The sequence below is a fragment of the Apium graveolens genome, chromosome 11 (assembly GCF_009905375.1).
Source record: "Apium graveolens cultivar Ventura chromosome 11, ASM990537v1, whole genome shotgun sequence".
Taxonomy (NCBI): domain Eukaryota; kingdom Viridiplantae; phylum Streptophyta; class Magnoliopsida; order Apiales; family Apiaceae; genus Apium; species Apium graveolens.
The window spans coordinates 195,716,249-195,788,337 of NC_133657.1; the positions used below are offsets into that span (position 1 = coordinate 195,716,249).

Sequence of the window (72,089 nt, forward strand, 5' to 3'; positions counted from 1 at the left end):
CTGCATGAGGGTGTTGGCAATCATTATCTCAGCATCGTTTGATGCTAGATTCAAGACTCCGACTTATGAGGACAACCATGTTGCCTCTATTGTTACTCAAGCAAATTATGCTAGATTCAAGGCTCCAAATTATGAGGTGTTCTGTTAAATATTTCACTAGCCAAAATCTTACCAATATGTGATCTGGGTATTATATATTCTTTTATGCATTATTAAATAATATGTGCTTAAAAAAGCTGTAAACCCTGGTGTATACGAGAAGTTACGGAGCTTCTGTATGTTATGTTAAGGTTTCCAAAATTATTTGCGTAAACATAGTACCTTATGTATACTAAAATTGATCTAGTAACTTATGAATTCTATGAAATTATTTATTTTGTCGATATATTTAGTTTTGTCACTCGCTCACAGCAGCACAATACTGGTTTATGTGATTAATTCTATTGTCTTTAATGTGTTTTTAAGTTATTTTTTAAAGCTCAGTTAAGTGTTTTCTTACAAGTTGTTCTAAGATCTACGGATATTGGACAATTGCCAGCTCAAATGTGTTCTGAGAAGCATTTAATGAACTTTTTCCGGACATGAAAGACCAAGTAAATGAAGGTTACAATGTCAAGGACATTCTGAACATGGCAGTCAAAGGTAACTATCGGTAACTTTATAATATTTTGTAGGAATCCATGGGTTTGATAATTTACCCGGTGATATAATATGGTGTTTTGGGACTATGTTGAGGAAAAAGAAGTCTGGAATTACAAAAGCTAAATGGTCAGTTACGACAACAACTACTACTTCTAGAATGCAAGTTGACAACATAATTAGAAAATTTTAGCATAATGGATCAGTGTATTTCAAGAAAATATATGACAAATTATATCAGGTCGACTGAACCTGAATCACCTGATAGTTTTGGTGAAATTGCATGCCATGTGGAGTTTATTGATTTCTCAAAAGTTGGAGAAGGCAAAACACAAGCAAAGGACCAAAATGTTCCTGTACATCCACAAAATCTACATCCAGCAATCGTGCTATAGAAAACCTTTAGTTTATCAGCCACCTCATGCTAAAAATGCAGCTGCATTTCAGGAAGAGCAATTTAGAGCCGACCTTTCCGTAGAACTAAGCAAAAATGCATGAAAAACAAGAAAAAAGTGAGAGAAGGGGGGAGAGAGAGAAAAGGATGTTGGAGCTGGTGGCAAATATTTGAATGTTGAATGGTGGTTTCTGTGTGCCATAGTAATTTATGTTTTATTTATAAGTTGTTGCAGTAATTTAAGTTGTTTTACTTCAAGTGGTAATATAGCTTCTACTACAAAAATTGTGCTAGTATATTATCAAAATTTTGTATTTGTTTCAAAAAAAATAACATTCAAAACTTTGAAAAAATAAAATCACTTAAAATATTCATGTGTTAAAAATTTAAGAAACACTTGAGATATTAAGATATTACAGTATGCAAAATATAAAACATCAAAGACAATCTCTTAAGTAAAATAGGTTACTTAATATATATATATATATAAGGAGTATAGATTACGAGTATACCTGTAGAGAAGAATAAAATAATAAAGTACCGAAAATATAGTTCGAGTCACGTAAAAACCACGCTCTCCTTAAAACAGATAAGCCCCTTCCGAGTGGTGCTTGAAGGTTGATTGACTTCTGTCTCCCAGAATACAATGAACAAAGGTGGTTTTCAAGCACTTAACAGACCCTCCTTCTACGAATTGAACAAACATCGCTACTATCTCTCAGAAATAGAACCTAGAGCTCTAAAAAGAATGAAAGAAAATAATGGAAGTAGCTTCTACTTTTCCACACACTAAGAATGAAGCAAAAAAATGTATTTATTGGGGAAGAAAGATTTGTAACTTACAATTCATTAGTTTGTAACCTACATATTAATGAATAAAATTAAAATTAGCTCATCAGTATAGGAGTTACACAAATTAAATATAAGTTACAAAACAAAAAATAATTAAAGATCAATTTGAATTTTATTCAAAATAATCCAACAATCCCCCACATGAATAAAATTCATATTGCAAAATGATATTTTGACACGGAGATAGAGCGCACGGTAGACACAGGCATATGATAGGTAGGAGTTACCCTTGAACCTTCCCTTGTAAGAACATATTTATATTTCTAGAAAAATCAGTAGTCGAGTTGACCTTAAACTATTTTTCTGTATTGTGAAATGATGATATATCCCCCACAAGTGTCATCCCTATATTTGTTCAGTTCTCACTGTTAAGCTCATTTTAGTCGTGAGCTTTAGCCTGGTTCTGTGAGTGTTACCCGAAATTAGCCCTCATAATTCCTTCTTGAAGCGACCCCATTTCACTCACATAGGTGATCTCTTAAATAATACCAACGTATTATTTGTTCGACATATCGACACATAAAGATCATTAAAAGCATAGTTTAGCCTTTTCCGTATTTTATCACTATTTTCATCATAGAAATGGACCCAGGAGTAAAACCCCCACAATGATCTCACTAAGTCTTTATAGTTAGGTTGTCCCTTTGAACCAAGGTCTTGGGATTTCCAGTCAACAAGGTTGGGTTTCCTTTGTATCGACTTTTGTTATGGGCTTTAGTCCCATTCCTTTCGATGATTTCTCAACTAACTCTCTATTTAACCCTTTCGTTAGCGGATCAGCAGTGTTATACATTGACCTGATGTAATCAATAGTGATAACTCTAGTTGAGAGTAATTATTCTTATAGAATTAAGTTAACGACAAATATGCCTCGACGTTCCATACAAGTCTTTTTCAAAAGACCAATTTTTCATTCTTTGTCATTCGTGTCTGATTTTGTACGAATTTAAAAGAACTACATACTCTACCAAACATCAATGCTCCAATTCATAATTGAAATTACAAATTTCTAGCGTCCCAAAATTAGAAATATCAATTCACCATTTTACCAAATTTGAGTACCCTCAAATTAGAGATTCATAGAGGTCTAGTTACTCACTTTGAGTGTCCCCAAATTAGCAATTTAACCATAATTTTTGAAGTCATTGATTTTGGTGCCCATTTAGACTCACACATATTTCACCAAAACTGAGTCTTTTCTCATGTGTCCGATTCGACGAACTGGACCTTCCTTTAATTTTTTCGAGGAAATATATATTCAAAAAATTGAAACATTTCTCGACACCATTATTATATTCTTGTATATGTCGGGGATTTTTGACTCGTGCACAAGAAACTTATATGACATACTCTTAGACACATACTCAATAAAATTATAATCCATTTCCTTTGGATTTAATTTCACCTTGTCCGGTTCTTGTACAAGAACCTTTGCAAAGCACCCCCGCACTCATAAGAATTTCGAGTGTTCCACGTTTGGACTACACTAATAAGCTGAAAATCATACTCATCTTCTTTCAATTTAGGTGCATCCTCGATTAAGAACCTCATAAGGTTCAAGGTGGTCAAATAGAACAATAATTTATTTTTCCACCTCTTGAAATTCAACCCACTGATTGAATTTCTACGATTTTTCCGCATGAGCGGTTACCGTTACAGCCGTATTTGGTACCACAAAGGTCAACGTATTTAGGCACTGCCTCGGTAGTCACACTCCCATCACCAGTCAAACTGGCCCAAAATTCCGTCGTATCTAAAATACACGGAAGAGATATAAGATTCCAATAACCCATATTTAGTGATTCTTGAACATCTGATGCGTTATGGTTGACAATATGTTGAATTTTTATACCTTTTAAACATTCAAAATTATAATCCATCTTGCTAGACTAGGCATCCTTTGAATTATCTTTATAAACTCGTATTTCATTGTCATAGCATACCCACACCAATATAAGAAATAATTAAAAAAAATTGAAGGAACAAATCCAATATGAACAATAAATATTTTAATATGCAACTCCACAATATTTGCAACTCGTCAATATTTATTTTCAGATAAGCATATGCAATCTCGTTATAAAACTATTTGTAATCCAAGAATATAGATTTGGTAACAAAAGAATATATTATTCACATGCTCAAATTACAAAAGCACAACTACATTGTACAATTGCATGTATATAAAAATAGAGCAGCACCAACCACATATATTTTTTCACTATGAGATGTTATTTATTAAAAATAAATGCAACTTAATGGTAATATTAATGAGCTAATAACACATGCACATTATAGAAAACAAAAACTTGAATCATCAACCAATTTTTTTTTCCCTCAAAATAATGTTATATCAATCAATATTAAAATATGCTATCTTTCGCTCAAATTCCTAATTGTAACACTAAATAGATGCCATGTCAATATCTATCCAGATTATTCCTTAAAAATAACATCCACATGCTAGAGGCTAAACATTATATCCCTAATGAACAAGATCCAAATTAACCTTAAAATTAGATCCACATCTGTTATCTACATGTAGCATTTATAACAATCACAAAGAAAAAGAAAGTAGTACAAAACCTCTTAGATACACCAAGATTGATATATAACCCATGACAAACACATGCACTTGTAATCACATAATTGTAGAGACATGCAATTTGAATAATAAAAGATACATGCAAATTATCAAATATGCTTGATAATTGACACTAAAAATATCATTTAAAATACAAATTCAATACATTTGACCAGATGAACCACAAGTTGACTAGCACATAAAGAGGTAGTGTAATATCTAATAAAACCAACAAATTTAAGGTAGTCACAAGGTTCCAAAATTTAAATGCAGTGGGATCATTCTCATGGCATGAATCAAAATGACCCGGTAATATATAAAAAAAATATCACCACCATCATGCAAAGGACTAAAAATTGATCAAATCAATCAAGCCAAATTAATCGTGTTTTTCCAGTAATGCTCATCTAAAACTAAAAGAACTGATTCATGCATACATGATCGAATACTAAAAATATTTTTCTTAAATATACCACGTAGAATCAATATGCTCGTTCGTATACTCCAAGATAAGACACACAAATCAGTTTATCAAAATTCTAGAAGTTATCTGTTTTAAGCTTGTAAGGAATATAAATTACGAGTATACCTGTAGAGAAGAATAAAATAATAAAGTACCGAAAATATAGTTCGAGTCACATGAAAATCACGCTCTCCTTGAGATAAACCCCTTCCGTGTGGTGTTTGAAGGTTGATTGGTTTCTGTCTCCCACGATACAACGAATAAAAGTGGTTTTTAAGCACTTAACAAACCCGCCTTCTACGAACTGAACAAACACCGCTACTATCTCTCAGAAATAGATCCTAGAGCTCTAAGAAGACTGAAAGAAAAGAATGGAAGTAGCTTCTACTTTTCCACACACTAAGAATGAAGCAAAAAAAATTATTTATTGGGGAAGAAAGATTTATAACTTACAAGTAATTAATTTGTAACCTACACATTAATGAACAAAATTAAAATTAGCTCATCAGTATACGAGTTACACAATTAAATATAAGTTATAAAACAAAAAATAATTAAAGATCAATTTGAATTTTATTCAAAATAATCCAACAATATATATATATATATAATTTAACACACGCGTTTTAAGCTAATAAAAAAAGAAATATACTTAAGTTTGTTTGCTACAAACTTCTTTTCTATTTCTTGAAAATGATACCGAAACTTTTATTGATTGTATTTGAGCTTGTGGTTGCATTCAAGGTTGTATAAAGTTGTAAAATCTTATTTTTATAGAATAATTTGAAAAATTATTATTGTGCAAATAAAAGCAAAAAACGGACTTTCACACAAATAACTTTAAAAAAGGTAAAAGAAATAAGTGATTAGGTACATGGCCCGGTTTAAAACCGGACCAATGTTTTTTTGAAAGAGAAATTTTCATTAGAAATCAAACTCATATGGTACATCTCCAACAATAAACTTGGAGGAGACATAAAATAATTGGAACAACCCAACTCACAAGGGACTCTCGCCATCAAATGAGCCGCTTTGTTTGCTTGTTTTTTGACATGACGGATAGATAGATCTCCTCGAACCTTAAGTCTAGCAGTACATTCATCAAAGACATGACCAACCTCAAGCTGATATCTCACTGGACTTTTTAGGGCCTGCATAACCAACTGAGAGTCGCTCTTAATTACTACTTGCCGATGACCAGTTTCTTCTATCCATGCAATTGCCTCAAGCACACCTCTTGCTTCAGCCTCCAAAACACTGGGATCACCTGTAACTTTACTATTTCTTCCCATCACAAACTCCCCTTTATCATTTCGAATAAGCATTCCCAGTATAAAATCACCTGATCCTCTATGCAGGGAAGCATCAACATTCAGTTTAAAGAAGCATGGTTTAAGCGGATGCCACTTAATCTGAGACTCTCCTACTATACTGTTCTAATTATTGATTTCTGAGGCTGGTTGTTTGTTTCCTTCTTGCCAGTCACGAACTTGCTTTGTACTCAGCTCAACAGCAACTGCAGGAGATAATTTATTTCCCTCTCATACTCTTTTGTTCCTAGCAAACCAAATCCCAGATAGAACTATAGCCATTTTGTCGAGAACTGGTGCAGATTCCTTACTGATCATTTCCAGCAACCAGTTCAATGCTAATTCAACGTCTTGCATATCAATGTCCAGGCCCGATCTATGCCAACAATCTTTATCAAATGAACATTCACAGAATAGATGCCTCAAATGTTCGATGTCTGTCTCGCACAAAGGACAAATAATAGTGGTTGCCACTCCCTTACTCCTTAATAAATTCCTGACCGGAATATTATTACGACAAAATCTCCATAAGAACGTTCTGAATTTATGAGGCAGTTGTAACTTCCAGAGTTTACCCCACCCTTGAGATATCACTGAGTCATCAATAACATTTTCTTGATTAGACCAATACTGATATCCTGTTTTGACAGTGTACAGTCCTTTATTCGAACCCGTCCAAGCCAATCTATCCTTCACATTATTTTGGGGAATTCTTGTTTGGAGAATCAAATCAACATCAGCAACATGAAAATCATGACTAACCTTTTGCACGTCCCGGTCTTTGCTTTCAAGACGGAAGTAAGCGCATATCTCTTCATCTCTGATAATGTTCAGATGACTATTCTCCACTTTGAAATCTTTTTTACCTTGTAACCACGGATCTCTAAATATTTTAATACTTTTACCATCCCCCAAGACCCATCTAAATCCTCCCTTCAACTTTTGCTTAGCTTCCCAAATACCGGCACATATAAAACTCGAATCACTACCTTTATGAGCCTCAAGAATAAGTCTATTCGGGAAGTAACGAGCTTTAAAAATTCTGGCCACTAATGACTCCGGTTTATGGCTAAAATTCCAAATATGCTTACCAAGAAGTGCCAAATTGAATCCTCGCAAGTCCCTAAACCCCAAACCTCCCTTACATTTTGCTGTCGCCAATTTTCCCCAGTCCATCCAACGAATGCCTTTCTTGTTATCACTTGACGAACTCCACCAGAACCCATTCATCAGCCTTTCAATTTCAGTGCGTAGGGATTTCGGGAGAAGAAAACACGACATACTATAGGAAGGAATTGTTTGAGCTACGTTTTTCACCATGATAGTTTTGCCAGCCTTCGATAACACTCCAATCCTGAACCTTCCTCCAAACACGCTCCTTTACAAACCCAAAAACTGATTTTTTAGATCTCCCTATTAGTGACAGTAATCCCAAATACTTACTATCTCCAAGGTCACTTTGGACACCCAAAATATCCTTAATTTGCTGTTGTTTATCTCTTCTAACATTTGCACTAAAGAAGATGCCTGACTTCTGGTAGTTAACCACCTGACCCGACTTACACCCATATTCATTTAACAGCGATTTGATCGTCGTAGCTTCAACATCGGTGGCCTTAAAAAACAAGAAGCTGTCATCCGCAAATAGCATATGAGTTACTTGCGGAGCATTCAAACTGATCTTACACCCACTTATTAAACCTTCATTAGCAGCTCTCGATAATGACTGAAATAGACCATCCACACAAAAGAGAAACATGTAACAATGGGTCTCCTTGCCTTAAACCCCGATTTGGACTAATAGGCCCAACTTCACTGCCATTGAGTGCGACCATATAACTAACCGTAGTCACGCAAAGCATCATCCATTTAATCCAAGTTTCATCAAAACCCATACTATCCATTCTTCTTTTTAAAAATGCCCAATCAACACGGTCATATGCCTTTGAAATATCTAATTTAAGCGCTACTTCACCCTCCTGACCACTATTCTTCTTCTTCATAAAATGCAACATCTCAAATGCCACCAAGACGTTATCTGATATGTTTCTACCAGGAACAAAGGCGGATTGATTCTCCGTTATCACATCCGGAAGCACAACCTTGAGTCTATTGGCAAGAACTTTTGCTAGAATTTTATAGAGAACATTGCAAAGGGCAATGGGTCGAAGCTCTGATATACGTTCAACATTATCTTTTTTCGGGATTAGAATCAAAGTTGTATCATTCAAATTTGCTGGAAAAATACCTTCAAGCAGCCAGTCACGACAACATCTAAACACTTCCTCCCCTATGAGATCCCAAAAATGCTGGAAAAATGCAGGACTATACCCATCTGCACCTGCACTTTTGTCCGGATGCATTTGTTTAACCGCTGTAGTAAATTCTGTAAATGTATTGTGGCTGTGAGTTTAGCATTTTGAGCATCAGTTATAACCCGCATATCATCTTCAAGAATCTGACTACTCTCACTGCTACCACCTGTAAAGATGGTACAAAAATATGCCACTGCCTCCTTACACATCTCTTCATGACTGTCAACCACCAAATTATCATCAGTAATGAGATGAGATATATGATTACTCTTCTTCCTTTTTATGGCCGCATCATGAAAGAATTTCGTATTAGCATCACCATCTTTTAGCCAAAAAGCTTTAACTCTTTGTTTCCAATAGAGTTCCTCCTGCAATAATAGATCCTCGAGCTTTTTTTCTCTATGAAAAAGAGTTTAACCCCCTCCTCATCTTCTCTATTCACCAATCCATTCAGAACTTCTTTTTGTTTCTTGACTTTGTCTCTAAATTTATGGAAAAAATTCTTACCCCATTTTGCCAGAAACGAGGATATAGATAACAGTTTAGGCAATAGATGAATTCTCGGAATTCCCCGCCAGTGATTACAAACCTCCTCTTTGAATCCCGGTTCACTAAGCCATGTGTTTTCAAATTTAAATCTGAAATTTTTCCTAGAAAAGCCTACATTCACAGGTTTAAGATAGGTTCATGATCAGAAGTGACTGAGTAACCGATAACTTACAGAGCGGAAATTTACGCCACCAGTTGGAATCAACAAATGCTCTGTCAAGCTTCTCTCTCACCCATTTATTATTTATCAGTGGGGTTAAATATCAAAGTGGTCACTCAACTGAATGTCATATATCAGTTTAATCATCAAACTTAACGGGATATCATTTGGATCACTAAAGTAATAATAAATATCAAACAGATACCTCAAAATATGTGCTCGAGAATTAAAATTTATTTTATGGAGTTCTAAACTTTTTTTTTAAAATTTTATTACAACTAAATGAAAAGTTATGAATACATAGTATTTTAGATGATTTTTTGAGATTTTTAAAAAATTATCTACTAATTATTTTTATTTAAATAAAGCAAATGACTACAAAATTAAAAATAAATAGTAGATAAATTTTAAAAAATCTTATTATATTATAGAAAATACTAGAATTCATACATTTTCATTTGGTTGTAATAGGATTCAAGAAAAATATATAGAACTCCATAAAATAAATTTTAATTCTCGAGCACATATTTTGAGATATATGTATAATATTTATTATGATTTTAGTGATTCAAATGATACCCCATTAATTTTGATGATTAAACCGATATATGACGTTCAGTTGGGTGACCACTTTGATATTTAACTCTTTATTAGTGCACTTACTTTTTTCCCAAATAAAATCCTTACCGTCAAATCCAACTCCAATAAACCACACTCCTCAATTGTTGATTTAAACCCCTCCAAAAGAGAACGAGGATGAGGGTGCTGACCTGCTTTGAACCAGACCAATTTGTTCTTTTATAGTCTGGTTTTGTTTGTTTTTTATTACAAATAATTTAGAAATTGTATTAAAACAACCGAAATTTGTTTTAAAAAAAGAGCTAAACAAATAATTATTGTTTATAGATAGCTTAACAAACTCAATATAAATATTTCTCGCCCAAAAAATGATTACAAAAATTTCCTAAACAATCCAAAAATACCAATTTTCAGGAAATTAGTAATATACAATCAACCTACATTACATCAAAAACCATTTAAATTGATTTGGTTTGATAAAATTTTTGGATTGAACCAATCAGTCAATACCCCTGCTCAATACATGCTACTACAATGTATAAAATAATTAATGTTTTTTGATTTATTAGTTTTCTCCAATATTTTATAATTCTATAAATATAATTCATTTCCTAATAATAATAAATAAAAACTGTGCAGGAAAATGTATCCCTACAAATTTATAGTAGTAATTCATGACATATTTGCAACTACAAATTTCAAATCATGCATAATGTATTATATATGGTCCCGAAGTGATGCCTAGTTAATTTTTAATATATTTACATCAAAATAAATTTGTTCTACTCTTGATTAATTTATAGATTTTTTCACAGAAATTGATTAATTCATATGACTTTAGTGTTTAGAGATTATAGTGATTTCTATCAATTTATTTTCTGATTAATTAAAGTTTTAAAAAAATCATAAATTTGAAAACAGAAAAATTACAGAAACTAGGCACATTTGTATGTATATCCCCCAATCCTCTTATCCATTTCATCCTCCAATTTTCAGACCTCCAAGCCATAAAAATGTCATCTTTTTCATCCCCATCTCTGAAATCACCCACATTCTCCTCAACTCCATCAGCCCTTTCATTTTCCCACAAAATCTTGAAATCTTTTTCACCCAAATCACACACATTTTCCAAGAAAAGCCCATCAGGGTCTTTATCAATTAAGGCCCAGACTCTTGATTTTTCAGGGTCTTTTTTTGAGAGAGGTGGGTTTGGAAATGATGAGGACCCACCATCTACTGGTGGGGTAGGGTTGGCTACTGCTGTTGAGGAGAAAGAAGAGCCTCAGTGTCCACCTGGGTTAAGACAGTATGAAACTATGGCTGTTTTGAGGCCTGATATGTCTGAAGATGAGAGGCTTACTCTTACTCAGAAGTATGAAGAGGTAATCACATTAACATTATTGTTTATGGTTGCTGCATTTTAATGTGAAGTTTCGATTAATTTGAGTGGGGCCCGAGATGAGTTGTTTAGTAGAATTGTGGTTATTTGAGGTTAAATTGTTGGTTTTATCAAGTTTTAGTATGAATGTGTCACAATTATCGAGTTATTTTTATGTTTGTGTATATTTACTGATTGTTGCTGCATTTTGATGTTAAGTTTCGATTAATTTGAGTGTGACCCGATATGAGTTGTTTAATAGAATTGTGGTTATTTGAGGTTAAATGGCATGTTTACTGATTGTTGCTGATGTGAAGTTTCGAGTAATTTGAGTGTGACCCGAGATTAGTTGTTTAGTAGAATTGTGGTTATTTGAGGTTAAATTGTTGGTTTTATCAAGTTTTAATATGAAAGTGTCACAATTATCGAGTTATTCTAGTTTTAGTATGAAGAGGTAATCACATTTTTATGTTTGTGTATATTTACTGATTGTTGCTGCATTTTGATGTTAGGTTTCGATTAATTTAAATGTGTGACCCGAGATGAGTTGGTTAGTGGAATTGGAATTATTTGAGGTTGTATGTTTAGTTTTATCGAGTTTTAGTATGAAAGTGTCACATTTAGGAAGCTTTAGATGCTGACCCTTGAAGATGATGTTGTGGAAATTTGTGTTTATATAGGCTAATGCTCGGGTTTGTGCGGGAAAATTATGTACTGGATTGCGGTTGACTTGATATTGGGAATTTTTGGGAGGGTTAGAGTTTTAGTTCTAGTGTTAATGCATTAGGTAGTTGATTGACCTTCTAGCACTCAGTTCTTCTGATCAGACCTGGTGATGGACTTCTAGAAGGTCTAAAGCAAAAGAATCATGCTTGTGGTTCTAGTTTGCAGTATGGAGCTGCTTTAAAAGGGAGGGGTTACATTTACGACAGAGAAAGTATGATATCTAACTTAGACAACAAGAGACTATATAGAGTAATGCGGAAAACCAATCATGATTTGTTCAGCATCTATGATAGAGATAGTTCTATGAAATTATAGATTTGTAATGTTATGGAGATGGGTGCACATTTGTGGCTTCTCATTGTATGATCAAATGTATTGAAACTTGCATTTATCTGAAATTTGCAATTCCTCAGTAGATTCTACTGTAAATTGAAACAATGAGAAAAATGTTGGATTAGAGCAAAAGAGTAAAGGAAGCAGAAAGATTGAAACTTTGAACTGATTGCTTCGGTGTCCTAATATTTTAGTATTTAGATAGATAATTAGATACATAGGGGTTTGACTAAGTATAGCATGATTCCACAAATTTAAGTGTTTGGTGTGGTTAAATTGACAAATCACTCTGTTGAAAACTGTCAAAAAAATTTAGATGTTTTTTCTTTAAAGTGTTTCTAACCAAGCCCTTAGATAACTATCTATAGATAGTAATATGTTGTTATGCTATCTGTTGGAATGGGTATCTAGATTGGAGCTGGTTTAAACCTTATCCAATAATTACCAGCAAAAAAGTTGCGCTGTACTGCTGACTGCTGAGTGTTGAGTGACCTGAGTCTGTATTATTCATCAATGAGATTTTAGTTTACCGGGAGCAACTCATCTCCAAGAGTGTTTGTTCTGTTATACTCTGGCATTTTTTATTTTTTTGTAGGGGTTCATTCTAAAGGCATACTAGTACTCTGCATCCTCCACAGATATCTTAGTTGCAAAGTATGCTTATCATCTATAGATATTTGTAAATAGAAGAATCAGGCAGTATTTTTTTTCCCTAGTTCTCAGTGCTAAGAAAATTATAGCAAAGTTAAGACGACTTTATCCCAAACATAGTTAGAAGGCCTTTTTCATTGGTGTCCACATGTTTTTACTTCCTAGATCAAGGAGAAACCCTTATCCGCACAAGAAAATTGATATAATTATCTGTGACTGCAACATTAATTGTTGCTTGGTGTTAAATTTTATTGGATTTCTTGCTTAAGATTCTATCCTTGTTAGACAAAGTCCTAAAAACCACTTTTAACCATTTGCTTTTTCAGTTGCTTGTTGCTGGAGGTGGAATGTATATAGAGGTATTCAACCGAGGTGTGATTCCACTGGCTTACAGCATCAAGAAGAAAAACAAGGCAGGAGAGACCAACACTTACCTTGATGGTATTTACCTCTTGTTTACCTATTTTACCAAGCCCGAGTCTATGGAAGTCCTTGAAGAAACATTGATTACAGATGATGATGTTATCCGATCATCTACTTTCAAGATAAGGAAAAGGAAATACTAGCTGATGTATATTACCATTAATGTACTTTTAGGGAAAAGGTTCTGCCATGGATGTTTCCTCCTTTTGTGTAGTCGGAAGTCTATTTATGTAATTTAAATTTGATTGATATCATGTGTTAAGGATATATACAATTGCTAGAAGTTGCAGAAGAGATTGTTTGTTGGATATTCCTCTTACAAGTATGCTAATAAATAACGAGAAATAAGTTGGTAGATCGCAGTTTTTGAAGTATTAATGTGCCTTCACTCAATTATATCAGTTGGAATAAGAACTGAACATCTCAGCAAAGCCCAAGTACCAAGAAAAATACTATACACAGCACTAAAACAAGAGCTACTGATGTCAAGGTAATCTTTAAGGGCATCTTTCCTTTATCAGTCCTCAGGATTATGGCTTCATATAGAGGCCAGCTGTGCATCACCACAAAACCTGCTAAACAGATCTGTAAACATACATCCTCAAACTTTTCTTTCCCTGAGATGGTACGTTCTATTCCACGCGAAAATGCAACTAAGTTGATTATGGCTGCCATGGTAATCGTCAAGAACATTGGCGATGAAACACCAAACACGAAATATCCTTTGTCATAGCGGCTAGTCTGTTCGTCATCAACCACCTTACTTGTCACGTTGAATCCAGATGCTGAAAATCCGAAGCAACCAAATATGTATTCGAACATTGCAAATGGGAAGCTTGTGAGTCCCCTAATCAACCAGCTTTTCTGATAATTCCACCATTTTGGAATAGTTCCTCCGGTTAAGATGTAGTCCAAGAATTCTTGCATGAATGCTCCAACAAATAAAAATACATACAAGTAGAACCATGGATCAGAAACCTGAACCCAGGGACTACTAGTCAATATACATATGAAAAAAATGCCATATAAAATCTGATATTGTTATGACCAAGTGCTATGTTCTTAACATAGCTTATAAGTTAACCAAATGCTATGTTACAATATTATGAACGCACCTTTGGGAAGATTCGCAAGGAGTTGATAAGTGCTAGTTGGGGCAGAAATGCATAAATTGAAACTGGTATGCACCAGAATGGCCATGAAATGTAGTGAATGTAACATAGGGCCTGGAGAAGATCCATTGATTTGAGTCCGAAGGTTATGGGGTTATACTTGCAAAATATAATTTCAAAGTAGCCCAAGAACCATCGCTTAGATTGGCATAGCATGTCGTGGATGGCTATAGGAGAGCTTCCAAGAAATGCAGCTCGTTTAGGGTAGCATAAAATGGATTTCCATCCCTTGCAATGCATCCGATAGCCTGTGTAGAAGTCCTCAACCAGGGATCCATAGTTAAATCCAATCTGCAGATACTTCAGAGTTATGTGTGAATATAGTATATAAACGCGAGTGGTAACTGTAACTAGGATTTCTAGCATTGTAGAATACTGGATACCCTGTTCCTTAGTAAAAAGAGGCTGAGGTTTGAACTCAGCATGTTTGTGTGTACATTAGTGGAAGATCTACTGCCAAAAACCTGTCTGTCTTTAAAAAATATAAATAAGCAACTGATAACAGAGATTACCTCATCTCCCCATCTGGTTTGGTCCTCATACTTGCAACCTGCCACATGACCTGCTACTGCTAAAACCTCTTTGTCATGAATAGGCTTGCAAACCTGATAATCAGGGCTTAGTTCAGGGATCTCCGGGAGCAGTATTGACAAAGGATCTCCAAAAAAAGCCCGTCGTTGGAAAAACGATCCTGTGCCAATGTAATTTGGACCCATCAGACCATCCATTCCATAAGCATTAATTTGGACATAACTTTTCCATTCAGAACCATAGATGTCATTCTTGTTGATTCCATGAAAGATTTGGGGGAACTGGATGTACGCTAGTTCAGGTTGTATCTTAGGATCCAAATAATAGCATAAAGCACGTAAAGGAGTCACTGGATCATTTGAATAACTGTCACAATCTAGGTTTAGGAATATTGGTGCATTTGTCATGGTTGCGGATACTCGAAGCTTCAAAACCACCAAATTTACACATTATTAAGCAACAGTAGATAGTTATACATGTTAAATTTCATTTGGTTGGAAAGAAATATAGATAAGTAGACAAGCATGATTGAAAAATTGTGAAGGTAGATGAGAGGGTGATGATATTGAAGTGTACTATTACAGATTTGATCAATTCTTGTGAAAATTAATGGTTCAAATAAATGGGTGAGCATTTGATACCTTTTTCTAGTGAATATCTGTAGTAAAGAGTAATAGCATCTAGATATACTTACTAACATATTAAGAGCACCGGCCTTGAAATTGTGAGCTGCAGTGGTGCTTTTCTCTCTTGAAACGTATATAAGATTAGGCAATGCATGGCCCAGAACGTCTCTGTTTACGCTACTCTCCAAGAGGATCTGCAATAACAGATTATTATTAACCTAAACCCTATCTATTCATTTTTTATGTATAGACTTTTTGGGGGGGGGGTGCAGTGGCCTTGTGGGTAGGAGTGGTGACTGTGGTGGCCGGAGGGAGAGAAGTACGAGAAAGGACCTGAATAATGGCAGGATGGTTTTGATTCGTGAATCCATTAGTACCACTGCATTTGCTGAAAGTTTTGAGGACTTCTTCATCCACAATTATATGATCAACGCTGTAAACATCTCCTCTCTCCACCACCTTTTCCACCGCAATCTTCATTTTTCTGTATGCCATCTGTCATTCATATGCATATATGCATGGTCAGGTGGTTGTACAATTTAAACGAATGGTAAGTATTTACAGTCGGTTTATGAGTTCAGACCTAGAAGGAACTTTTTCTTAATATGCTTTTCGAAGTTCTTAATGTTGTATAATTGTTTGAAACTAAAAACTGTGTTGCTTGAACAGAATTAAGGTAGTTCATGGACAATGAAAAAACTAATCGTGGTCTAATATCATTTCTAAGCTTTACTAAATCTGCTTTTTAAATTTTAAAAAAGTGACTGAAAACATGCACTGGGATACAGTTAGCATTTTTTGCCTTCAGTATGGCCTTGTACTAGAGGCAACTCTTGCAGGATAAGATTTTGAGAAAAGAAGTGTTGATAAATTGAGAATACCATATATAAACTTTCATACTGTTAAGTATTATCCATGATAAATTGATAGATATGTATACATACCTTATACATAGAGGACCATCTGATATTGTTGATCAAGAAACTTGGATTCTTGCTACCACTTGGGTGATGTGAATAGTTTACCAGATATGCTAGCAAAGTTTTTTGAATTTACTCCGTCTCTTCTCAAAGCTACTTAAATGATTGTATCGATTTAATCATTTCAGCATTTTTATTTTACATTGCTCTAATCGCATTTATGCAATACACGTGTCTACTCGAACCCTTAATCTTGCTACTAAGAGAAAAGTAATTGTGCCATCCATTGCTCAGTACATTTTGATGCAACAATTCTAGGCATGCAAATTCTGCAAGTCCAGTTATGTGGTCTTTGGACTCTTTTCTAGACATGCTTAAACTGTAAATATAGTACAAGTTTATGTGTGCTGTGGCTCATTGAAGGAACAGCTCCCCTAAACTTGCTCTTAACTTCAAATATAAGAAATATGACAAAAAAATGCACTCCAACAGTGTCTTAGTGATTCCTTATATCACTATGACAACTCTCTCATCCCTTATCTTTAAGGGACCATAAGTCATCCCTTATCTCATTTTTATCAATAAAAAAATGATTTTTGTCTCTTTTTCTTAGTTCTTTTCTCTCTCTTACTTTCATATCTCATTCAAATTTATTATTAGTATAATAATAAGTAATGAAGATAAGGATCATTGTTCATGTCTTAAATCACTAAAAATTAATATTTTATAATATTTATAAGAAACTCATTAAGAGACTGTTGTACTTGCTCTTATACCTCACTCACTTGCATATGGACACTATTAATGTTAAATTTAAAGAGAGTTTAATACCTCAATTTCATCCCTGCCTTCTATGTACTCAGCAGTCTGAGATGCAAAATATACCTCGGGGCATCTCTGTACTATGTTATGTTTCCTGCAGAATGGTAGCCAATGTCTAGCAAACTTAGCTGCTTCCATAAAAGCGAACAACGTCAGCTGAGAGCCTCCGTCGTCTGAAACATACACCGATAACTTCTCTGTTGGATACTCGTACGCCATTACTGATAAGGCCGTGTTTATGACCCCCATAGGAGGCTCCTTGTAGGGATCAGCTGTGCATATAAATATGTCTAAAGCGGGATATTCACTCTCATTTTTAAGAATCTGTGGTAAGTTTTGAGGAAAAACCTCGCGGCGGATTGGACACATCCGGAAAGCCTGGTAAGTTATAGAATTAACAGCAAGAATAAGGTCAGCTAGCAACATCAGGATAGAAATTATGGTGGCTGATTTAGCATTTGAGTTTATCGAAAGGTTTCGAAAATGGTGATAGAAGAGAGCAAAAATGGCACTTGTGTATATGAGAGCAAATATACGATTGAACCAAGTGCGACGCATAGGGATAATTTTATGAAGAAGAAGGTTAGAATTTTCCATTGTGTATGTGCTTTGTTTGTTCTCTGCAAGCTAAAACTTCACTGTTTGCCTCTCCACACACCTAGTTGCTTAAATTTATACTTCATTTATGATACCTTTTCACTAATATTTTATATTGAAGTGATTTCTTTTCCACTAGAATTTTACATTTAAGTGATTCTTTTTCACTTGAATTTCATATTCAAATGATTCTTTGATAGGAAAATAGGAGAAATGGTAGTAAGTTAAAATATTATAAAGATATAATTTATTTCTATTATCAGAAAATATTAAATTTGTTGACCAAATCTTATAATTTATATATATTAAATTATTATGAATGAGAATATATAATCATGAGAGCATATTTTATCATGATATCAGATTCTATGTTATTCTCGCAAGAGTTCGTGGGTGCAAGTTAGAGTGGGTAGGTGCGAGAATAACACTACGAGAGTTCGTAATGTAAAAGAGAAAAAATCCATGTAAAAACTTGAAACTGAGCGGGTCCAACTGCTTTAACAATAATCTCGATATAAGTGGGTGATTCCGTTTTAACAAAAACCTTGATCAAAGAAGTTAATTCCGCTTTAACAAAAATCATAAAAGAGATAATAATGATGACATTAATGATATAGATGACTTTAAGGACAAGATGATGAATACGAGGATGGAGATCTGACCCGAACGAGAAACCGGTTCAAGTGGTTTATTAACGCAAACGATTCAGAATGAGAAAACTGAATTACGCGACTGATTGAAGTGGACAATTTAGTACGAGAAAACTAATTTAATTCGTTGATTGAAACAAATAATTTTTTTTAAAATTTTGACAAACTCACTATTTAAGTTGAGTATGGTGAGTTTGAGGGGCTGATTGTAAATCATGAGAAAATGGTTATAAATTAAAATATTATAAATATACGATTTATTTTCGTTATTAAAAAATATTAAATTTATTGACCAAATCTAATAATATATCTAGTAAATTATTATAAATGAGAATATATAATTTTGAGAGTATATTTAAATTATTATAAATGACATTTAAATGATACTTTTTCTTTAGAATTTTAAATTCTAGTGATTGATGGTAATTCACTATATATACTTAAACTTTCGAGTTAAACTCCCGACTTCTTGTTATCAAAAGAATAGTATATGTTATATAATGGTGAATTTCCTTCCCCTTTAGCTATGTGACTGAATAAAGTTCTGTCATTTTATATATGATTGGACTCACTGTCCTCTAGCTAAATATTGAAGTAATAATTTTGACTAGTATGTGCAAGTTGCGGTTTGTGGATATATTTGATTTTTATGTTTATCACTTTGTGTTTTTGAATCATTGTAGTCATATGTAGACAAGGGACTTGGTTATTTTCTTGCTCATCTCCATGTTGACTGACTTCAGTTATGTTCTTCATGAATTAAGCACATAATTTCATAAATGTGTGTGCAGACTATATATTCGGGAGATATATACTTGGTGAAAATGAATAAATGATAGTATGAAATTAGGGGTGACCCTAGTTTACGTCTAGGACACCAACACTCAAGAATCCCAAATTTTTTGAAAATTTTAGAACAAGTGATGTATATATGTACTTAGGCTCCCAAAAACTGATTTTGAATAGGGTTTCCTAGAGCTCAGGTTCGGCGTATGAACTATGTAAACAACAGGTGAAGGTGATGAGTTGGTTTAGAGATATCGACATCACCATGAATCATGACGATACCATGAATCATGACGATAAGGTACATAATTTTCCCACAATGTGATCACATTTTCGTATAAGCAGCTATCAAGAACATCTATAGTGTAACAGGTGGCGGTGCCTGTTTCTGGTATTACTAAACCAAACATCAGAGATAGATAAGATGAACACGTAAATTTTCTTTAGATCGATTTTGGACGTCATTGCGGAATTGGTTATGCTGGAGTTTATAAGAATTTAACACATGATTTTAGGATCACAAGCCTTATGATACAGCAAAAATAGTATTGTTAAAATCTCTTGACATTGTCTGTGCAGAACTGGAGAAGGCATCAACTGTATTGAAAAATCTATATCTATACTTACTATAATATAATAACTAGAATGAAGTATAATTTTGAAGTATAATTTGATTTAACGGTTATTCCCCTATTTTGGTTATTAAAGAAAATATATAAATTGTGTTATATATCTGTTAAACTACGAAATTTTTAAACTACTAAATATAGTTTACTTATCCTACTAAATTACGACCACAACGTATTCTATTATTAAAAAACAAATAAATAATGTTATATACGTTAGCCACAATCTGCGATTAATACAAAAAAAATATACGACTAACAGAAAGAACAACAAAAGAATATAAAAAGAGAAGTTCTCGAATCCAGCGTATACTGTCTCCTTAAAGCTATTACAACCCTCACCGTATGTGCGAGTCGTTAGCCTCACAGGATAAAACGAGAAAATGGCATTATTGCACGAACAGCGCCTTCGGCGAACAAGAACGGAGCAAGAAACTATCACCGGAAGAGAAAAGGGTTTTAGGGAAGGAGGCGGATGTGAGATATATTTTGAATGAATCATTAACCCTAAACCTGATAATGATGATATACAGGCTCGAGGGAAATGTGTGCGCCACTTTACGCGATATTAAATAAAACGCGTTAATTAATAATCAAACCTGTAGTTGAATCAGAATTATTATTTCGCCAAACAATTATAATAATTCATAATCAAAAACGAATTAAGAATTTAAATGCACATGCCCGGTGGAAATTAAATTTAGCAAAATTAGTCTGTAATTATTCGGGCCAATTTTCTGCTACATTCGTGTCCGCACGTCGCACACGCGGGCAAGCTCGAAGGCTTTGCAAGCCTCGGATTGCCCCTCGAAAGCCCAAGATTTGCACCCCCTGCGTGCACGTAGGTGTTGGAGCAATACATAAGTAACACATTTGAACACTACATAAGTGTTTTACTATATAAAGCTATGCATTCTACTTTGCAAATTCAATGTGAGACTTTCATTATTCTACACAAATTTCCACAAATAAGGGACTAACTTTGGATGATCATATCTCATTCATCTCTTAGTCATTTTGAGTGATCAAAGTGCCTCAGAAAGATCTCGCGGAGGAGAACACGTTCCAAGTGTCACTTGTCGCGCGCACGCGACATTCGTCCCCTCAAACTATGGCTCAAATTGACTCGACAATGTGGGGATACTACCCACATTTTCCAACAATCCCCCACATGAATGAGATTAACATTTCAGTAGCACACACCAGATAGACAGACACAGAGTTTGACTTGGTGATAGTTTCTTCGATCAGATATAGCATACGATAGGTAGAGAACGCTCCTTCAACCTTCGCTCGAATAAGCATACCGACTTTACTGGTAGACAGTAGACATGTTTGTCCTTGAACTCTTCGACCGTTTGTGTAAACGATGATATACTTATCACTATATCCTTTCTGACTCGTTCAATTCTCATGAGTATGTCCATTTTGGCCATGGAACATTGTCCTGGTTCTGCAGGAGTTTCTAAAGAATTGTGTCTCGCAATTCTCCTTTGAAGCGGCCCCACTTCTCTCCCACATAGGTGATCTTTATCTTATAGAGTAACCCGCATTTACTCAACTGAATTTCATGCGTTCAATCCTGAACTCCATGTATTCCCTAAAAGATCATTAAAAGCTCAAAGGCTTAACCTCGTACCATACGGGTCTCACTGTTTCCTCATCATAGGAACAGGCCAGGGGTTTCCCCCCACAGTGATTTGGTCATCATGATTTATTTGGCCCATTGAACCAAGTTCTTGGGATCTCCGATCAGCATTGATTGGGTGTCCACCATGACGCCGTTAAACAACAGGCTTAAGGCCCATCCCTCTCGATGATTTCTCAACCACTTCTCTTGATAACCATTTGGTTAGCGGATCCGCGATATTATCCTTTGACGGAATATAGTCAATAGTGATAATTTCGGTTGAGATCAATTGTCTAATGGAACTATGTCGTCGTCGTATATGACGAGACTTTCCATTATACATCGTGCTCTGTGCTCTACCAATAGCGGATTGACTGTCACAGTGTATCCCTATTACAGTCACAGGCTTTGGCCATCTTGGAATATCCTCTAAAAATTGGCGTAGATATCCAGCTTCTTCAGCGCATTTATCTAGCCACTTTTAGATTGAGCCTTCTTACTGGATATCCAGTTCGCGTCAGTATATCCCTCTAATACTGCTGGATATCTTCCATAGTGTAGTCCATAATCTCGAGTTCCTCTCAAGTACCTCAGTACCCTTATGATCACTTTCCAGTGATCAATTCCCAGATTACTCGTAAACCTACTCAACTTGCTGATTGAGTATGCAATGTCTGGTCTTGTACAACTCATTAGGTACATCAGACTTCTGATTATCCTCGAGTATTCCAACTGGGAAACCGCTACAACTTTGTTCTTGGATAGATGTAAATTCATATCCATAGGTGTCCTGACTTTCTCAAGGCCATCCTTAAGAAACTTCTCAAGGATCTTGTCAACATAATGAGGTTGACTCAGTGCGAGTCCTTCTGATGTTCTAGAAATTTGGATTCCTAGAATCACATTTGCTAGTCCCATGTCTTTCATGTCAATTCTTGCCTTTAGCATATCCTTTGTAGATTTGATCACTTTGTCATTGCTTCCAGCAATACGTAGATCGTCTACATACAATGTCATCATGACATAACCATTGTCATTGTCCTTGACATAACTACTTTCATTATCTTTGTAATAGGAACAACTATCACATTCATTGATCTTGAAGCCATTGGCCAGCACGACCTCATCAAATTTCTCATGCCATTTCATAGGCGCTTGTTTCAAGCCATACAATGACTTCACTAATCTACAGACTTTCCTCTCTTGACCCGGGACAATGAATCCTTCAGGTTGTTCCATATAGATTTCCTCATCTATATCTCCATTTAGAAAAGTTATTTTCACATCTATTTGATGTACTACTAAATTTCGCATTGCAGCGATAGCAAACATCATCCTTATAGACGTTATTCTCGTTACTTGAGAATATGTGTCAAATTAGTCAAGACCTTTATGTTACTTGTATCCTTTAATTACAAGTCTTGCCTTGTACTTGTCGATAGTACCATCAGTTTTCAATTTCTTCTTGAAAACCCACTTGCTGCCTAATGGTTTACAGCCGTTTGGCAAATCAATTAATTCCCAAGTATGATTCTGCATAATTGAATCAACTTCATTTTTAATGGTCTCTTTCCACATGGGGCCATCGGGTGAGGTAACCACTTCCTTATAGGTTTTCGGGTCACCTTCCTCGAGCAAATATGTCATAAAGTCAGACCCATAGGATTTCTCCGTACGTTGTCTTTTGCTCCTTCTCACTACCCCCACATTTGTGTCCTTACTTTCTTCACTCTCATTATTGTCCTTTATAGACTTATGAGCTCGTTTAGACGTTGTAGGGGGTTCGTTTCCTGGATTGCAAGAAAACATCGTCTCAAAAAATGAGGCATTCCTAGATTCCATAATCGTATTCTTCTGAGTGTCAGGAATTTTGGAATCATATACGAGAAACCGATATGCAGTGCTATGTGGTGGATATCCGATAAAGATACAATCCACTGTCTTTGGACCAATCTTTACCTTCTTAGGTGTAGGGACCAGTACCTTTGCCAGGCACCCCCACACTTTCAGGTGTTGGTAACTTGGTTTCTTTTTCTTCCACATTTCATAAGGACTTACATCCTTATTCTTGTGTATAGTAATATTTAAAATATTATTTGCGCTTAAGATAGCTTCCCCCCACATTGACTGCGGAAGTCCAGAGCTTAGCAACATCGCATTCATCATTTCTTTGAGAGTGTGATTCTTCCTCTCAGCTACTCCATTTGACTGAGGGGAGTATGGTGCAGTGACCTCATGAATTATACCATGTTATGAACAGAATTCTCCAAAGGGTTCAACATATTCATCTCCACGATCACTTCATATCGTTTTGATTTTCTCAGTTTGTTGTGTCTCAACTTCTTCCTTATAGATTTTAAATTTATATATAGCTTCGTCTTTGCTTTTCAGCAAACATATATAGCAGTATTTTGTACAGTAATCTATGAATGTAATGAAATACTTGTTTCCCCCTCTAGTTGGAGCGAATTTTAAATCACATATATCACTATGTATTAGGTCTAGCACTTTGGTGTTTCTTTCCACACGTTTAAATGATGATTTCGTTAATTTTGCCTCAACACAAGTCTGACACTTATCTTTTGTATTAATTGTTAATTTTGGTATGTATTCTTTTACACTTAACCTTCGTAAAGTGTCATAATTAACATGTCCTAATCTAGCATGCCATAAATTAGGAGACTCAAGCAAGTAAGCAGAAGATTTCTTCATTTCATTATCGTCCTTAATGGACATAACATTGAGCTTAAATAGCCCATCGGTTACATAGTCCTTGCTTACAAACATACCACTCTTAGACAAAACAACTTTATCTGGCTCAATTACAATACGAAAGCCATGCTTATTCAACAAAGAACCAGACACAAGGTTTTTGAGAATATCAGGCACATACAATACATTCTTCAAAGTCAGATTCTTCCCAGAGGTCATCTTCAGAATCACCGTGCCTTCACCTTCAATGGTAGAAGTCGCTGAATTTCCCATGTAAAGCTTCTCACCAGCATCAGAAGCCTTGAGGCTAGAGAAAATCGCCTTGTCTGAGCAAACATGCCTAGTATCACCAGTATCAATCCACCACTCACGCGGATTAGAGCCGACCAGGTTCACTTCAGAGACCGTAGCACAGAGGTCTATGTCACATATTTCCTTGGACATGTGATCGACCATGTTTGCTTCTTTCTTCTTGTTGGCCTTTTTGGGCTTCTTGTAATCAGAAGACCTATGACCCACTTTATCACAGTTGTAGCACTTCCCTTGGAATTTCAATTTTGAAATCCCTCCCTTGCGTGCCATTTTTTCCCCTTTACCAGAAGTGGCCTTCTTTGGCTTGGAGCTTTCAACATGCCCCACCATGTTTGCCTTCTCAGTAGCAACATTCGTCTTTTTCTCAGGATCCTCTGTTTTCTTCTTCAATACGAAGTCTGAGATCAGATCCTCCATGGTCATCTCCTTTCGCTTGTGCTTAAGGTAGTTCTTGAATAATTTACATGCAGGTGGCAGCTTTTCAATCACAGCAACAACTTGAAAAGATTCACTAATGATCATTCCTTCAACATGAATTTCATGAATGATCACCTGCAGTTCTTGCATCTGACTGACCACAGTCTTAGAATCCGTCATCTTATAGTCAAGAAAATGGCCAACAACCCACTTCTTTGCCCCAGCGTCCTCGGTTTTATACTTATGGTCAAGTGACTCACATAAGGCCTTAGATGTTGGCTTCGAGCTATACACGTTATACAACGAGTCATCCAAATAATTCAGCACATAATTCTGACATATGTAGTCGGAGTGCTTCCAAACATCCACAGCATACAAAGTCTGTGTGTTGCTCTCACCAGTGAGCAATGGTATCTCTTCCTTGAGGAAGCGATCCAGACGTAATATGGTCAGATAAAAGTGCATCTTTTGCTGCCAACGTTTGAAGTTCGTTCCGTTGAACTTCTCAGGTTTTTCAGCGTGTGCAACAGGCACAGTTGGCATAACAAGTGCAGCAGGCACCGCATGTGTGACAGATGGTACGTGCGTCTGTACTACAGGTGTATGCACACCAGTAGGCACCGCATGTATAATCGTAGGAGTGAATCCTGTCAATATATGTCCAAGAGGCATATTAAACTGTCCAATGACAGTGTGTCCCACAGGCACATGTATCGAAGGCACATGTCCAACAGATGTTTGACCCCCATCAGATACTACGATCTGTGCGTTAGGGTTAAACGCCTGCTGGTGAACCCCATCAGATCCAACAATCTGTGTGTTGGGATTAGCCGTCATGTTCATCGTATTGTTCACAGTGTTACCGTCCATAGATCTTTTACTCAACAAAACAGGCAGAGACAGATGTATTAGTCACAGATATAAAATATTAATAGCTTTAAGATTGTTAGCCACAATCTGCGATTAATACAAATAAAATATACGAATAACAGAAAGAACAACAAAAGGATATAAAAAGAGAAGTTCTCGAGTCCAGCGTATACTGTCTCCTTAAAGCTATTACGGCCCTCACCGTATGTGCGAGTCGCTAGCCTCCCAGGATAAAACGAGAAAACGGCGTTGTTGCACGAACAGCGCCTTCGGCGAACAAGAACGGAGCAAGAAACTATCACTGGAAGAGAAAAGGGTTTTAGGGAAGGAGGCGGCTGTGAGATATATTTCGAATGAATCATTAACCCTAAACCTGATAATGATAATATACAGGCTCGAAGGAAACGTGTGCGCCACTTTACGCGTAATTAATAATCAAATCGTCCATAATTATTCGGGTCAATTTTCTGCTACATTCATGTCCGCACGTCGCACACGCGGGCAAGTTCGAAGGCTTCGCAAGCCTCGGATTGCCCCTCGAAAGCCCAAGATTTGCACCCCCCTGCGCGCACGTAGGTGTTGGAGCAATACATAAGTAGCACATTTGAACAATACATAAGCGTTTTACTATATAAAGCTATGCATTCTCCTTTGCAAATTCAATGTGGGACTTTCATCATTCTACACAAATTTCCACAACTAAGGGACTAACTTTGGATGATTATATATCATTCATCTCTTAATCATTTTGAGTGATTCAAAGTTCTTCGGAAAGCTCTCGCGGAGGAAAACACGTTTCAAGTGTCACTTGTCGCGCGCACGCGACATTCGTACACTCAAACTATGGCTCAAATTGACTCGACAATGTGGGGCTACTATCCACATTTTCCCACAATATATCCGCTAAACTGCTAAATTATTAAACCCCCGGATAGATTCTACTTATTGCGGAAATGTTTATACGAGAGTTTAGAGAGAATTGCATTTTACACCCCTTAAATTTGGTCAAAACTCAATTTTGTATACCTATTTTCATAAATTGTAGTTCGCATCCCCTATTTTGAAATCCAATTCAACGTGCACCATTTTTGCCTAAATTTTTAGCCCTACTTGTTGTCTTCTACAATATATTTCATCATTTCTCTTCATGAATAAATTATATATGTTGTTAAAAACAATAATTTGAGCTTAAAATTGACAAAATTTAGTAAAAAGGGTGCAACATGGATCGGATTTCAAAGAAGAGGATGCAAAACTGCAATTTCTGAAAATAAGTATATAAAATTGATTTTTGTCCAAACTTAAGGGGTGCAAAATGAAATTCTCTCTAGAGTTTATAAGAATTTAACACATGATTTTAGGATCGCAAACCTTATGATACAGCAAAAATAGTATTGTTAAAATCTCTTGACATTGTCTGCAGAACTGGAGAAGGCATCAACTGTATTGTAAAATGTATATAATGCAGCAATTTGATTATCGACTCGTGTATGAAACAGTTTTTACACACCATAATTAGATTAAGTGCGGCACATTGATAGTCATTAACAATATAGGTGTGTTTAAATCATTAATCATACACAGACACTTGCTGCATAAAGGGCTGCTGCCACAAAAGTTGAGATGATTGTTATCTTTGTTGGCATTCTTCCTTTAGCCCTTCTCAACAATTCAACACTCCGAAACCAGCTACAAATATCTGCACTGACAATTCATCCACACTTCCTCCGCTGCAAACATGTATGCTTCCATCAAGAAACGCAAGAAGATTGATTATTGCAGCTGATGCTATTGGCACAAACATAGGTGAGGGGACTCCAAACTCAAATTTTCCTTGATCGTATCGTTTTTTTTGTTCTTCATCGAATACTTTGCTTGTCACATTGAATCCTTGCATTCCAATGTTCAAGTGTTTAGATAAGTGTTTTGATATGTACTCTGCAAGTCCGAATACATATGAAGAGACTCCTCTGGATAACCACATTCTTTGTTCATTCCACCACCTCTGAAATGTGCCACCATTTGTAATGCAGTCGAAGCAGTCTTGTGCATAGGCCCCGAGAAACAGGAAAATGTAAACGCAAACCCATAAATCTGTCGCCTGCAACAAGTTATACTTGTGCGGTGCTGTTAAAATGGGGAAAATAAAATCCAGAATTGCTATCATTTTGTGTTTTTAGTTGCAAATTTTTGTCTATATAGTGCATTATGTACCTTGGGAAATATGGAAACTCTAGCGAGAAGAGCCAGCTGAGGAAGGAAAGCATATACGGTGATTGGAATGGAGAGACTAGACCAGAAGGCATTGTAGGCATATCCATAAGCCATGAGAAAGCCTATTTTCGATACACCAAAAATTAGACAGTATTTGCTAATGGTTACGTCCAGAGGGCCAACAGACCATCGCTTGTTCTGATTTAAAACGTCGATGAGAGTAATTGGTATGTCGCCTAAGAAAGCAGGGTGGTCTGGATTACATAACACTGATTTCCACCCATCACATTGCAACCGATAACCTGTGTAGACGTGTAGTAATCCTCAGACAATGATCTGTATCGGAGCCCTATCTGCATTGTAAAATTTTCAGTAGTATTACAAGGTATAGTTAAAGCTCCAAGAATAAAACAAATTAACATTCAGCATGAAGTAACTAGTAAGCTTACTTCAGTTCCCCAAGTTGTGTTGTTTTCACAAGTGCAGTCTGCTACATGATGAGCTAATTCTAATACAGCTTCACTTGTTATAGGCTTGTCCGCGATATGATTTGGACTCAGATGTTCGATTTCAGTGGTGAACAATGTGGAAGGACCACCAAAGAACGCCCGTCGTTGAAAAAAGCAGCCAGATCCACCATAATTTGGACCAGCAAACCCATCCATCCCCATAGGATTACAGATGAACAAACGAATGAATTCCGAACCGTATATATCGGCCTTGTTAAGGCCGTGAAAGCGTTGAGGAAACTGTATGTAACCGAGTTCTGGGTTGAGTGAGGCATCATATAAGTAGCATAACACAGATGAGGAGTTGTGGGATCATTTGAGGACATGTCACAGTCAAGAGTGAGGACTAGGTGCATTGGTCATGATTGCTGATACTCGCAGCTTTAAGTTACATATCACAAAGGCATATGATATCAGCATATACAAAGGTATATAAATGAAACGATCTACAAAAAAACATCAGTTGGCACTAAAAAGTTTGTACTAATATATCTAGCACATAATGATAACCTTCGCACTACGTACAATAACGTCACACTAATAGGCCCAACATAATCTATTACTATTATTCAACACTTGTCAGACTTAGGCTAGTCAATAGTGTTCTCCCTCAAAAAGTTCAAAATCAATCAAGCTAAATCCGACGGACACAGCTAACCAGGACGGTCATTTTCACGGTTAAATTGACCATGTTATCGGTCGAAAATGCCTTGTTTTCTTGCAGTGTTATTGCAAACAACTATTACAAAACATGCAGAGAATAGATTGTTGTCGAGAATTCATTCATACTCTTCGTGTTGGTTCAACTCCCCACTGTTCCTTCCCCTTTTAATGCACTTTTTGTATTAATAATGTGACAAATTTATAAATGTGAACTAACAATCACTAAAGAATAGTTATAAAACTTGATAAAGGTAGATGAAATTTGAAGAAACAACTACATTATAAACAACTACATTATAATTGTTGTGAATAAGATGATCAATACAATAACTCTCATATCTGTAAAACTCTAATCTATTCTCTCTGGCTTGTTCTCTATATATTCTATCAACCACTACATTTCTTTCAACTAGATCGTAACAACTTTTGGCACCCTTTTTCTTGTTTTGTCAAACTATCTCCGACTACTTGTTTTTGGAGTTGGGCTGAATTGTGAAATCCTGTTGGGCCTGTCGAGTATGTTAGGTTGCATACTCCGTAACATCCCCCCTCAAGTTAGGGGTGAAAAAATAATTGCAAAGAGCAGAAATTGAAGTTAAATAGCAGAGAGTGCTTTTGTAAACAGGTCTGCAGGTTGATGCTTAGTAGACAAATGAGCTGGAACAATAACACCCTCCTGCAATTTTTCCCGTACTTAATGACAATCAATGGCTATATGCTTAGTGCGTTCATGGAACACGGGATTGGAGGCGATGTAAATTGCAGATTGATTATCACAGAACAGTTGTGCAGGGGTTTTAATTGGAAGATGTAATTCAGAAAACAAAGCCAATAACCAAGCAATTTCACACGAGGTATCAGCCATGGACCTATATTCGGCCTCAGCAGTAGACCTGGACACAGTTGGTTGCTTTTTACTTTTCCACGAGATTAAAGAAGAACCCAACAGAACACGAAAACCAGTAACAGATCTTCTGGTGAGTTGACAACTCCCCCAATCAGCACCACAAAAAACAGTCAGAATAAGAGTACTCTGAGAAGACAAGAAGATGCATTGGCCACATGAGTGATTAAGATATCTGAGAAGCCTGAAAACAGCTTGAAGATGCACAGGTTTGGGATGAGCCATGAATTGAGCTAAAGTTTGTACCGTGTAAGATATGTCTTGACGAGAGATGGTCAAATATATTAGACGACCAACCAGCCGTCTGTAGCGAGAGATGTCATCAATATCTTCAACTAACTGATCACAAAGAAGCTCATGATTCTGCTCTAGAGGAATATGAGAAACCTTACATCCCAAAAGATTCATATCTTTAAGGAGATCAGTAGTGTACTTCTTTTGATGCAGATAAATCCCAGATTAAGACCGAGCAATCTCAATCCCAAGGAAGTATTTGGGATGACCCCAAATCTTTAATCTTAAATTGAGTTGTCAAGAAATCTTTTACCTTGGTAAGAATGTTTGGATCATTACCCGCCAACAACATATCATCAACGTCCACTATGAGCATAGTGAGAGAGAATCCAGTATAGTATACAAATAAACTGTGATCACTGTGTGTTTTGACAAACCCAAAAGTAAGAAGAGCAGCTGAGAGCTTTTTGAACCACTCACTGGGAGCTTGTTTGAGCCCATAAAGGGACTTAAGAAGCTTACAAACAAGTCTGACATTTGGATAAGAATTCAACAGAGTTTGAGAAGGAAAATATCCATCAGGAAGAGCCATATAAACATCCTCAGCTAGATCTACATGCAAGAATGCATTGGTAACATCTAGCTGAGTAATAGTCCAGTTGAACATAGCAGTCAGCGCAAGAACTAACCTGAGGGTAGTCATCTTTGCCACAGGAGCAAAGCTCTCAAAATAATCTAGTCCCTCTGTTTGAGTAAAACCTTTTGCAACCAAGCGAGCTTTATACATTTCCACTGTACCATCAGACTGATATTTGACCTTGTATAACCATTTACAACCAACAATTTTCTGCTTAGCAGGTAAAGGCACAACCTGCCATGTGTTATTGGCTTCTAAGGCAGCAAGTTCAACATTCATAGCTAAACACCACTCAGGAGAAGCAAGAGCTTGTTTATAACAGTAAGGTTCAGGAATTTTTGCAACAGTGGCCACAAAATGATTATATTCTGAAGAGAAATGATTAATAAGTTCTGCAGTTTGTGGTTCAGCAGAGAAGAAGACAGTACTAACAGATTTATTAAACATTGAGGGAAGATTAGTGTAATCAGAAAATTTAAGAGGTAAAACCTTGTTCCTAACAGGTTTGGATATAACAGGAACATGAGTGATGGTATTATGATCACTTACAGATGGTGTATCAGAAGAAGGAGTAGTCACATGTGAAGGACTGTGATCTAAAGAAGGAGTAGATACTGATAGAATCAGAAGGATCAAACAAAGGGTCAAAGTTTGCTGAATTAGAGGGTACAGGAAATAATTGGGAAACAGAAGACTCAATATATTTGAAGGGAAATTCAGTCTCAACAAAATACACATCCTTGGAGATAAAGACTTTTCTAGACTCAAGATCTAACACATTAAAACCTTTCTTAGCATAAGGATACCCCAGAAAGACTCCTTTAATTGATCTAGGGGCAAACTTGTCTTTGGACTGAGGAGTACTAGTGGCATAACACAAAGAACCAAAGATCCTAAGATCAGTATAAGTAGGAAGTTTATCATACAAAACTTCAAAAGGAGATTTTCCTTGAAGTAAGAGGGTTGGTGTCCTATTAATCAGATAGGTTGCGGTGAGAATACAATCCCCCCAAAAATGTAAAGGTAAACCGGAGTGGAATCTCAAAGCCCTAGCAGTATTCAATAGTTGTCTATGTTTTCTTTCTACCTTCTCATTCTGTTGGGGAGTGTATGTACAACTAGTTTGATGAAGAATACCCAGATTGGCCAAACAAGTACTCAATGATTTATTAACAAATTCAGAACCATTGTCAGATCTAAGTATTTTGACATTGCACTTAAAATGATTCTGAACATAAGTAAAGAACCGAGACAAGAGAGTAGAAACTTGAGTTTTATCACTTAACAGAAACACCCAAGTAGCTCTTGATTTGTCATCCAACACTGTTAGAAACATGTTACAACTGCCTTGAGTTTTACAGTGATATGGACCCCAAAGGTCAACATGGACTAAGTCAAACAAAGAGTTGGATGTACTAGTACTATCAGAAAAAGGGAATCTAGATTGTTTTGTCAAATGGCAGCTATCACAATTTGACAGTTTTCATATTACACTCAAAAGGTACGAGTTTAAGCATTGCAAGAGGGACATGCCCCAATCTTGCATGCAGTTAATCAACAGAAATAGTACTAAGAGATGTATGAGTTACAGTACTCGAGATAGATGACTGAGTCTGATATGCACTTGGAATGAACAAGTATAGTCCATTAGAGAATTTACCAATCTCTACAGCCCTCATCCAAGTAGGGTCATGTAAGAGACAAGTAGTAGGTGTGAAGGAAACACTAGTTGTAGTATTAGCAACTAGTTTTGGAATAGAGAGTAGATTATAAGTAAAGCTAGGAACACAAAGAACTGAGTACAAAGTAAGTTCTGAAGTAAGTTTAAAATCTCCAGTGTGAGTGACATGAACACATTAACCATTAGGTAGTTGTAAGCTAGCAGAACTGACTGTAATATTGTGTAACAGGTGTGTAGAGGTGGTAATATGATCAGTGGCTCCTGAGTCCAGAATCCACTGATCTGAAGTAATATTATCAGTGTTATGAGCAGTACAGGTCAGAAACTTAAATGTACCTGCAAATGGCACATTATTCACCGAGGAAGAAGTTGAAGTATCATAACTCTTCATTGTAGCCTGAACCATCCCGAGCAAGTGCCGATACTGATCATTAGTAAGACCAGTGCCTTTGGCTGTAGCATCATGAGAGATTGATTCTGTGTTCTGAGAAACATTCTGAGAAACATTGTTAGCTTTATTCTGAGAGTTTCTTAGTTTGGGTTTTGGTTTACCAAACAACCTGTGCCACTGTGGATAACCATGAATGCAGAAACAGGTATCTTTGCTATGTCCTTGCATATGACAAAACTCACATTGCATATTAGAATCAGATTTTCTGTTTGTAGGAGTAGATGTAGAGCCAGATTTCTTCTGAGCACCTTAATAATTGTTCTTCACATTCATAGCTAAGTTGTTACCCGTCATATAAGAAGACTGCTGAGTGTCTCTCTGGTTTTCCTCTTGCAGCAAGATAGAATAACACTGAATCAATGAAGGAACTGGTTTCATTAGTAAGATCTGACCTCGCACAGATGTGAATTGTTCACTTAACCCCATAAGAAACTGAGTCAGTTGCACTGTACTCTCATACTGATCATATTTTCCATTAACACCACATGTGCAAAGTGCACAAATGCACTTAGGTTTAGCAGAAAGACTCTCTAATTCATCATTAAGAGTCTTGAATTTAGTATAGTATGAAGCTATTGTAAGAGATCCTTTAGTAATTTGAGCAATTTCTTTACGCAAGTTGAACAGTTTAGGTAAATTGCTTTGAGAATAGCGAATTTCAAGATCTTTCCAAATAAGATGAGCAGAATTCATGTACACAATACTGTTACGAATATCCGTTGCTACAGAGTTCAAGATCCATGAAATTACCATGTGATTGCAGCGCATCCAATGTGCAGAGAGAACATTGTTGAGAGCTGGCTTTGCATAAGATCCATCAACGAATCCAAGCTTCAACTTTGATGATAACGCAATCACCATTAATCGACTCCACTGTTAGTAGTTCTATTCATTCAGAACCACATTTGTGAGAAGCATCCCTAGATTATCTGAGGGATGAAGGTAGTAAGGGTGATTACTATCAATTACAGTTGAAATCTAACTACTAGTAGCTGCAACATATGTACGATCTGGTGTTGTCATTTTATCAAACAGTTTGTAGACACTATAACAAGAACATTCAACAATGAACAAGAACCGATGAAAAACAAGATTTGTGAATGAAATCAACAAGATTTACGGCAGATTTTTTTGTGATTTGGCTCTGATACCATGACAAATTTATAAATTTGAACTAACAATCACTAAAGAATAGTTATAAAACTTGATAAAGATAGATGAAATCTGAAGAAACAACTACATTATAATTATTGTGAAGAAGATGATCAATACAATAACTCTCATATATGTAAAACTCTAATCTATTCTTTCTGGCTTGTTCTCTATATATTTTACCAACTAGTACATTTCTTTCAACTAGATCGTAACAACTTTTGGCGCCCTTTTTCTTCTTTTGTCAAACTATCTCTGACTACTTATTTTTGGAGTTGGGCTGAATTGTGAAATCCTGTTGGGCCTGTTGAGTATGTTGGGCTGCATACTCCGTAACATAATGAAAAGAAAATATTTGATGCACAAAAAAAACACTCTGAAGACGTACACGGAAAAAAGAAAGTTAAATGTGAGAGTCGAATAAAAGCTTACCAAGGCATTAAGAGCACCAGATTTATAATGATGTGAGAATAATGAACTTTTCTCTCGTGACACATATATAAGATTTGGCATATAAGTACCAGAAATGTATTTGTCCTTGGAGCTCTCTAACAAGACCTGCATATTTTCAAGACTAACACAGTAAACAGAATAGATATTTGGAGTCAGTTGAAAGATAACTAAAGATTATGAAAGAGAAAGTCTGAACCTGGATCAATGTTGAATGATATCTCGAAGTGAACTTGTTAGACCATTTGTCGAAAATTTTGCGCTCTTGTTCTGATATTCTACCCTTGTCTTCATGGTTTCATACATTGTTAGGTCACACACACTGTAGAAGGGGGTTGAATACAGTGTTTAGCACAATCAAATCGAATTAAAGAACACAAGTAACAGAAAACAAACTTTATTAAACTCTGTTACAATATGGAACTGTCCTCTCTCAGTGATGAACAAATTATCACGAGAGCTGTTAGGGTTACAATAAATATTATTCTCGATAATGATAACACTTATAGTGTAAACCCTATGTCTGTGTTTATATATTACACAGTACAAGATAAGTTCTAATTGATATGAAATATAATTCTGCTTCCTAAAATATATCAATCAGATATCTTTTCTTCCAAGTATTATATTCTTCATAGAATTCCTTCTTCATGCATATCTCTTCTTATGTTTGTCTTGATCTTCTTTCCTTTCAATCAGCCTTTCCTTAACTGTTCGTCCTCCCGCACTTAAGTTCTGATATCCATCTTTTGATAATTATCTCCTGATAATTTAAGTACTGATATCCTTAAGTCCTGACTTCCAGTAAGTGTCGATATCCAGTTAAGTACTGATATTTCCTGTTTGTTAAGATCTGAAAACTAAACATGAAACATATTAATCATGACATTATCAAACAATCTCCCCCAACTTGTAAATTAGCATAATATACAAGTTTAACAGATATTTGATGATGTCAAAAACATTAAGTACAAATGCATGAAAATTTGACTAGATAACTACAACTTATAGTCCTTAAAGCTTTACCAACTTTAACTTCTGATAACAACTTTAGTCTGTATACACATCAGAATTTGAGCAGTTGTAGATCTCGACTTGGCTTCAATTACTGATCTCTCTGATGTCAGGAGTTGTTCTGAGATAGTTCTTTAACAAACATCTCTCAGCATATCTGAGTTCATCAATCATCCTCCTTTTGGCATCTTTAAGCTCTGCAGTATCTTCACCAGTTTGAAAGATAGCATATATGAGATCATTGATTTTTGCTTTTCTTATCTCCTGATCTAGTCTGATGACATATGCTTTGTCAGACTCTAGATTGAACTCAAGCCCCTTAATAGCAAGATATGTTTTGATCTCTATAGTATTAGGCTTCATCTCGACAATATCACCCTTGTGATCTCTATACTTAGGACAATATGAGTTTTCAGACTTTACAGAGTAGAGCTTCTTCTGCCTTTGAATTTGAGACTTCAAATAATTTGCAGCACTATCTGTAAATCTGTTTTTCACCTGAAGTAAGAATAATACATGTTCTAGTTCCTCATAATACTTCAGTTGTATATCTCTATGCCTAATATGGTATACTCTTCCATCTGTCATAAAATATAACATGACATATTCTTTCAAGAATGTATGGTAAACCATTTGTACAGATTCCAATAGGTTCAATCTTTCAGGAGTTGCTCTAACACCTGGTTCACTCAAGAAAGTTGGATCATTGGTAGTGTTGCTTACTCTTTTCTCTCTTGAACTACCCAACCCAGATTTGTTTTTAGCTTCCTTTCCTGTAACAACCCTTGCTTCAAAACCACTTATTGTAGTCTTCAAAGATTGAGTTTGTTTGGCTTTAGTGAATCCTGGTAGGAGACTTGTAGTAGGTTTAACATGAGCAATGTCAGAGGTTAATTTACCTTTCAATTCATCTTCGGATATCAAGCCAACTTGAGCTATGTCAGAGGTTGCTTGCTTCACTGTCATATCAGAACTTACCATATCTTGACTTTGAACAACTTGAGCTCTGTTAGAGGTTGTTTGAGAATCTTTCTTGTTCCTCAAAATCAGATCAGTATCTTCATCAGCATCTATTTGTTCATCCATAGTTGGCATGTAAACCCTTACAGGTTCATCAACTTTACCTTTGCCCTTAAACTTTGGATCATACTCCACTTGTGATTGGGCTTTAGATGCCTAGCCTGTGGAGGTTTCTTTGCTGTTGCATAAGCTTTAGACTTAGATTGTGACTTATCAATTGCAGCTTTCAGTCTAGCTTCTTCTTCTTCCAACATTTCAAGATCCATCCCGGGATTTTCTTTAAGAAACAGCTTCTTTGAGATCTCTTCACCAAGATCTTCAGGATTAACTAGAACTTGTTTACCTGAGCTTGATTTCTTGCCAACATCAGAACTTAGCCTTTGACTTATAGTTCTGTCCTTCTGTAATGAAGAGCCTTTGCTTTTCCTTAGTCCTCCACCCTTTTCAGAGTTTCCCGAGTTTCCCTGATCTTCATTTGCATAATCTTTTTCTTTCTGTGATTTAATAGACTTGCATTTGGACTTAATTACTTTCTCCCCCTTTTTGGCATCATCAGGAAGAAGCAGGGAGACAACCAATTCCACAGAATTTTGAAGTTCATTAAGCTGGACTTGTTGAGCAGCTTGATTTTGTAAAAGATCAGAAATTTGAGCTTGCTGCTTCTGTTGAGACTTTTTAATATTTGCTAAACGTTAAAAGTTAGGCTTGAAAAACCTCTTCTTTTCTACTTTGATCTTCTCCGCATCCTCTTGCAATTTATTTCGAATTTTGTCCAACTGGTCGTGAGTTGCTGGGTGTTGACCTTGAAGATGCCTTGTACCTAGTGCTGTAACTCTAAGATGTGTCTTGAAATCATCATTGGAAAACATCTCACCAGCCTTTGTCAAATGTTCAGAAAGAACAGCTGCATTAGGGACAAATTCAATATTATTCCAGTCTTTAATCCACTATTGCCCTCTTTGAGTCTCACTCCAAGGAACTGGAGGAGCCCTTTCTACAAACTTCTTGATAAAAGCAACCTTAGAAGCTGGTGGTAGAGGAGCATGTCCAGAAGGACCAGTTGCATCTGCATTTATATTTGTAGCAGCATTAACCTTATCATCAACATTTGCAGCATCAGAACTTACAGAGGCAACATCTTCAGCATCCTCTGATAAAAGAACAGTATGAGAGGCTATGGAGGCTTTAACATCATCCTCTGAGAGTTGATCTCCAACTAAGTTCTGATCAACAGCCATATTCTGATGCTCACCTAAAATCTAATCTTCAGCATCTAGATGAAGAGAAGGTGTTGTAGGCAATTCTGTATCAGCATCAGGAAATGGTGTTGTTGATGGAGTGATTGTAGCTGGTGGAGCTTCCATGTACAGAACCTCAGGCACGACCAAGTTGTCAGGTTCAATTTCAGCACTTGGCCCCTGATTATCAGCATGTACTGGAAATATTGGAGGTGTGAGAATGTGAGTAGTTACTGGCTCATGTAGTGGAGAGTGATGAATTGCATGAAGGTCTGGATCAGCACTAGGAGAATTGTGAGCTTCAACAGGGTCTTGTGAGATCATAGATTCCTGACCCCCTTCCTTAGCTGCTGCTCCCATTCCTTTACCAGAAGCTTTAGGCCTTTTTGACAATGCTTTGAATCTTTTACCTTTTGAGGAGTCTATAGGAGTTGTATCATCAGAATTACGCTTTCTAAGTCTTTTTAGGGACCTAGAACTCCCAATATCAACATCCTTCTGAGAAGAGACTTTCTCAGCTTCTAAAACAACAGGTTCTGATACAGGGACCTGTTCCTCGGCACCTGATTCATCTCGCAGAATAAATCTCCTTCTCTTTTGTTGTGTCTGAGGTACTTTCTGTTGGATTTTAAACGCAGCGGGGTCATGGTAAAACACTTTTACACATACAAAATCCAAATAAAAGCATATAAATCGTGAATAAAAATTTGAGGGATCGAATTTAACCTTTTAAAATAATTCGGAGACAACGATTAGAGATCCTTAGCAGTTGCTCCTCAAGTGTGAAGCACTCCACCGGTATCCACCAAGAAAACGATGTTAAGGAGGAGGAAGGAGGTGGAGAGAATTGGGTTTTCCAAACTTTTTGGGTTTTCGGGTTCGATGTGGGTTAGAATAAAATTAGGGTCTATAATAGTGTATTTATAGGCAAAATTTTCAGCTGAAATTTTCCCATAAATATTATTATTATTATCCCATTTATTATTCTCATTAATAATTAAAACACCTTTTAATCATTAATCCTTTTTCTAAACACTTTAGAAATAATTTTCTCTCTTGATTTAATTTCCAAAAATTAAATCCTTTAATTAATAATATTAAGAACTTTTCTTAATTAATTTATAATCAATTAAATCTCATTTAATTAAATATTAAATTTGCCAATTAATTATTTATTTCACAAATAAATAATTATTAGCCATTATTAATTAATTCCTCCACCATTAAATCATTCTCTTTTTATGGTGTGACCATGTAGGTTCAATATTAAGCCGGTAGTAGAAATAAATAATAATAAAACTATTTTATCATTATTTATATAAATTCTCTAATTTATTAAATATGATTAATTAATTAATCACATTTATTCTACATCGTGAGTGATGCTTCTCAACATATCGCGACTATCCGGATAATATGAATTCACTGCTTAGAATACCAAGAACCTGTCAGTGAATAGTTACCGAACAATAAACTCCTTCTACCCTACAATGTCTCGATTAAATATAAGGCATGGATCTCGTGTCAAGCCTATCTAATTCAATCACTTGCTTACCATTTACTATGCTTAGTTCTATGCAAATTAGAAACTCCTTTCTAATTTCATTTACTCTGGCCAGAGATTCCTGAACTAGCATAAGTAGATCAGCCTTGAACATTCGCTTCCTTCACTGGAAGGGGTAGATCCTTTATTGATCATACACTATCTTCGTGTACAAATTCCTATACCCAGAAGAGCCCTAATAATTGTCCCTGGAGACTAAGAACTAAACCAAAGTATAGTTCAGTGTACACAAGATGACTATGATGACCTCAAGTCTAAGGATACTTGTACAACTATCACTATGTGAACAACTGCTGACATATGAGTGAACTCCATCAATTGTTCAGCTGTGCGAGTCATGTTCAGTGAACATATTCTATAATAAGCACCTACATACTAGCTATAGTGTCATCACACAAATGTCTATGAGAACAGACATCCTTCATAATAAAGCAAGCATAGTATGTACCGATCTTTGCGGATTATTAATTACTAGTTAGTAATCCTATGACCAGGAACTATTTAAGTTTAGAGTTATCATCTTTTTAGGTCTCACTATTATGATCTCATCATAATCCATAAAAAGCTTTACTCTAAACTATGGTATATCTTATTTAAACACTTAAATAGATAAAGCCCGTAATAAAAATAAAACAAGTCTTTTATTAATATCAATGAAATCAAAACAGATTACATAAAAGTTATTCCTAAATCCTAATACACGATTGGACTTAGGACATATTCCTTTCAATCTCCCACTTGTACTAAAGCCAATCACTCTGGTATCTAATACCCATCTTGACGATCAAAGTGACTTTCATAAAGTAGCTTTGTGAGTGGGTCTGCTATGTTGTTATGTGTGTCAACTCTAATTCAATACAATATAAGAAATGTTATCGCGCTCCCACTAACCCTTTTGTAGACGCATGGTTCGTCTACGTTTTTGATAAAATCAAACTCTTTGATTGTCTCATCAAAACGAATGTTCCATCTACGAGAAGCTTGCTTTAAACCACATATGGTTCGCAGCAGCTTACATACTAGGTTTTCATTTCTCTTGGAAATAAAACCATCTGGCTTATTGCCAGATCTCATAGTTGTAGTAAGCAGCAATCGCAAGCAAAATCCGAACTGATTTTAACAGGGCTACAGGTAAAAGGTTTCATCAAAGTCAATCCATTGCCTTTGTTTGAATCCTTTCGCCACAAGCCTGGCCTTAAAGGTCTCCACCTGGCCATCTGCTCTAATCATTCTTTCGTATACCGTATACATAGATTCCATTCCGGATTTCATGGCACTTTGCCATTTCTCTGAGTCAACACTACTCATAGCCTCATTATAGGTCACAGGGTCGTCATCATCAATGATCGACAACTCATTGTCATTCTCAATGACAAGGCCATATTACCTCTCAGGTTGGCGAGACACTCTCCCTGATCTATGAATGGGCTGTTCCACAAAAGGTTGTTCAGTCAGAACAGGTGTTTCCACTTGATCCGTAGTAGTTTGTGCTTCTTGAACTTCATCAAGTTCAATTTTGCTCCCACTATTTCCTTCAAGGATAAACTCCTTTTCCAAGAAGGTAGCATGTCTGGAGACAAACACCCGATGATCGGTGTAAAAGTAATACCCTAAAATCTCTTTAGGATATCCCACAAAACTACATTTTACGGATCGATATTCCAGCTTATCTGGGTCAACTTACTTGACATAAGCTGGACATCCCCAAATCTTAACGTGTTTAAGACTCGGTTTCCTTTCTTTCTATATCTCATACGGAGTTTGAGGAACATATTTTGGAAGGCACCATATTCGGTAAATATGCTGAGGTTTCCAATGCATAACCCCATAGGAATACTGGAAGATTTACATAGCTCATCATGGACCGAACTATGTCTAACAAAGTTCGATTTCTCCTTTCAGATACCAATCTGGAGGCATCCACTGGCAGACTATACCATTTACTTTGAGATAATCTAGAAACTCTCCATTCAAGTATTCACCACCTCGATCTAATCGAAGAATTATAATACTATGTTTGGTTGTTTCTCCACTTCATACTTATATTCTTTAAACTTTTCAAAGGCCTCAGACTTGTGTTTCATCAAACACATATCTGAATCCAGATCTATCATCTATGAAAGTAATGAAGTATGAAAATCCACCCATGGCTTGCGTAGACATTGGTCCACATACATATGTGTGTACCATTCCTAGCAAATTTGCAGCCCTCTCTCCATGTCTACTAAATGGAGACTGCAGTGCCACAACGAAGTGAGATTTTCATCATCCTTTTTCTTTTATTAGTTTGTTCAATCTGAAATAAATTATGTCACATACATACAGACCATTATTTAAAGCACCACGTCCATAAAGAATATTATCTCTAAGAATAGAACATTCATTATTCTCAATAATAAATGAAAATCCAGTCAAGTCTAACATAGGAATAATATTCCTCACAATCGAGGGAACAAAATAACAATTATTTCAAACAATAGTCTTGCCCGTAAGCCTATGTAAATGAAACGATTCTACATCTACAGCAGCAACTCTTGCTCCATTTCCATCAGTAGAATCACCTCCTCTTCCTCAAGAGTCCTACTTCTCCTTGGTCCCTGCAACAAATTGCAGATATGAGAACCACAGGCGGTATCTAATACCCAAGTAGAAATGACATATTCACTTCTATCATGAACATACCTGAATCAGAAGCGGTAGTCTCACTACCCTTCTTCTTCTTCAATTCTGCAAGGTAAACCTTGCAGTTCCTCTTCCAGTGCCCCACCTTGTTATAGTGAAAGCAAACAACTTTGCTCTTGGGGTCTTCAGCTTTTGGTGGAACCGGCGTTTTCTTACCTACTTTCTTCTTCTTGGAAGAGTTCCTCTTCATTTTCTTAGAATTGGAACCTTCACCAATTAGAAGAACAGAACTCTTCTTAAGGGGAAAATTCGATTCCGCAGTCTTCAACATGTTGTGGAGTTCAGGCAGGCTGACATCCAACTTATTCATGTGAAAGTTCACAACAAACTGCGAGAACGAACTCGGAAGCGATTACAAGACCAAGTCTTGGCTCAGCTCCCCATCCATTGCAAAACCAAGTTGTCCAAGACGTTCAATCAAATTGATCATCTTAAGTAAATGGTCATTCACAGATGATCCCTCAGACATCCTACACCCGAACAGCTCCTTCGATATCTCATATCGAGCTGTCCTCCCTGCCACATCATACAACTCTTGTAGATGCATGAGGATAGTGTGAGCATCCATATGCTCATGTTGCTTCTGTAGCTCAATGTTCATTGAAGCTAGCATGATGCATTGAGCAATATTTGCATCATCTATCCACTTACGATACACAACATGTTCATCATTATGCGCATCGCTAGCAGGTTCAGTAGGCTTAGGTGAGTCAATCACGTATTCCAGCTTCTCAATCCTGAGAACAATTCTCAAGTTTCGAAGCCAGTCAGCATAATTAGGACCAGTCAATTTGTGAGCATCCAGTATGCCCCTGAGTGATAGTGCAGAAGACATAATGTATATTGTAAATCTGTAAATGATAAACACATAACAACACTTAGCAAATATTCGATTTCATTTCAAAACACTATATGAATCGGGTCTTTATTCATAAGTGGCTCCCACTAGTTTTCCTAATTTATTCAACCCCTACGTGAAAAATTAAGCATTCATAATGCTAGTGGGAATAGGGATCCTACATTCCATTACACAACCCCAGCTGTAGCACGAACCGCCATGCAATGTTCAATAGGCAGAAAACTCTTGTCAATTACATCTCATGTTATTCCCTAATCAAACTTTAGCCTCTTGAATAATTGAGTCTCGGTTGTAGCACGACAAACTCAATATTCTAAGTCAAGTCTAACCCAACATTCCGTACAGTTGAATCAGTCCCCAAAGGCCCACGGCTGTAGCACGTACCAACCTTTAGATTCTTATTCAATGTATACATCTCTATGTAATAGACAAGTATTTCTTATTTCGAAATCAAAGCCCTCGGCTGTAGCACGAACCGACAATGATTCAAAAATAAGAACTACTTTTCTATCATGTCGGAAGGCTATGACCGACACAAGCCCGTTGTGTCATTGGCCAATTACTACTTGATATTATTTAATTTTAGAGGGATTATATTACGTTACAATCATAATCATATTATAAAGAGATTCTTCCTTTTAAATTAAATATTTCAAATCAATAATCAATAATCAGATGATTCCCAGATCGGGTGGAGCATTGTCAAGAGGAGTCACTTAATAACCCTTTCTTACAGATAGAAATCTGTTGTTGACAGAATCATCCTTTCTCTCATATCAAAAATTCATATTCAATTACGTGTTTTATAAACACAAGAATCTCATGATTGTATTCATAATATTATTCTTAAGGTTATGAAATAATTTTACTATACTAGGTTGTCTAACAAACGCCTTATGCTCATTTAAGTTCACCTAAATCTATCATCGCATGATAAACTAAGCATATATCACATATATCAACATGAATAAACATCAAGGTAGGCATGTTATATCATCTAGCACATTAGAACAAGCAATATACATCTCTATGTATCACAAGAAGCATTTAAAATCAATTCAAACGATCAAAAACAGCTTTAAAACACTTCATGGAACATAAACAGTTCAAAACTTTTATATAAACTAAAATTGATCACTCCATTAGATCCGTCTCGGAAAAACGAATCCAACGGTATATTGCACACCCAAAACGGAGTTACGAAACTCCCAGAAAATCAATTTTAAAATCAACAGACGGGCTGTAACGCATTACAGGAACGCGTTACAAGACCTGTAACGCATTCCGGTGATGCGTTACACACCTTTTAAGCCATTTAAGGGTGTAACGCATTCCGGGAATGCGTTACACACCTATTATTATTTTTATTTTTTTTTGCGGCAGCCGACAGAATACTTACTCGGAAACCGCGCCTGACAGCCGACCTTTACCCTGAAGCTTTACTATCCGTGCAGCAGACTTTGTACAGATAGATTTACAGATGTACATATATATATATATATACTTACAAATAATATATATATATGATTTATTTAATTACGAATTTAATTACAAGATCTTCAAAAATTCATAATAAAAAATCTATACATCCTAAAATTATGAAAAAAATACACAGACGATCTACAACACTTGTAGAACCCAGATCAACATTCAAAATTATTCTGAGAAATGATTTCTCATCAGAAAAAATTAAACCATGATATAACTTGTCAAAATCATAATTAATTCATACAAGCACATAAAATTCTGAAATTTTTACCACAGATCTATATGCATACAACCTATGCTCTGATACCATTGTTGGATTTTAAACGCAGCGGGATCATGGTAAAACACTTTTACACATACAAAATCCAAATAAAAGCATATAAATCGCGAATAAAAATTCGAGGGATCGAATCTAACCTTTTAAAATAATTCGGAGACAACGATCAGAGATCCTTAGCAGTTGCTCCTCAAGTGTGAAGCACTCCACCGGTATCCACCAAGAAAACGATGTTAAGGAGGAGGAAGGAGGTGGAGAGAATTGGGTTTTCCAAACTTTTTGGGTTTTCGGGTTCGATGTGGGTTAGAATAAAATTAGGGTCTATAATAGTGTATTTATAGGCAAAATTTTCAGCTGAAATTTTTCCATAAATATTATTATTATTATCCCATTTATTATTCTCATTAATAATTAAAACACCTTTTAATCATTAATCCTTTTTTTAAACACTTTAGAAATAATTCTCTCTCTTGATTTAATTTCCAAAAATTAAATCCTTTAATTAATAATATTAAGAACTTTTCTTACTTAATTTATAATCAATTAAATCTCATTTAATCAATTATTAAATTTGCCAATTAATTATTTATTTCACAAATAAATAATTATTAGCCATTATAAATCATTCTCTTTTTATGGTGTGACCCTGTAGGTTCAATATTAAGCCGGTAGTAGAAATAAATAATAATAAAACTATTTTATCATTATTTATATAAATTCTCTAATTTATTAAATATGATTAATTAATTAATCACATTTATTCTACATCATGAGTGATGCTTCTCAACATATCGCGACTATCCGGATAATATGAATTCACTGCTTAGAATACCAAGAACCTGTCAGTGAATAGTTACCGTACAATAAACTCCTTCTACCCTACAATGTCCCGATTAAATACAAGGCATGGATCTCGTATCAAGCCTATCTAATTCAATCACTTGCTTACCATTTACTATGCTTAGTTCTATGCAAATTAGAAACTCATTTCTAATTTCATTTACTCTGGCCAGAGATTCCTGAACTAGCATAAGTGGATCAGCCTTGAACATTCGCTTCCTTCACTGGAAGGGGTAGATCCTTTATTGATCATACATTATCTTCGTGTACAAATTCCTATACCCAGAAGAGCCCTAATAATTGTCCCTGGAGACTAAGAACTAAACCAAAGCATAGTTCAGTGTACACAAGATGACTATGATGACCTCAAGTCTAAGGATACTTGTACAACTATCACTATGTGAACAACTGCTGACACGTGAGTGAACTCCATCAGTTGTTCAGTTGTGCGAGTCATGTTCAGTGAACTTATTCTATAATAAGCACCTACATACTAGCTATAGTGTCACCACAAAAATGTCTATGAGAACAGACATCCTTCATAATGAAGCAAGCATAGTATATACCGATCTTTGCGGATTATTAATTACCAGTTAGTAATCCTATGACCAGGAACTATTTAAGTTTAGAGTTATCATCTTTTTAGGTCTCACTACTATGATCTCATCATAATCCATAAAAAGCTTTACTCTAAACTATGGTATATCTTATTTAAACACTTAAATAGATAAAGCCCATAATAAAAACAAAACAAGTCTTTTATTAATATCAATGAAATCAAAACAGATTACATAAAAGTTATTCCTAAATCCTAATACACGATTGGACTTAGGACATATTCCTTTCACTTTCTTAGTCCTCTTAGATTTGGAAGATGAAGGTTGCACTGTAGGTTGTGATGGTTGAGGTTGAGAAGATTGTGGTAGTTGAGTAGAGGTGGTAGGTGCTGATGGATGAGATTCAGTTGGTTGAACATCAGGATATAATGCAGTGTACTTAACAGGATCATAGGTTATTAAGGCTTGTTTGACAGATAAAGGAATTAAGAGGGGTCTTAACACAGCTTTCTTATTATCAGTAGATAATAAGTCAGTAAAAGCTCTTTTAGCTATTCTGAAAGATGAAATTAAATCACCAAAATCTTGGGGCTTATTATCACAACAGAAACTATAGATAAGCTGACAGAATCTAGCAAAATAAACAGTAGATCTATCTTCTGTCATTCTATCCCCAATAAAACCTAAGACAACACTGGCATTATCAAAATCAGTTTGATTTATGAGAGCATACCCGATTTGTTGGCTGAATATGGGAATTACATCGAAATTTGAGCATTTATTTGCAAAAGCCTTGGTAATGCAGTCAAAGAAGAAACTTCATTCCCTCCTTATGAAAGATCTCTTCAACTGGCCCAGCTTTTCCAAAGTCCTTTCATATCCCAGACTGGCTATCATGTTTTGAAGAACTGGCTCGTCAACAGTAGAGTAAACACAGTTCTCAGGTAGCTGCAGTGCTTGTCGAACCGTAGTCAAAGTGACAATGTACTCATCCTCCCCTGATGAAAAAATAATGCTTGGGGACCCTTGAGCACCACCATCATCATACACATCGCTTATCCAGAACTCCAGTACTTGAGTACCAGAAACTGCTTCGGGTTGAGTCAGAGCATACCCAATATCAGAACTAGCAAGAAAGTCCTGAATGAAGTGAAGATCAGAGGGTGCTTTTGATATGCTAAGAATAACAGAGAAGTTATTAGGAACAAACGTTGCTCCATCGAAGATTATGTCCTTGGGTGCCATTAGAATTTGTGAGAAATTTGGTTGCCTGTATTGTGTTTGATAAAATGTCTATATGAAAAATCGCCAGTAGATGAGAGAGAATAAACGTAAAGAGAGAGAGATAAAATATGAAAGTAACTAAAAGATTTGACAATCTTTTCTCTCTTTTACTTATACACAAAAAGTAACCGTTGGGACACCTGGCAGACATACAGCAGTAAAATAGTTAATGGGCACGGGTAATCAGTAATCATTACTTATCACATGCAGTTTTTCAAGAAAAAACCGTTTCACTTACCAAGAAATCCCATTAATCAAGGTAGTTCAGTTTTAACTTAAAATTTAAAAATGTTCCCACTTAAAAAATTATGATCACTGCGAGACCAATATTCTGGAAAAAAAAATGGCCAATGAGAGAATGACCAAAAAATAAATCAAGTAAACAGGTACTGCCACGTCAGAATCAGAACTTGATTTGTATTAAAGCTAAAAAGATCATCAGAATATGGTTAGTATCAGGATTTAAAAATTTATCAGAATATCAAACGACTCAGAGATCTAATCTTGCATAAAGATAAAATTTCATTAATATATTGAGCAAATACATTTCATGAAATTTAAATTACATGCTTAAAATTACAATATTGTCCTAATCTACAAATCCTAACATCAACAACTTTAGTCCTAAGCTAAGAAGCCTAAGGATTAACTCCTTCTGCTGCTGACGAAGAGCACTGCAAGACGGATAATCCGTTCTTGCTGACGAAGAGCTTGAAGATGAAGATGTCTTCGGACAGTCAACAAGTCATTTTGAATGACCTCTCGAAGTTGAATCCAGAGATTATGAGGAATGTTGTTGATAGAATATGGAGTCGGAACTCCATTTTGAAAAATGTGCACAGTGTAAGTGCCATAGTTGTAAAACCAACCAAACTGAGCCATAGTTTGAGAAAAGAAAGAATTGATTTTTACTGAAGGATGTTTGGTCAGTTATATAGACATGGGAAGACAAAGAGATGCATGAAATATGAAAAAGAATTAAAGTCTCGTCTCCCTAGATCGATGAGCAATAATAACAGCCATTGGAAGCTTAAAACAGGAGTTAATGAGCACACGAAATAAGTAAAAATTACTGTGCATATACGAGTACCATTAACCCAAATTATGTGACTGTTTATATCTCACCCAAACATATTCTGATTTTAAATAAGACTATTTCAGATTTTAACCACAAATAAGTCAAGTAAAGAATCAGAATTTAATATCAGAACTTAGACTAATATCAAAACTTAACAGTCATCAGAACATGATTTCTTAACTCAAAAAGTGAATGCCTATTTCTGTAATTCTTTACACAAATTCTGATTTCGTTTCTTCAGAACTTCCATCAGAACTTGTCCTCAGAATTTATGCAACTGACACTTAACCTGTTCATCTAAAACAACATTTATCACCACAGTAATTTTCATCAATCATATGGAGTGTATGTGTGTGTAGTAAGCTTAATATCAGATAAAGATTAAAGTCTGATTCACTTCAGTATATCTTAGAAATAAGGCATAACTAAGAACTTTGCTCAAAATCTGTTATTATTTTGAAGTTCACTATAGAATGACTTCATGCATGAGTCCACCTCAACTGTTTTGTGCTCATTTTATGCATCTTTTGAAATTCCTTTTTATAGTGGCTTCTCAGTGTAAGTGAGTCACGACTGCTTATCAGAAATTATGGTGTTATCAGAGTATTTCTCCAGTAATCATAGAGTGTGAAAAGTCACCAAGAAAATTTTATTTTGCTATTCTAATGCATATTACTTAATACCAGCAATGCACTTGGGTCTTCCCTTCCACAATTTTTTTCTCTAGATCTCAAAGGAGTACCTGATTTTAATTCTTTTCTTTTTCTTTTGATAAGTGAGGCTTATCAGCACTTAGTATATTCACCAGATTTACTAACATCAGAGCTTAACAGATAAGAAGCACTATTCTAGTTTGTGAGTTAGTAATGAGATACACAAAGTAAACTTCAACTAAGCTCAGTATTAGAATTTGTTTGTGTTAAAAGATTTCCACATAAACAATTACTTCAACATGGGATCTTCAGTATATTAAAGACTACTAGGTTAGCATCTAGTACAATTATCCTCATTGGATTGAATAGTCACAGAAATATTCATATCAGAGTTTAGAAATTCACATCAGATAACAATCAGTACTTGAGCAATTTTCAAATTAAGCACAGAATTCACAAAGAAAGTAAATATCTGTAAATACTGATCATAAAATCTGATGAAATAGAATATAAACTAAGCAGACTTACAGAAAGAACCTGGAACCATTCCAAGTTCATTTACCAATCTTGTAAAAGTAGTTTCACACAGAGGTTTTGTGAATATATCTGCTAGTTGTTGATCTGTTGGAACAAAGTGCAATTCCACTGTACCTTCATCCACATGTTCCCTTATGAAGTGGTACCAAATGCTGATGTGTTTTGTCATTGAGTGCTGAACTGGATTACCTGTCATAACAATAGCACTTTTATTATCACAGTAAATAGGAATTTTAAAGTATGTTAACCTATAATCCAGTAACTAATTCTTCATCCAAAGAATCTGTGCACAACAGCTTCCTGCAGCAATGTATTCTGCTTCTGCAGTTGATGTGGAAATTGACTTTTATTCCTTGCTAAACCAAGAAACCAATCTGCCTCCAAGAAATTGGAAGCTTCCACTTGTGCTTTCCTGTCAATTTTGCATCCTGCAAAATCTGCATCTGAGTAACCTATTAGCTTAAAGTCTGATTCTCTAGGATACCACAATCCCAGATCAGTTGTACCTTTAAGGTACTTAAAAATTCTTTTCACAGCTTTAAGTAAGGTTCTCTTGGATCTGCTTGAAATCTTGCACAAAGACAGGTCGCATACATGATATCAGGTCTACTAGCAGTAATATAGAGTATTGAGCCAATCATACCTCTGTAATCAGTAATATCTACTGATTTACCAGTATCCTTATCCAATTTTGTTGCAGTGGCCATGGGAGTGGATGCACTTGAACAGTCTTGCATTCCAAATTTCTTCAACAGATTTCTGGTGTACTTGGATTGACAAATAAAAGTGCCTTCTTCATTTTGCTTGACTTGAAGGCCCAGAAAATAGCTGAGTTCCCCCATCATACTCATTTGATATCTTGACTGCATGAACTTGGCAAACCTTTTACAAAGTTTGTCATTTATAGAACCAAAAATGATATCATCAACATATATCTGCACCAAAAGTAAGTCCTTTCCATGGTTGAGATAAAACAGTGTTTTATCAATAGTTCCTCTGTTAAATCCACTTTCCAGAAGAAACTGAGCTAAAGTCTCATACCATGCTCTAGGAGCTTGCTTAAGGCCATAAAGTGGTTTATCAAGCCTGTAGACATGATTTGGAAGTTTTGAATATACAAAGCCTGGAGGTTGTTCAACATATACTTCCTCTTCCAATTCTCCATTGAGAAAAGCACTTTTCACATCCATTTGAAAGACTGTAAACTTTTTGTGAGCAGCATAAGCCAAAAATATCCTTATGGCTTTCAATCTAGCAACTGGTGCAAATGTTTCATCATAATCAATTCCCTCCTGTTGAGAATATCCTTTTGCAACCAGCCTTGCTTTATTCCTTGTAATTATTCCATCACTGTCAGTTTTGTTTCTGAACACCCACTTTGTACCAACAACAAATCTGTTCTTTGGTCTTGGCACTAGGGTCCAGACTTTGTTTCTTTCAAATTCATTTAACTCTTCCTGCATTGCTTGCACCCAATCAGCATCTTGAAGAGCTTCTTCCACTTTCTTTGGTTCATTCTGAGAGAGAAAAGAGTGATAAAGACATTCATTTGAAGTAGATGTTCTAGTTCTGACACCTGCATCAGGATTTCCAATAATTAAGTGAGGTGTATGTGATTTAATCCACTTCCTTGCAGATGGAAGGTTTTCTTTAAAACTGGATGCTCCCCCATGATCCATGATATCTTCATTAACATTTTCTGATGCTCCCCCTGAAATTATGCTCTCTGAGTTGGATTCTACAGAATTCGATTTTCCAGAATTATCAGAACTTGGCTCATCAGAACTTGATGAATCAGGATTTGAAGAGCCAGTTATAGGTTCTGATGCTTCTTGAGATGTGGTTATATCTTCAGTATGCTCCCCCTGCACAGGTGCATCTTCCTTTAACGTAGTCACCACAGTTTCAATAACATCATAATTTAATCCGTCAGAGTTTGCAGTATCAGGATTTAAACTGTCGGGATTTATAGTATCAGAATTTAAGACTTCATTTTCAAATCTCAGTTGATCATGATCATTGAAATCTTCAAGCCCGGCAATCTTTTTATCATCAAAGGAGACATTGATAGATTCCATGACAACCCTTGTTCTTAAGTTGTAGACTCTGAAGGCTTTTGTGGAAAGTGGATATCCAACAAAAATTCCTTCATCAGCTTTTAAATCAAATTTGGATAGCTGTTCAGGATAAGTCTTAAGAACAAAACACTTGCATACAAATACATGAACATACTTCAGATTTGGCTTCTTTTTCTTCACCATCTCATATGGTGTCTTTCCATGCTTGTTAATGAGTGTTGCATTCTGAGTAAAATAAGCAGTCTGCACAGCTTCAGCCCAAAAGTATGTTGGCAACTTTGCTTCATCAAGCATAGTTTGTGCAGCTTCAATAAGAGTTCTATTCTTTCTTTTAATAACTCCATTTTTCTGTGGAGTTCCAGTAGCAGAAAATTCCTGCTTTATTCCATGGTCTTTGCAGAACTCTTCCATAATCAAATTCTTGAACTCAGTGTCATTATCACTTCTTATAATCTTCACAGAATTTTTGACCAATTTATCCAGTTGCTTGACATGATCAATCAAGGTAGATATAGTTTCACTTTTTGTATGCAAGAAATACACCCATGTGTATCTTATGAACTCATCCACTATGATCATAGCATATTTCTTCTTTGCAATAGACATGACATTTACTGGACCAAATATATCAACATGTAGTAGGTGATAAGGCTCAAGAATTGATGATTCAGTCTTGCTCTTGAATGAAGATTTCCTTTATTTTACCTTCTGACATGAATCACAAAGGCCATCAGGAGCAAATACTAATTTTGGCAGTCCTCTCACAAGATCTTTCTTGACTAGTTCATTTATATTGTTGAAATTTAAATGAGAGAGTTTCTTGTGCCAATTCCAGCTTTCTTCAATTGATGCTCTACTTAACAGACAGATTGCAGAACCATCAGTACTTGTTGAAAGCTTAGCTTCATAAATGTTACCATGCCTGTATCCCTTCAGAACAACTTTTCCTGTATATTTGCTTACAACTTCACAGTGTTCTTCATAGAAATCCACATGATAACCTCTGTCACAGATTTGGCTCACACTCAGCATATTGTGTTTAAGTCATGAGACCAGAGCTACTTTTTTAATGATGACATTCCCCAGATTGATATTGCCATATCCCAAAGTTTTCCCATGTTGCCATCTCCATAAGAAACACCTGGGCCAGCTTTCTCCACAAAGTCTGATAGCAGGGCTTTATTTCCAGTCATATGTCCTGAACATCCACTGTCCAGAACTAGGATATTTTTCCTGTTACCCTGCAATCACAAAGACCACTAATGATTAGTTTTAAGGACCCATACTTGCTTGGATTCTTTGGCCTTATTAAGTTTGTTAACATTTGCAGCGGATTTTACATCAGAGTTTATGTTAACATTTTTCTTACCAGAATTTACACTATCAGACTTTGAATCAGAACTTATACTAGAAGGAACAATGCTAACTTTCTTTAAAGAATGTTTTATTTGATAATAATCATAGTACAGACTATGATATTCCTTACAAGTATAAATGGAATGCCATAAACTACCACAATGAAAACAAGGATTTTGTGGCCTATATCTAACAGACTGACTCTTAACTCCTGAATTTGAAGGTAAGGAGTTTATGTTCTTATTCTTCCTGCAAAAAGAAGCCAGATGGTTAGAACTTCCACAGTTATGACATGTTTTTCTAGGAGCATTAGGAACAGGCTTATAATCATTGCTTTTATTTACACCTTCATTTCCATTCCTATTTTTCCTAGGTGACTTTACCATGTTTACATTCTTAACATCTTTCAGCTTGTACTTAAGCTGCTTCTTAGTCATTAAGTCTATGTTAACTTCAGTTGACTTTTCCTTTTTTTAGTTTGTTAGAAGTTAATTCCTCTTTAACTTCTGATTTCTCAGTATTAGACTTTACAGCTACAAACTTAACAGGTTTTATCTTTGGCTTTTGTTTAACAACTATAGGCTCAATTTCTACAGTTCCCTTTTCATTCTTATCATCTCCATAACCTAAGCCCTCTTTCCAGTTTCCACTACTTAACAAATTTTGAGTTGTTCTGCCAGAGTTAGTCCAAGTCCTGATAATCTCTCTTTCCTTTTCCAACTCAGTTTTTAGAGATTCATTCATTTTAAGTACTTCATCCCTAACATAGAACGCATCATCTCTATCTTTCTGAGTTTGATGGAACATGACTAACTCTTTTTCTAAATAATCATTCCTCTTTTTACAAGCAAGATTTTCAGAAGTTAATCTTTCACATATTAAGGTTTGATCTCTATAACTAATAAACATGGTTTTAAGATATCTTCTCAACTCATTAATATCATCAGTATGAAAGGCATAAGTAGTTTGAGGTACCTTTAACTCAGCAGCATCAGAACTGCTATCAGCATTTGCCATCAAGGCATAGTTCTCCTCACTTTCAGAATCTGAAGTGTCTGTCCAGTTTTTCTGCTTTGTGGCCAGTGCCTTGCCTTTGTCACTCTTCACTTTCTTGCAATCAGGAGATATGTGGCCTTTCTCACCACAGTTGTAGCATTTGACATTTGAGTAATCTCCTCTGTCAGACTTTCCTCCTTTGCCTTCAGATTTTCTGAAACTCTTCTTATCAGAACTTGCACCTTTCCTGGAAAACTTCTTTCCCTTCCTGAATTTCCTGTATGCAATCCTTGTGATTTCTTTCACCATAAGAGCACATAGCTTCATCATCTCTTCATCAGCATCCATCTCAGGCAAGCTTTCAGTTTCTGAGTCATCATCACTATCAGAACTTGATGACTCAGTATCAGACTTTGTGATGAGCGCTTTTTCCTTGCCTTTCCTTGAGGTAGCTGCTTTGGGAGATTCTTCCTCAGCCTTAAGAGCAACTGTCCTTGACTTTCCTCCTTTCCTCTTGCTTCTTTGTTCCATCTCAAGTTCATGAGTCTTGAGCATCCCATAAATTTCATCAAAAGTAGTTTCTTCAAGATTATAGTTGTCTCTTATAATTGTGGCCTTCAAATCCCAACTTTCAGGAAGAGCTAACAGGAATTTAAGTTTTGAATCTTCAAGATCATATTTGACAAATCTGTCATATATATCAGTCAATGACTCATTAGGCTTTGAGTCAAAGTGTCCATACTCTTGAGTGAGTATAGTCTTCATGTTCTTCTTAATCGAATCAGTTCCCTAGCATCTTATCTCCAAGGCATCCCATATCTCCTTTGCAGTTTTGCAGTTTATTACCCTGTTTGACATTACATTATCAATTACACTATGCAGCAAGTGTCGTACCTTAGCATCCTTAGCAATTGATGTGATATCTTCAGCAGTGTAATCATTCTTCTCCTTTGGTACATACTTTGCTGCTTCACCTGCAACTGCAACAGCGAGTTTAGTTGGCTTGTGAGGTCCTTCATTGATTCTGTCAAGATATTCTGGATCTGTAGCTTCCAGAAACATAGTCATCCTCACCTTCCATATGGGATATTCAGATGGTTACAGTATGGGAACTCTAATAGCCTCATATCGACTATGGATTTGAGTCTTTAGAGGTTCTTCAGTTTTGGTAGGCTTGGTTGGAGTTTCTGCTTCAGACATGATTATTTTTGGATCTTAAACTGTTTGTTTGTTAACAGATAGCTCTGATACCACTTGTTAGGTCACACACACTGTAGACGGGGTTTAATACAGTGTTTAGCACAATCAAATCGAATTAAAGAATACAAGTAACAGAAAACAAACTTTATTAAACTATATTACAATATGGAACTGTCATCTATCAGTGATGAACAAATTATCACGAGAGCTGCTAGGGTTATAATAAATATATTCTCGATAATGATAACACTTATAGTGTAAACCCTATGTTTGTGTTTATATATTACACAGTTACAAGATAAGTTCTAATTGATATGGAATATAATTCTGCTTCCTAAAATATATCAATCAGATATCTTTTCTTCCAAGTATTCTATTCTTCATAGAATTCCTTCTTCATGCATATTTGTTCTTATATTTGTCTTGATCTTCTTTCCTTTCAATCAGTCTTTCCTTAACTGTTCGTCCTCCCGCACTTAAGTTCAGATATCCATCTTCTGATAATTATCTCCTGATAATTTAAGTACTGATATCCTTAAGTCCTGACTTCCAGTAAGTGCTGATATCTAGTTAAGTATTGATATTTCCTGTTTGTTAAGATCTGAAATCTAAACATGAAACCTATTAATCATGACATTATCAAATATATCTAACATACATCACCTGTACTAGCAGATCAATTGTTAGTTAATATGCATGATTACGAAAAACTGTTAAGTAAACTGTAACTCTAAAACCTCAGGGTGTTAGAGAAACGCTCAACTGAATCTTTATATTGAAGGCATTTGGGTTTAAATACCTTAATCTCCTCAGTCTCGGAGCATTGAAGATGATTAGAACTTAAATACACATCCGGACACCTTTCCATAATATTCTTTTTTCGAAAGAAAGGTAACCAAGCCTTTGCAAATTTTGCAGCCTCCAACAGAGCAAAGAGATTGAGCAGAGATCCTCCATCATCCGACACATACACCGACATCTTCTCGGTAGGATAATCATACGCCATGACAGATAAGGCCGTGTTGACAACATTTATAGGTGGCTCTTTATATGGATCTGTAGTGCAAATGAATATATCCAAAGGCGGAAAATCTCTCCGACTCAAGGTTCTTTCTAGGTTTTCGGGGAATACTTGGAGAATCATAGAACTCATGTGAAAAGACTGTGTTGTACTCCACATAAATGCTAAAATGAAATCAGTGATTAGCAAGCAAATGGAGGGTGCATTGGGAGAGTGGAGCAATGTGAGTGCATGGTGGTATAATAAAGCAAGTATGGCTAGAGTGTAAGTTACTGCAAACAAGCGATTGTAAAAAGCATGTGGATGATATTTTGATATGTGAAGAACATTCCTGCTGGTTAAACTAGCAGTGCTCTTCTCCATATTCTTGCACAGAGACCTCTAAAATGAAATAAGAATAGTTTTGATTAACAATTATATATGTACATGAAATACGAAAATATGCAACACGGACATTTCGGACGTGAGTGACGCAGACATTTAGGACGCGAGGGAATTGTCGGGTCTTACTTAAAATTGAAAGAGATGTTTCATAAGTCCAATCATGTATGATGATTTAGGAATAACTTTTATGTAATCTATTTTGATTTCATTGATATTAATAAAAGACTTGTTTTGGTTTTATTGCGGGCTTTATCTATTTAAGTGTTTAAATAAGATATACCATAGTTTAGAGTAAAGCTTTTTATGGATTATGATGAGATCATAATAATGAGACCTAAAAGATGATAATTCTAAACTTAAATATTTCCTGGTCGTAGGATTACTAACTGGTAATTAGTAATCCGCAAAGATCGGTACATACTATGTTTGCTTCAGTATGAAGGATGTCTGTTCTCATAGACATTTGTGTGGTGACGCTATAGCTAGTATGTAGGTGCTTATTATAGAATAAGTTCACTGAACATGACTCACACAGCTGAACAACTGATGGAGTTCACTCACGTGTTAGCAGTTGTTAACATAGTGATAGTTGTACAAGTATCCTTAGACTTGAGGTCATTATAGTCATCTTGTGTACACTGAACTATGCTTTGGTTTAATTCTTAGTCTCCAGGGACAATTATAAGGGCTCTACTGGGTATAGGAATTTGTACACGAAGATAGTGTATGATCAATAAAGGATCTACCCCTTCCAGTGAAGGAAGAGAATGTTCAATGCTGATCCACTTATGCTAGTTCAGGAATCTCTGGCCAGAGTGAATGAAATTAGAAAGGAGTTTCTAATTTACATTAAATAGAACTAAGCATAATGAATGGGAAAGCAAATGATTAAATAAGATAGGCTTGACACAAGTTCCATGCCTTGTATTTAATCGTGACATTGCAGGGTAGAAGGAATTGATTGTACGATAACTACTCACTGAATAGGTTCTTGGTATTCTAAGCAGTGAATTCGTATTATCCGGATAGTCGCGATATGCTAAGAACTATCCCTCACGATGTAGAATAAATATGATTAATTTATTAATTAATCATATTTAATGAATTAGAAAATATATATAAATAATGATAAAATGGTTTTATTATTATTTATTTCTACTACCTGCTTAATATTCTACTACCTGCTTAATATTGAACCTACAGGGTCACACCATAAAAGAGAATGATTTAATGGTGGAGAAATTAATTAATAATGGTTGGTAATTATTTATTTGTGAAATAAATAATTAATTAGCAGATTTAATAATTGATTAAATGAGATTTAGTTAATTCTTAATATTATTAATTAAGAATTTAATTTTGGAAATTAAATCAAGTGAGAGAATTATTTTTCTAAAGTGTTTAGAAAAGGGATTAATGATTAAAAGGTGTTTTAATTATTAGTTAATTGGTTAATAAGAATAATCAATTAAAGGGTTAATAATAATAGTATTTTATGGAAAATTTTCAGCTGAAAATTTTGCCTATAAATATACTATTATAAACCCTATTTGCCTCAACCCAAATAATTAACCATAATTCTAAAGTAGAACAAGAGGGAGACAACTAATTCTCTCAACCTCTTCCTCCTCCATCATATTGTACTCTTGGTGGATACTTGTGGAGTGCTTCACACTTGAGGAGCAGCTGCTAGGGATTTCCGTTCATCGTTCTTGGATCGCTATTAAAGACCTCCATCTTTCCATTAATGTAAAGCTTCTTAAGGTAAACATATTGAACTACGAATTAAATATTATTTTTCGCATGGATCCTACGGAGGGTTTCGTTTTTTTTTTAAGATTTAAATTTACGTTTTCGTTGCATTTATGTGCTAAAACCAAATCAAAAACTGTAATTGGTTTGTCTTGTACTATATTCGACTTGCTCAAGCTTAATTTCGTTAATAAATGGTCATATGTTAGCTCAAATAATAGCTTTAACTAGAGCTCATCTTGATGTAAAATTTTGTTTGAACGTCTATCCATAACATTAATTAATCTCCAACATGGGTCTAAATAGGGGTGAGCCGAACCGAACCGAAATCGAAAAATCGAACCGAACCGGTAAATTTCGGTTCGGTTTGGTTTAAGTTTTTTTAAAAATTCCGGTTATTTTGGTTTTTCGGTTTTGACCGAATTAACCGAACTAAATATACCTATATTTTTCAATTATATTTTATAAGTAATGTAATTCAGTAAAAGATAAGCATTAAACAAAACAGTCTGAAATTAAACCGAAGTGAAGTATGAACTGAACATTAAAATGTCGTCGCTTGAATCAAAACCCTAAATCCTAATCCTAATTCGAATTTCTTCTAAACTCCAAAGTATCCAAGATTCCAATTTCCATTTCAAGAATCCAAGTATCCAAGATCCAGGTATCAACTGTATCATTGTGTTCATTCAATAATCAATACTTTGTTTCTTGTTTTATATAATCGGTATTCAATAATATACGTGTATATATAATATATACACACACGTAAATCGTAATCATCATTGTTGAATGCTGAATTGTAGAAGCTTGCTGAATTTTATTTTATGCTTGCTGAGTTTTACTTAATTATTTGTAATTTGTATATGCAGCCTGCAGTTTGAATTTGTGCTCAGAAGACTGAATAATGTCGGACTCGCACCCCCAAAATTTTGAGACTGAGATGAAAGATTCAAATGATCCGAACAGTCAAGCAACTTCTGCGAAAAAGAAAAGACAGCCCATGAAAGTAAGGTCGATGGTGTGGGATCATTTCGACAAATTTACGGATACAGATGGTACTAAAAAAGCCAGGTGCAAATACTGTGGTAAGGAATATTGCGCTAATAGTAGTCCAAATGGCACATCATCACTTAATGCATACCTTAAAGTTTGTAAACAACTTCCACTTAGTGGTGAATCGAAGCAAACACAATTATCTTTACAACCCATAGGAGAAAACGAGAGCATTCTTAAGAAATGGTTTTTTGATTAAAAAGCCTCTAGACATAAATTAGCTTATATGGTTATTATCGATGAGCTTCCATTTAGATTTGTTGAGGGAGAGGGGTTTATTGACTTTATGCGAAATACTCAACCACTTTTTAAGGTCCATCTCGTTTTACCGTCGCACGAGATTGTTATCAAATTTATTTGAAGGAAAAGAAAAGGTTGACCACATATTTAAAGATGTCGGGTCAAAGAGTAAATATAACCACGGACACATGGACTTCAATACAAAAGATTAATTATATGTGTATCACGGCTCATTACATTGATCAAAATTGGAATTTGCACAAGAAGATAATTAACTTTTGTCCGATAGAGGGTCATAAGGGTGAGCTCTTAGCTAGGGATATTGATTTGTGTTTGAAAGAATGGGGAATTTCAAAAGTATTTACAATAATGGTTGATAATGCAAGTTCAAACTATACTTGTATTCAATTTTTAAAAGATAGGTTTGCTTCTAGGGGATGTGATTTCTTAAAAGGAAAATATATGCACATGAGATGTATTGCACATATAGCTAATTTGATTGTGAATGATGGACTTCAAGAACAAGATTCATCGGTTGGGAGAGTGAGAAAGGCGGTTAGGTTTGTGAGGCAATCTCCGGCTAGAATAGCTAAATTCAAGGAGTGCATTGACTTGACAAATATTAATTTTAAATCTTTGTTGTGCTTGGATGTGAAAACAAGATGGAACTCCACTTATTTGATGTTAAAGGTTGCTCAAAAATTTCAACATGCATTTGAATTATTTGAAGGAGTCGATCCATATATTTAAAGGAGCTAAATGAGGCGGATGGGGTGCCTACTTCTTGGGATTGGGGTAATGTTAAAAGATTGGTCGATATCCTAGTTCATTTTTATGAACTTACTTTGAGGATTTCCGGTTCTTTGTATGTCAAATATAATATTTTCTATCATGAGATTAGAAATATTAATTGTTTATTGAAATAATGGATTAGTAATGATGATGTTGAGGTGCAAATGATGGGTAAAAGAATGAAGGAAAAATATGATAATTATTGGGGTGATGTACACAAAATGAACAAACTCATCTATGTGGCGGTTGTTGTTGATCCTAGGTATAAATTAGAGTTCATTGAGTTTGCACTTTGTGAGGAATATGGCAAAGATTTTGGTTGGAAGTTGGCAAGTGACACTAGTCTAATGATTAGAGAGTTATTTGAGGAGTATAAAAATATTTGTCAAACTAAAAGTACTCAAGTTAATCAGGAATCTCAATCTTCAAGTATTTCCTCAAGCATAAACTTAAGCACATCTTCAAGAACACAATCGGCATTGGGAGCTAGATTTATGAGACAAAAAAGGGAGAGTTGAGAAGTAGAATCCAAGTGTGAATTGGATTTCTATCTTAGAGAGAGTGTTTATGTTACGAAAGATAATGATGAGTTTGATATTTTGAAATGGTGAAAAGTTAATTCAAGTAGATTTCCCATCCTCGCACAACTTGCTCGTGATGTACTAGCAATCCATATTTCTACCGTAGCATCGGAGTCCGCTTTTAGCATGGGGGGAGAGTCCTTGATCCATATAGGAATTCCTTGACCCCTAAAGTTGTTGAGGGTTTGATTTGTGCTCAAGATTGGTTGCGGTCGGGAAAGCGACCAAAGACAATTGAAGATGGTGATAATTACCAATTACCAATTACCATGTTTGTTAGAATTTTTTATTGAGTTAATGTGGCCTTCTGTTTTACAGCCTTCTCTGCTCTGAATCTTAATGTGAACAAAGATGGTGATAATGCAGCAGCAACTATAGACCTTGACTAGCAGCAGCTACTGGAGTCTGGAGTACTGGTTTACTGGACAGTCTGAACTAGGTACTGGACTAGTAGTACTTCTTGTTCTGTCTTTTATGTTTTGTTCATCATTTTTGGTATGACTCTTTAGCCTAAATAAGAGACACCTCTTGCTAAGGCTATGAATCTCTGATTATATATAATATTGAAAAGGTTCTGGATATAGCTATTATTTGTACTTCAGCATTTCCAGACAACAGACCATCTATGAGAAATGTTGTCGAATTGGTTACGTAATAGTTAGCACTTTTATTCAACTCTACCCTGGATGGAATGGAGTAGATAGTGCAGGGCATTCCTGCTATGACATAATGTTGTATAAAATTATTTGTAGATACAATCCACCTCAACCTCCTTTGAAAGTTCAGTTTTGTCATGGAATATGCAAATATATGTAAAATTTTGCTATCTTAGTTACACGGCAGTGATGTTGTTTTCCATTTCATATATAAATATCAAACTAAGATAGTATTTAATATAGCAGTAAAATTTTATTAGTTTTACAAAATGACCACATGATTTTGTACTTGTCTTTTTTGTAAAGGTTATTTTTGAACATGCTAGAGTGTATTATGTTTACTTCCAGTATATTAACCTGTTCATACCTAATATTTTTGTCTGGTTGATTTCAGGGAAATGGTTGCTTATATTGCTAATACTTTGATATTTTTTAAGGTAAATGTTTTGTAGCATTACATCAGTTATAAACTCATATATGTAAAGGCGGCAAAGGTTGAATTATAATTAGATAAAATGTTTGAACAGATAAACTAGTCAAGCACCATGAAGAGCTTCCATATTTTTCTTTCATAAATAAGCCAGTATATATTTTAATTCAATGATGTTTGATTTTAACACCATTCATCATTTGTTTACTTTCAGATTACAAATTGTGAGCACCACTATTGCAGACTTGCAGGCGGCGGCTAATCAGGAATCAGCTATTCATTTTTCTGGATTTTAATTGTAAAAGGCTGAATTATATTTAATTTATAAACTCAAGGATGTTAATGTTTTAACTTGCAAAAGGCTGAATTATAGTGTTGACATCATCAATTTAGAACTTGTACATATTTTCATAATGAATAAGTTGGAGGAGATTGTTAGAAGAAATTGATGATATCAGCCTATAAACTATCAGAGTTTATTATCAGTATTTGATATCAGAGTTTAGCAGAATGTGACATCATCAGCATTTGTCATCAGCAGTAATTGACATCAGTATTTAGTCACTTCAGCTAAAAGTCAGGAGATATCAAAGAAGGAAAGAATTTGAATAATTCAATTTGGTGAATGACTTTACTTCTAGTAGCAATCAAAACAACTTATTATAATAGAATAGAATTTTTTATTTGATTGTGTAACTGTTTAGTATATAAGCACAGATTAGGTTAACACTTTATGTGTCGCGTATTGATATATCTTTTGTGTAATCTAGCAACTCTCAAGAATATATATTCATTCTTTGAGAGATTAGTTTGTAATCAGTTTTTATTAATCAATACAAAATTGTTTATTCTGTTGAGTACTTAATTCGATTTATCTGCATAAACTGTATTCACTGCCCTCTACAGCTGTATTAAGGACCTAACATTGAGATATTAACAATGTTAAAAAAATTAAAAAAGGAAATTATGATTTGTCACTACATTGCACTTTATTTGCTTGGTTGATTAGGCAAATTAAAATCACTAAACTAGCCCAGCAAGGTTGTGTCTAAACACCAAAGGCTAGAAATATATCAAAACTTTCAACTTCTAGGGCCGGTTTAGTTTATCTTTTAGAAGTAAAGAATTGGTTCTTTACATCATTTTATTATAGAAGTGTTTTAAATTATATCTTAATAATAAAAATTGAGAAATTCAACAGATATCAATGAGATGTTAGTATGTTACCCCTTGTCACTGCACTTGATCACTATAACTATTACAATGATAATAGAACCATATGGTATTGATCACTTATCACTTATGTTCAAGTATTCAGCATGGCAGAGTTATCTAAATAACTAGACAAAATATTTTAAATTCTTTTCATTTTTATGTAGTTTTCACAGTTGTGACATTATTTGACATTATTTGACTAAGTTTACAAGTTACATAGTAAATATCTATTTTTAAACCTCAGACATGGGACTACCATGAGTCCGTTTCACGATGATTAGACACAGCCTGATCTTTACGAATTTTTCTTTATTGGAGTATAAATAATTATTTATTAGAATTAAAATACTATATTAATTTAAATATGAATAATTATGGAAATTATGATATAATAAATAAATATTTGTTAATAAATAACTAATATAATCATAATAATATATTAAATATAATTTAATATTATAATACATCCGATTTTTACCCCGATTAATCCCCGATTTTCAATTAATCCTAAATCGATAGCTAGACCGATCTTTCCCGATTCCCAATTTTTACAATACTGAATTTGTATAGCAATATTGTGTAAAGAGTAAAAATAAAAAATTAAAGCACCAAAATGATGATTAGCAGAAGTATAGTTATGATTCTAGCTTCACACAAACTGTGCTTCAGTGTGATAATGATTTTAGCTCCACACGGGAACGGGTTAAGTATCACTTTGGTCACTGAAGTGAGTGGCATGTATCAAAAGGTTCACTGTAGTAATCGGGGTATCAGTTGTACCACTATAGTGGTTAGTAATGACAGTCCGTCATAGTTGACCTGTTGACTTGACGGAAAACGTAACGATTGCGTCGTGGAAGCATACGTGGACACACGTGGACACACGTGGACATACGTGAACACACAGAAGTTGTATTTGTTGAAAAAATAGGAAAATTATATTTGTTTAATAGATTTATACTGATATATATGAAAATATCGGGTCAAATCCCTCATTTTAACACGGGTGGGTAGCGAATTGGGGAAGGGGCGAAAAACCCTAATTTCTTGAAGAGGTGAATTTTAATCCAAGGTCGACTGATGTAAACGAAGCACGACTGTGAGGTATGAAACCCTAATTTCATTTCGATGATATTGTACATGAATAAGTTTAATTGAACTTTAATTTTATTTTGATTCAACATATGTTTTGTATATTATTTGATTGAATTTGGAATACTTGTTTTGTTGTGATTTGTGTTTCAGTATGTCTTCTTTCGTGACTATTTATCTGCATCACCATGGGGATTTGACCTCTCCTCCTAATGTTAGCTATATAGGGGGGAAAGTAGAAACCCTCCATAATGTTGATACTGATGTGTTTTCGTTCCGTGATTTGGATGATTTTGCCGTGAAATACGATTACGATCCTTCTGCATTAGTTTATTTTAAGTCTGATGGGTCTAGTTTTAGGAATGGTGTTAGTCTATTATATGATGATGATACTGTGAGGGAAATGGTAGAGTTGCACAAACCATATGGTAAAATCTCATTGTTTGTAGACCATTTTGAGCTTGATAATCTGGTTGACATGCCTACAACCCCTACAGAACTTAATAACAAACAACCTGAGAGTAATTTGGAAAATGAGGCTAATGGATCTAGTGAGGATGATCCTGAATATGATGCTGAAACTGAAAGTGAATCTGATAGCGATGAGTCGGATAATGGTAGTTTATATCTTGATAGTGATGAAGATGAAGAACTGAAAAGTATGAGGGTTAAGAAGAAGGACTTTAAGAAGAACTTGAATAATCCGGTTAAACTTCCAATAATTAACAGTGATGAATCAGATTTTAATTCTGATTCTCTTAGGTCTGAATCTTCTAGTAGTGAGGATGAAAACTGTAGGATTGGATATGTTGGCCCTCCTAATCCCAAAAAAAGGAAAAAAAGACCTAAGACCACCCATAACATTTCTGAAGAGGGATTCCACTGGGAAGTTGGACAGAAATTTGTGAACATTCAAGAGTTCAGGGACTTGGTTAGGCAGTATGGGCTGACACATAGGAGAGGTATACAGTTTATAACTAGTGATAAACTCAGGTGTCAAGTGTCGTGTCAGGCTGAATGTCCTTTCTACATGTGGTGTAGTAAGGACAAAGATTCTGAGAATTGCACCTTGAAGACCCTTAATCCCCAGCACCTCTGTACTAAACCCTACACTAACAAATTAGCTTCAGTTAAGAAGCTCTGTGAGATATATGGAGACAGAGTGAGGCAGAACCCACAGTGGAGGATAAAAGAGATGGCTGAGACCATAAAAAAGGATTTGGAAATAGATGTTTCCAGAATTAAAATAATCAGAGTGAGGAGAATGGCATTGGAAGGAGTTCATGATGCTTTGAAAGCACAATATTCTAGGTTAAGGGACTTTGGACATGAATTGTTGCAAATTAATCCTAGAAATACAGTGAAGATCTCAACCACCAGGTTAAATGAAACAGATCCACCTAAATTCAGAAGGCTTTATGTATGCTACCATGCACTCAAGGAAGGATGGAAATCGGGATGCAGACCAGTCATAGGGCTAGATGGTTGTTTCCTCAAAACAGTCTGTGGAGGCCAACTTTTATCAGCTGTTGGCCGTGATGGGAACAATCAAATGTTCCCAATTGCATATGCCATAGTGGAAAGTGAAAACACAGAGAGCTGGACATGGTTCACAGAATTGTTAAAGGATGACCTTGATCTTGGAAATGGCTATGGAATCACAATCATTAGTGACCAACAGAAGGGTTTGGAAAATGCACTGAAATTGCTTTTGCCAAGTGTGGAACATAGATTCTGTGTTCGCCATCTTTACAGTAATTTCAGAAAGAGGTAAATTTCTCTCTATTTCTTTTCTAATAGTATATGTATGTATGTCTGTGTATTTGGTGAATCACTAATCTACAATCTTACTTGTGTAGGCACAGTACTGATATGTTGAAGAGGCTATTCTGTACTGCAGCATGTGCTACCCACCCTGTAGCACATATGAGGGCAATGAAGTCTATTGAGAGACTTTCAAAATCTGCTCATGAATTTCTAAGCAAATTGGATCCAAAAGTCTGGACAAAGGCTTTCTTCTCTACACATTCACAAGCTGATAATGTTGACAATAATATGAGTGAATGCTTTAATGCTTGGATCATTAATGAGAGGTACACTTTATCAGAATTTTTATATTTTTGTATGCACTTTCTATTATCCATTATAACACATTACTGTCATACTATGCTATCCAGGTATCAACCAGTTCTTACTATGCTGCAAGAATTGCATTTCAAGCTAATGACAAGACTTAGAGTTAAGAGATGATATGAGAAATAGTGATGTCCATGTGTGCCCAGTTATTAAAAGAAAACTTGATAAACTAGTCACTGAGTCAAGAGGGTGGACAGCAGCATGGGATGGAGATAAGAAATACCAAGTCAAACAGGGGACCAGGGCAGTGACTGTGGATTTGGACAGGAGGTGTTGTGATTGCAGAGTATATGACCTCACAGGTATTCCTTGTGCACATGCAATTGCTAGCATACATGATAGAAGACATAATCCTATTGATTATGTCTCTGATTATTACAAAAGGGAAAAATACCTTGCTAGTTACAATTTCTCCATACAAGCAATGAAAGGGGAGGAATTCTGGACAATGCAATCATGTGAGGAGGTACTTCCTCCAGACATTCCCAAGAAGCTCAGAGGGAGGCCTAAGAAAATGAGGAGGAGAGAAGCTTGGGAAGGGGGTTCCAGAAGTCAAGCAAGTGAAAATGTAGGGGGCATCCAAAGATTTAGTAACAGGAGGGTAATGCATTGTAGTGTATGTGGTAGTGAAGGGCATAGAAAGAACAAATGTCCTAGTAAATCTCAACCACCTGTTGTGGAACCAACTTTGAGGGAAGAAACAAACCAAATTTTTGAAGAGCCACTCATGGAACCCCCTTTGAGGGAAGAACTTGTCATGGGACCACCTGTTAGAGATGAAGCTATAAGAAATGAGGCACCTGTCATTGAAGAAACACAACAATCATCAACTTCAGTGTCAAGGAAGCCTAGTATTATTGTTGGGGAATCTCAAAAGAGGGGAAAAGAATTAAGGAGACAGAAGTTGATGTTTAGGAGGCCTAGACCTGCAGAACAAGCACCTGAGAAACATGTTGACAAGCTAGCATTCAGAGTGCCAAGAAAGAAACTACCTTTGGTTTTAGACAACAGTGAAGATGGTAAGGATATGTGCTTGAGGGGAAATCAGTCAAGAGGCCTTGAAGATGCTGTTAGAGGTCCACTGGGTAATGTTGCTGTCTTTGAACCAATACCCCCTCACACTCCTTTCATGCCAGTTGGGTCAAGAACTTCTGCAAGTGCTGTAACCACATCTCAAGCACCAGCAACCTCTTCTAAGACTTCAAAGTCTTCTGCACCATCTGAAGCACCACCAAGGAGGAGTGCAAGGATGCTGATGAAAGGAAAATTCAACTTCAAAAATTCTGAAGATGAACCTGTCTTTCTAGGGGAGGATTAGAAGCTACTATGTTTATGCTTTCTATGTTTTAGACTTTTGTGTTATGTTCTAACTAATTTGCTTTTGCTATGTGGATCATTGTAGTACTTTTGTTAAGTTCCGGTGGTTGAAACATTTGCTATTGCTATGGTTGTTGAAACTTTTGGTACTTTTGTTAGACTTTTGTTTAATGTTCTAAATCATCAATTTTTGTCTGTCTGTTTTTTGGTAAAATTCAGTTGAGGAGACTTTATCATTACAAGTTAAAAACACTCAGTTACATTCATTACATCTAACAACCATAAACCTTACATAACATCCACTACATTCATTACATTCAAGCAGTCTCACAGAAGAGCAAAGCCAACAATACAACACTCACAAACATTAATATCTTCAACTTTTTTGACAGCTTCTTCATTTGATCTTGACCAGCAACAATTAACTCAAGCAAATCATTATTCTCAAATTGCAAAGCACTCTTTTCCTCTGTCTTTTTACCAAGATCTTCTTCAACAAGTCTCATCTTCTCCTCCAAAAATATTCTTCTATGATTCAACTCCGTAATCACAGATTTGGCTCTTCCAGTAAAGTCTGCATCATACCATTCGAAAAATTCACAACCTCCGGACGCCTATATTGAAGAATATTAGTTCATTTTTTTGAATATTTCCTTAATGAAAATCAACCCATACATAGCTAGATGAAAATAAATTGAACACAAATTTTACCTTCGGTTTGGAACACGTAAAAAAACGCCTCCCAGGATTATTCAAAGACCAAGAGGTATAAATTCGAGCTCTTATCCCACAATGACAACTTCTGTGCTCCCAATTTTTAACAGAATCGCAAGAAAAACTACCACTACTTTTGGCTATGGGACTTTCAATTGTCGCCATGTTGAGATGCTATATGTACAAATAATTGAATTCTACAAACTCTTCTCTCAATTTGGGGAAAAAACAAGAACCCTAATATATATATAGAGACTGTAAGTCTGTAATTACAATACTATATAGCCGTTATGAATGCCACGTAACCTACAACTATCCGTTACAATATACGTAAGAGGCCCATGTCACTGTTTTCCGTCAAGTCAACAGGTCAACTATGACGGACTGTCATTACTAACCACTATAGTGGTACAACTGATACCCCGATTACTACAGTGAACCTTTTGATACATGCCACTCACTTCAGTGACCAAAGTGATACTTAACCCACACGGGAACAAACCAAACCATGCAAGGAGTGGTGACGCTGAAAATGAGCTTAACCAGCGAGGAACATCAGGAAATGGGTATCAGAAAAGAAAACTAGTTCCAGAATTTCATCCAAGCTTAACCTTTGTGTTAGCTAGGGGTGACAGTTCCGGATTTTGAACGTATCAATAATCATGAAAATTTCATGTCATAGTACTTTCTAAAAACAGATAAAATGAAGTTTATTTTCAAAATAGAGTTACATGTTATTTTTCAGACTCTTATCTCTGTAATCATGTTCAGTTCTGAATCCTGTACGTTGTTACCACTCTCGCCCCCAGTAGTGGTGTGAGCCTCCTTTCATGAGTGCTAAACATAGTGTGCAGAAGTGGATTGTATGAGAGGTGATATTTTATATTTGAGCTTACTATCAAACGCTTAAGTTGGTCCAGGAAGCACCAAGAGAAATCTAACCCAGCCAGTGACTCGGCCTACTAGAGGCTTAGTCTAGTGTGCCATTCCTGGCATAATTCTTCTCTCTTAAATAGTTGAGCTTCTTGTATTCACAATTTGCTAGTAGAAACTTTGAAAAGAGCAATGGTAGAAAAGTTGAAAACAACTGGTTGCCTACCAAAATCAAACGTTTATATATACACAGATACATGTCCAATAACAAACTACCATCTCACGTTTACCAGAAACACCCTTATTTACAAAGATAGTAACTCTTAAGTTCACTAAACGTCCCGAAAACAGTAGCCTTTCCTGATCTAAACCTTGTTAATCTATCGAGCTTGATCAGTGGAACTGCCAATTAGCATCGCACAGCTATTACTCACCTGTTTAGTTGTAGGAAAGTTGGGCTAATCGTACCAAGTGCCCACGATGGGAACTTCATGTTAGCCACCAGTATTTATCTCTTATCGAGCGATCTTCAAGCATACTGATACACTGCAAACTATATAAAACTTTCTCCAACCCCTTTTGGGGGAGGGGGAAGAGCCTAGAGTAGAGAACAGACAACAAAAAAACAACTCAAAATGGAAAGCAAGGCCTAGAACATTGGTTACATTGCACTGTCCAAGCTAAAACCTGATACTTCGTGATCAGTGGAAGATATAGGTAACTTACTTCCCACCCTCATTTTCTTCACATCTTGACTTGAGCAGATCAAAATTCTTTTAACCATATCGCAGAATTCCCTATACAAACAAGTAGTTGATTTGAAGTTATTATATTAATATAGTAAAAATATGTAGGCCAAATGACCAATTGCTCATTTAGATTCCAAAGAAATACTTACTGCCATGGATCATCGCCCATAAGCATCATATCCCCCTCATCGTCTGTGAAGACAATTTCCCATTGATCCCGAGGATAAAGTTGACCCTTGATATCAAACATCTCTTCCAGTTCACTTATTAGTTCATCATATCCCTTTAAGACAGACAAATCCACTGCACGTCCCACTGCCATTCCCTGCATTTGAACCTTTACAAGGCAAATACTATTTCAACCTCTAAACTTGTGGAAAAGCAATAGACCTTCCATATAATCAGATATCATATTGTTAATTTTCATATTGGCAGTCTAATTATTTTACCTTGGTATGACTTCTGGTGGAGCAATTCTGCTTGCTTTGCACTTCCTTAGGTGATACTTGCAACCCGTGATGTTTCACTTTAGAATCCTTCGAGAGGTCAGATATTTCTTCAGAATCACCACCATCAGCGGTTTTGATGAACATGTTTGCTGGTGGTGTCAAGGGAGTAACTTTCTTAGCTAAATCTGTTGAACATTTTAAATCAAATCCAAACAACCTGCAACTAGCGACAGCGTTAGACTTCTTCTCTTCAACCGGGAGAAGCAATGTGTCACTGTATTGGTATGTTGAGTTCTGATTTGTAAAGCTAGGTTGAACCGACCAAGCAGAAGCACTTTTGCTATCTTCAGTTTCATCAGAAATCTTATTCCAAGGAGTTCTGACATGAGTACTTTCAGTAGTGAAATTCGAATATCTTGATGATTGCATAGGCTGTCTATAAACATTACTATCAGTCCTCTGCCCTTCGAGATTTACATTTAATTGGCTTGAATCATGCAAAGGATTCCAGACAGCAGATACTGCTGTAGAATTCGGTTCTACAACACAGTAGTACAAGAATCATGACCAAATGAATCTTGAATAATAGAAACAGACAAACTGAAACCTAACTGTATAACAGGAAAGGTGACTGACAAACTGAAATCTAACTGTATAACAGGAAGGGCGTCTTACCAAGAGCAGAAATTTCACTTGGTGGTCGCGGTCGTTTATTCTTCGTCGGGGCAGTTTGACTAAGGCTAGGAGGCACAGAAGCAACAAAAGGCTCTATCTCCCAAGGAGAAACCCTTTCTGGTCTTGCAATTGATGCAGGTTCATCCCATTGAACCTGAAAAATAGAAATGAAGGGTTTACAATCTGTTTTAATTTTTTCCAAATTAAGAAATTAAAAAAAAAATATATATATATATAGACCTTCAGTGATCTCCATTTAGAACATTCCCATTGAGATGATATGTCTTCAACTCCAACAATTGTGCCAGTAAATC

The 72,089-nt window shown here is 35.6% G+C and overlaps 3 protein-coding genes and 1 pseudogene across 4 annotated transcripts in view; 1 reads left to right on the plus strand and 3 right to left on the minus strand.

Annotated features, from left to right (window-relative positions):
- Positions 1–10,784: 10,784 nt before the first annotated feature.
- On the plus strand, positions 10,785–13,664 carry LOC141697446 (small ribosomal subunit protein bS6c). The gene is made up of 2 exons (XM_074501835.1): positions 10,785–11,227; positions 13,260–13,664. The coding sequence occupies exons 1-2, from the start codon at positions 10,859–10,861 to the stop codon at positions 13,497–13,499; spliced, it is 609 nt and encodes a 202-aa protein (XP_074357936.1). The 5' UTR covers positions 10,785–10,858; the 3' UTR covers positions 13,500–13,664.
- Positions 13,665–13,776: 112 nt separating this feature from the next.
- On the minus strand, positions 13,777–18,077 carry LOC141697445 (cellulose synthase-like protein G3). Of its 2 annotated transcripts, none has more exons than XM_074501833.1 (6): positions 17,437–18,077; positions 16,019–16,180; positions 15,754–15,879; positions 15,041–15,484; positions 14,472–14,819; positions 13,777–14,334 (listed from the first exon to the last, which is right to left on the minus strand). In XM_074501833.1, the coding sequence occupies exons 1-6, from the start codon at positions 18,022–18,024 to the stop codon at positions 13,780–13,782; spliced, it is 2,223 nt and encodes a 740-aa protein (XP_074357934.1). In that variant the 5' UTR covers positions 18,025–18,077; the 3' UTR covers positions 13,777–13,779. The 2 variants fall into 2 exon arrangements, with proteins under 2 accessions (XP_074357934.1, XP_074357935.1); XM_074501834.1 differs by lacking the exon at positions 17,437–18,077 and adding an exon at positions 16,630–17,137.
- A 9,373-nt stretch (positions 18,078–27,450) lies between these two features.
- On the minus strand, positions 27,451–57,027 carry LOC141696416 (cellulose synthase-like protein G2; annotated as a pseudogene).
- A 13,079-nt stretch (positions 57,028–70,106) lies between these two features.
- The window catches only part of LOC141697068 (auxin response factor 9-like), a 4,473-nt gene continuing 2,490 nt past the window's right edge, over positions 70,107–72,089 (minus strand). The window contains exons 10-14 of the mRNA XM_074501265.1: positions 72,016–72,088; positions 71,776–71,929; positions 71,101–71,639; positions 70,801–70,988; positions 70,107–70,699 (exon numbers count right to left, since the gene is read on the minus strand). Of these exons, the coding sequence (XP_074357366.1) occupies positions 70,564–70,699; positions 70,801–70,988; positions 71,101–71,639; positions 71,776–71,929; positions 72,016–72,088 (1,090 nt within the window). The 3' untranslated portion in view covers positions 70,107–70,563. The remainder of the gene's footprint in view (positions 70,700–70,800; positions 70,989–71,100; positions 71,640–71,775; positions 71,930–72,015; position 72,089) is intronic.

Bases quoted from the DNA above. Each gene is read 5' to 3' on its own strand.
- LOC141697446 (XM_074501835.1), top strand. From the start codon at position 10,859: ATGTCATCTTTTTCATCCCCATCTCTGAAATCACCCACATTCTCCTCA. The intron at 11,228-13,259 runs GTAATCACATTA...TTGCTTTTTCAG, and splicing joins TTACTCAGAAGTATGAAGAG to TTGCTTGTTGCTGGAGGTGG.
- LOC141697445 (XM_074501833.1), bottom strand. From the start codon at position 18,024: ATGGAAAATTCTAACCTTCTTCTTCATAAAATTATCCCTATGCGTCGC. The intron at 14,820-15,040 runs GTAATCTCTGTT...AAGTATCTGCAG, and splicing joins AAACCAGATGGGGAGATGAG to ATTGGATTTAACTATGGATC. The intron at 14,335-14,471 runs GTGCGTTCATAA...CCCTGGGTTCAG, and splicing joins CCTTGCGAATCTTCCCAAAG to GTTTCTGATCCATGGTTCTA.